This window comes from Lolium rigidum, chromosome 4 (assembly GCF_022539505.1).
Source record: "Lolium rigidum isolate FL_2022 chromosome 4, APGP_CSIRO_Lrig_0.1, whole genome shotgun sequence".
In the NCBI taxonomy this organism is placed as follows: Eukaryota; Viridiplantae; Streptophyta; class Magnoliopsida; order Poales; family Poaceae; genus Lolium; species Lolium rigidum.
Window position 1 is genome coordinate 191,766,754 of NC_061511.1, and position 72,089 is coordinate 191,838,842.

Genomic DNA, 72,089 nt, shown 5'->3' on the forward strand with positions numbered 1-72,089 from the left:
CAACACGAAAGACAATCACCATCCGCTTCAACTAGTGCCGGGATGCCTTCAGCCGGTGTTATTGATCAGATTGGATCACTGTTGCAGAAAGTTGAGTTTCTCTCTCGTACGATTCCGACTACAGCTGATCGTCTGAAACAATTTCAAGGTCGGCTTGCTGATGGTAATTTCCCCAGTGTTGAAGCACTGGATGAGCAGTCAAAGCGTGAAACATCGCTCCTTGATAGCTTGAGGGGGGCTTTGTCTCTAATGCGCACAGGGTTTTCTTGATTTTGGTATGAATCGGGACTCTTTGTGCAAGCAGCTTGAGAGCCGTGCAAATGTATTAGGCAATAATAGTGTTGAAAGTAATGTTCGAAGAATTTTTCTTCTTCTCGTTGAAGATGTTGATGCAGACTTGGTCAGCCACTGCTGAAGCTGAGGTATAATTAGTCATTCTTGAACTTATGTCCATCCCTTTTTTTGTGAACTTCCTTTTTTTATCTCTTGTTTTGTGTTATTACACATATGTGAACTTCTGTGTTTTTTCATGTGAACTTCCTTACCTTTTTCTTTTTTGTTATCCTCTTATTTTTTTGCAGGAAGATGCTAGGATTGCCGAGGAAAATGCACCTCGAATTCGGGAGATGGTGATCATGCACCCGTGAATGATGGGTTTGTTCGTCCGCCAACCCTCAATGTCCTCCAGACTTTTGCCGGTGATCATGTTGAAGATGCGCTTTTTGATAAATCACCTCCTTTAGCTGAGGTATTTTTTTTTTGTGTTTTGCAATTTATTTTTTTATTTTTTTTATAGTTGGGCTTTTGTTTTGTTTTTTGTTTGTGTATATGAACTACTCCATCTTCTACATCTGAACTTCTGTTTTTTGTTTTGTTTTTTGTTTGGTAGGTAAATGAAAAGTGTGTTGAGAAGGATGGTCTTCCAGATGACAGTGATGACAATTCATCTGTTGATCGTTATTATGTCAAGCATAATTTTGTTCATCCTAAGCAACCCCTGTAACTCCTCCTTTAGATGACAGTGATGGTAATTCTGGTGGTGCATGTGACAAAGTTGCTGAGCATTATTCTGAGTTAGACTCTGTTGGAAAGGGGAATTTATTTCCCGAGATAGTTGCACATTCTGATGGAGACAAAGATGTCGAACACCATGGCGAAGATTGTGCGAGCTATCGGAAAAGGTTTCTCAATCCTCGAAGATCTTGTAACATGTCGAGATGGAAATGATGCGAAGGATGCTGCCCAACTACCCGGTATTGGTGCGGTTGTTTCCGAAACATGTGCCGAGGCCGCCGATGATGTTGGTGTATTACCACTCGCTATGGATTGTAAGTCCGTTGTTGCGCATGGTCTTGAGGAAGTAGGTGTTGCCGCTGCACGGGAAGAACCGCCGTGTCATCGAAGCCAATATAGAGCGCAAGCACCGGTGCCGATGATGATGACAATAATGAGTTTCAAGTCGGAGATAACCATGGACGCGATGCCTCCGATTTGATTGAGCAGTCGAGCTCATTCTTTGAAGAATCAACGGATGACTTGAGTGCTTCTATTGAAGAATCCCCGCAAGACTTAGGCAAGGATATCCGAATGGGGAACATACAGCTTCTCCTACCCCACACACCTCCCCTAATGCTAGCCCGCCTTTTTATTCTTTATGTTTACTCCTCATATATCTCTATCTAAAACCTTTTTCCCTTTTTTTTTGGTTTTTTATGGGGGGAGGGGTGTGGTGGGGTGCTTTTGTATATGTATTTTTGTTTTTCGTTGTTTGGCATCATGTTCCATGTAAGACACTTTCTAATGCTATGTAATGCGGCATGAGTTCATGTCGTAGTTTTCATTTTTCTCGCTTGTATATGACCGACCGGGGGAGCGATATCGTGTGTGTGTATTTTTTTGATGGTAGCCTTCATTGATGAATCGTGGGTCTTCCGGACATTCCAGCTTTCGCACCACGTTCTTGAATATGTGAACTTCTGGAATATCATCATCCGAACTTCTTTTTGTTCTTACATTTTGTCCGTATTTCCTTATTTGTTTGCAGACTCGAGTTTATGTTCGACGCCTCCACTGTCTCTTCAACCTATGATGATTAAAATCAAAGAAGTATATGAAAGCATTTGCAAGTTGAGGAAAGATCCCATAAGAAGGTTCTATCTGTTTTTTAGGCTTTTTTTGTTTTTTTTTTTTATTTTTTATTAAATTTTTTGTTTTGTCCTCTAATTTTTGTGTTTTTTTTCTGCAGTAAGAAGACCCTTTTCAGGAACGATCAATGTGATTGCACGATCGGACAAATTGCTGAAGCTTTTAAACCCAACGGTTTTCTTTGTTCTCTAACCATTTTCGTTGGAACATACTTGCTTGGTCAGAAGTACAAGAATTCTGATAAAATGGTGGTACCATACAATTGTTCTGTAAGTTATTTCTCCGTTCTTTTTATCATTTTTTTGTTTTTTTTTGTTAATGTAGGTGCTTATTTTTTTCCTCCTTTTATGTTTTAACCTTCTTTGTGTTTCATTGTCATGTTTGCAGAGGCAGATATTTGAAAGAAATCTGAGTTCTCGGCTTGTTCGTAATATTTTCGACGTCGATGCTCCTGAATGTTTGGACCACAAGAAAGTGGTACTGACTGTTTTCTTTTTTCTTCTTCTCTATACATCTGAACTTCACTAATTATGGCATGTGGACTTCCTACCTTTTTTTCCCTCCCCTGTTGTACATGTTACTAAAATAACTCAGTAATAAGTTAAATGTGATTTCTTATTTGAGGAAATAGTCTACCTTTCATACTTCTAACCTGTCTTTTTTTATTTTTATCATTTTAATGGCAGATTCTTTTTGGTACCTTTGATCCTCCTGATCCATGTGCACCACACGTTCCTGGTCACTTCGTGTTGTTGCTTTGAACCTTGAGAAAGAGCGTTTTGAATTGCTTGATTCGTTACGCGATATAAATGATCCGGATGGTAAGAAGTCGTTACATACAATGGCATCTCGGTATCAAGAAGTTATGGTCGTTAGCGTGGAATTCAAAGGGTGATCATTTTCATCCAAAATCCATCGACCACTTCAAGCTTCACTATGTTAATTCTCCAAGACAGGCAACTGCGTAAGCGTTTTTTTCCCCTTTCTCTTGTTTTGCTCTTTATTCTGTATACATTGACTACAGGTTTTTTCTAATACAATTGTTTTCTTTTATTCTTATTCTTTGTTTTTTTTTGCAGCCATGATTGCGGGTTCTTCATGCTACAGATCCTCCAGTCTTATGATGGGGAAAGCATGTGCTTGTTCAGTCAAAAAGATATTCTAAACATCAGGATGACCATGTTATATAGCTGGCTGACAGGTGGAGATTTCAATATCGACTCGAAAGATGTTTTAGGTGTTGATCCTGGTATGATTTTTACTTTTTCGCAAAATATATCGCCGGCTATGCTCTATAACACATGTTTTTTGGACCGCACTCGTTTTTTCTGTCTTTTTGTGTTTTGATTCGAGTGAACTTCCTGGTTTTGTATACTTTTCATGCAGGTCCATCTCTTGGTATCGAGGAAGATAATTTCTCACTTTTCGAGACTCGACTCATTCACACCGTAAGTTCGCATTATCCCCGAAGAGAATTTTGATAGTCTTGTAAGCAAGTCAAAGAAGATTATCCGGAGGTCGCATTCCAATACCGTAAAATCTTCTAGGAATAAGGTTCCCGACACCGCAGAGAGGGGAAGGCTGATGTAGTTTTGCTCGACGACGATGATGATTCCGATGACTTTGTCACTCGGCTTGGTAGCGGCCTATTGCGAAGCCCATTACAAAGGATGTTCGGCGCTGTTCTCCGACTAGCAGTGATGATTTTGAAACTCAGAAGCCCAGGCAGTCTAGTGCTAAAAATCTGGTTCTTTCGAATAAAAGGCCTACTAAATTGTCCAATAAGTTCAGGGAAGAAGTCCCAAACTTTGTACCATATGTGTTTCCTCATTTATCCAAGGCCAAGCAGATGATGGAGTTAATTCTAAGCAAGGAGTACATCAAAGCTCATGGAAGGTATGTTTTTCGTTTACTACTTAGTTAGTTTTTTTTTGTGGCATATGAACTTCATATACTGTGCTAAGTGAACTTCCCTAGGTCTTTTATTTTTTTTTTTGTGTGTTTTAGGAGAGTTTCATTTTTTTATATGCTAAGTGAACTTCCCTAGTCTTATATATATATTTTTTTTTGTTTTTTAATGTGTGTGCAGTGTCCCCCTGGTGAAGTTCTGCAATGATTTTGATGATCCTGTTTTAGTTGATGCCAAGTACATGTATAAACTGTTTGGCCGCTGTGAAATGTTGGAATCCGACATGATGGATCGTATCATCAATTACTGGAAGGATGATCCAGGGATGAAATATATTTTTGAATCTGGCTCTCGTGTTTTGATGTCACCTCATACTATCCCTGTAGGTTTTTTCAAACATTGAAAATTAATTTTTTCGGATATACCTTTGTATGCATATACTTACTTTGTATATTTTTCCTTTTTTTGGTTGTGTTTTTCCTTTTTGTGTGTTTGTGCAAGTACTTGCTTGATTTTGCGCCATTCAAGCTAAGGGACAAAGAATGGTAATCCATTACCGAGACAACCTTTTGGTGTGAAGTCTGCTGCTAAAATGTTCAAGCGTTATGTTCGGCCTAATGAAAATTTGCTGAAAGCAAAGTTGGTATGCTTTTTTAATCTGAACCTCTTCATATTGCTATAGTGAACTTCCTTTGTTTTTTTTTTGTTTTCACGTGCGTACTTCCTTTTTGTTAATTTCGGTTGTTTCTGAACAGATCATCATCCCTCATTTCAAGCATGATCATCACTCTGTTTATGTTATGAACAAGTACACTGGTACGTTGGACATCCTTGACACTAGGAGGTATACCGTGTCCGGCACATACTTCAAGGAGTCGGCACCACGAGGATCGTGTTGAGATTGTACGTGATTTTCTTTTCATCATTTATTTTTTTTACTTTTTCATCGCTATCATTTTTTACTTTTTTGATGTGAACTCATTTGTTAATATAATGTGAACTTCCCAGCTTTTTTTTCTTTTTTATGTGTACTACTGCAACCATTCAAACTTTTTTGTCTGTACTGATATGTTTTTACAATATGAACTTCCTAGCTTTTTTTTATATTTTTTTTAAACTTGCTAAAACCATCTGACTGTGTGTGTTAATTTGATATGTTAGTACACTGTGAACTTCTCAGCTTTTTATATGTTTTTTAAACTGCTGAAACTATCTGTAGTAGTGTGTGAACTGATATGTCAGTACTATGTGAACTTCCGAGCTTTTTCTTCCTTTTTTGTTTTTAAACTGCTGAAACCATTCACTTTTTGTTTTTTTTGTTTTTGCAGATTAATAGGATGGTGGCCTTGTTAAAACAGGTGTATGGTGTTGCAGAATTTAACAAATATAATGGTAATATACAGTGGGATGTTGTTGCTGACAGTGTTCATATCCAAAGACTCCAGCACAAGGGGCTAATGAGTGTGGCTTCTATGCTCTAAGAATTTGTGCCGCATACGGTGGTGATAAGATTGCTGATAATATAAAAAACCAGGATGTAAGTGTAGTGCTCGTGTTTTTTTCATCGTATAGCTCTTTTGTCTTTTTTTTATCGTTTTTCTTATGTTTTTTTTCCATTCCCGATTGTCTACCAGCGCGTGTTGAGGATTGGAAAGCTGAGTACATGTATCGCCTCCTTTTTCATCCCAAGAATGAAATTTCGCGGAGCAAAGGCCTAGTATGTTGAAAGATCTCATGCTGCTTATTGGTCTAGGTTCGCAGACAACCCAAGCAATCATTGGGATCTGCATGATGATGATCTGATTCAATTTCTTCGCAATTAGTAGTTGATAGGATATTCAACATTTTTATTTTGGTTGTTTTATTGAACTGAACTTCTCATTATGTGATTGAATTCAGGATACGTATGTAATTAGTGAGGATGTGAACTTTTTTTCAAAAACAGCAAGTCGTACAAAATCTGTGCCGTATTTTTATGTTATTAGTGAACTTCTCTCGTCATCACAAGGTGAACTTCTTTTTTTTGCCAGCTTATGAGTGTAAAAGTATTCCCATATCCATTCGTTTTTCTCAATGCAAACCGTACTATTTTTATTCCTTTATATTCGTAAATGATTTTTCATGTAGGGAACTTCGTGAATATAAACTTGCTAATCTTTTTTCATTTATAAGCGAACTTCGTACTCACTCGTGTGAACTTCTTCATAAGCATTCTTATTACATCAATAATACCGAAACACAACCATAATTGTTATCGGGGTGCCGATACAAAACATAAGGTTCAATAAAGTAAACTGGTACATAATTTTATTTTCATAGTAGGGTTTTCGTACTCGCTTGCTAAGACGTGTCACGAAGCAGCCGAGTTCTCTTGTTCCGTCGTAGAAGCGTAACATGCAGATATCTCCATCTTTTATTTCTCGCACCCATGACTACATCCGGCCAATTTGTTGTCATCACCGCATTTCCAGCTTGCAACTTTGTTTATCCTTACCCGTGTACCAACCTGCATTTGTGTTGGAGGTTATTGGAATTGTTGTTGGCTCCGTTAGATAATTCTTTAGGTGTTCTTCAGTGTATTCCTTATCGAAAGTCTGCATGAAAACACATGAAAGTGAATATCATATCCATGTTTCAGTGTATTCTGTAAGTGAACTTCACAATTTCTTTTATCTGGACTTCAGTAAACATTTAAATATCGGAAGACTGTAATATAGTTTAGTAATACATGTTGGTTCAGCCAAAACATCATATGTAATACGGTAGTGTACGAAAATAAGTTTTGTAAGTTGGCGTTTTTGGTATTACCATTCCGCCTCTCGTGATGTTGTTCGTTGTCTTCCCCATCTTGCATACATAATATGGGATTGTTGGCTTGTAGTCAAGTACTTGCCTTTTGAGATGATCCAGCATTTTCCTTGGTCATTTCAACTTCATTTCCGAAGTGACAAGTTGCTTGTCAAAGATTTCAAATCCATGAATAGTTGGACCCGCATAAAAAATAAGCACATTTTTAGTTCCATAAAGTATTTTTGAAAGCATTTCTATCTTTTTTTACCTCTTTTACAGTGTCTCTTCATCGCTTTCACTGTCGCCGAGGATGACGTACGATGGACCAAAGCAGCCATTCCTCGTCACAAGATTCCAAAGCATAAAACATTTTTTGTACTAACAGGACCTCTCGCACTTTTTTGAACCGAACTTCTACTTCTAGTCCGCATTTTCTCGTTGTCTACATTTTCAACTCCACCTTCTTTTATTTATATATTTTTTAAGTTCCCCAATAACAGTATACTCATGCCGGCTGGATACATGTTTGTAGATTTTAAAACCCTCCAACTTTTTTTATTTTTTTGTATATTGTTTTTTCCATTTCTTTTCACAAGTGAGCTTCTCGGGAGTTCTTATCTGAACTCCTGTTCTTTTTGTTCATTAGTGCATATTCCCCCCCCCCCTCTTCCACCACCACCCTCTGCCTAACATGTTTTTTATTTGATTCTTTTGATAGATCTATCGTATGCAAACCATTTTTTAAGTAATCTGTAAGGTTTTATTTTTTGTTAAGTTGTTAGATCTTGTTTTTTATACTAGTCTAGATTCAAAACCACGGCCATGAAGGATGAAAGAGAGGAAGATCCACGGCGATTTAAATGAGTAGATGGGATGGGGATGGGTTAGACGCACCTTCTTTTTGTAGATCTTGCTAGACTTCTCTTCTTCTTCTTTTCTCTCGTTCTTGTTCTCCCTTTGCTCTTCCTTTCGACTCCTCCGTGGTATGTTTCTTCCGGCGGAACACCGTGCAGTGGTTGAGTTTGTGTTTGCGCCGAGTGGTGGTTTTTGGTGGTTTGGGCGTGGTTTTGGTGGGGTGGGGGTGGTTGGTTGGTGTGGAACAGCTTTTTATTTTTTTCGGTGTTTTTACTCGTGTGAACGTCTGCACTGTTATCACGTGAACTTCTTTTGTAGTCTTTTTATGCTTTTTGTTTTGTGCTTGCACGTGAACTCACAACTGGCCCCGGATAAGATCCTTTTTTGTTTGTTACCCCGCAGGATTTTTTTGTTTTTTTGTGGTTTATCTCTCGGCTGTTTCTGTTGTGTTCGACCGGATATGTATTGGTTTGTTCCCCGAATTTGTGGATCACGACGTCCGTTGTTACATTTTCCGGAACTATAAATACATGTCCTTTTTCCTCTCGTGTTTCGGTGCATATCAATCACCGATTCTTCTTCCTTTTCTTTTTTCTTTTTCTGTGTGTTTTCTTCTGCCACCGATTTGCATGGCAAACGCTCCTTTTTCCCACGAGTACACATTCCCCTGTCATGGCACAACCACTATGAAGGTTTTGTACACAAATGCAGCAGCTAGTGTTGAGGAGTGGATCACCAATGCTGAAGCTTCCCCGCATTCTTCTCGCTAGGAAGATTGTTGGTCTTGATGTTGAGTATGATAAACTCGATGGAACCTATTTCAGTCCGAAGAAAGCCGCTGTGATCCAGCCTATGTGTTGGCACCGATGTTCTTGTGTACCACATATGCCATGCCGATGAGAGGAGTGAAAAGTTGTATGATTTCTTTCATGGCTATAGGTACACTTTTGCCGGGTTTTGCGTCGCAGAAGACCGCACCATTCTTTCACGTTCAAAGTACTATGTTCATAATGTGAAGGATATCCAGGCAATATGGAGAGATCCGGATAACAAGAAGAGAACTCAAGGTCTGAAGGATGTTGCTGGAGCTATTATAGATCCAATCTATTTTGAGATGAAGGATGGTTTTGGAAGGGCAGAGCACAGGATGTGGGCTAATCCTCCGCCTCTACCTCCTAAGCACTTGGAATATGCTGCACGGGATGCATATGCCACGTATGAGGTTTTTCGGAGGCTGGATGTGTTTGAGAGGGGCTTCTTCTCCTTATTCAAACATCCCGAGAAGAAGCGTGGCAGGGATTGGTGAAGATTTTAGTTTTGTAGGGACATTTTTCTTTTCTATTTTTTCTATGATCGATTGTAATCGTTTACTTTTACCTACATTTTTTCTTTAGGTTTTATGTTTAAGAGAACTCCTTAGTTGGCTAGATCCGAACTTCGCAGCTCATAAATTTCTTTTTTACTTTGTGTTTCCATTCCCTTTTATTCATTTTATAATACAATGAAGATGTCCCTATTTACTTTTTTTGCAATCCTATATGTTGTCTGTTCATTTTATTTTAACAATTCAGTACCTTTTACGTCTTGAATAGTATGTGAGAACTTCGCAGCTGTTGATATCTGAACTCCTTTTTTTCTTTTTGCATGGGTGTTCCTGTTTTAATTTTTATACGAACTTTTTTTTTCACACCGTCATACATAGTGAACTTCGCGTATAATCGTCTGTGAACTTCCCACTTTTTTTTTAATCAACATTTTTACGTGAACAACTGCCTAGGAGTTGAATTACGATGGATCGCTGGCATTAGCTGCATGTTAACTCACCCTGGACCCGGATAAGGTCCTTTTTGTTTTTGTTATCCCGCAGATTTTTTGTTTTCTTGTTATCTCTATCGGCTGTTCTATTTATTTTTGTTTTGGATATATACTGTTTGTTTCCTGAATTCGTGGATCACGACGTGTTTGTTACATCTCAATCTATAAATACAGGTCTTTTCTTTTTTCTGGCTCGGTGCACGTGAATTACCAATTGCTTCTTCTTTTCTTTTCTTCTCGTCCACCGATTTGCATGGCAAACGCTTCTTTTTCCCACGAGTACACATTCCCTCGCCATGGCACAACCACTATGAAGGTTCTCGTACACGAATTCAGCAGCCTAGTGTTGAGGAGTGGATCACCAATGCCGAAGCTTCCTCGATTCTTTTGCTAGGAAGATTGTTGGTCTTGATGTTGAGTATGACAAACTCAGTGGTACCTATTTCAATCCGAAGAAAGCCGCCGTGATCCAGCCTATGTGTTGGCACCGATGTTCTTGTGTACCACATATGCCATGCCGATGAGAGGAGTGAAAGTTTGGTTGAGTTTCTTCATGGCTTTAGGTACATTTTTGCTGGTTTTTGCACCACGTAAGACCGCAAAGTTCTCTCACGTTCAAATCTCTATGTTCATAATCCGAAGGATATCCAGGAAATATGGAGAGATCCTGGACAAAAAGAAGAAACTTCAAGGCCTCGAAGGATGTTGGCCGGAGCTATTATAGATCCAATCTATTTTGAGATGAAGGATGGTTTTGGAAGGGCAAAGCACAGGATGTGGGCTAATCCGCCGCCTCTACCGCCTAAGCATTTGGAATATGCTGCACGGGATGCATATGCAACATACGAGGTTTATCGAAGGCTGGATGTGTTTGAGAGGGGCTTCTTCTCCTTATTCAAACATCCCGAGAAGAAGCGTGGCGTGGATTGGTGAAGATTTTAGTTTTGTAGGGACATTTTTCTTTCTATTTTTTCTATGATCATATTGTAATCGTTTACTTTTACCTACATTTTTTCTTTTTTTAGGTTTTATGTTTAAGAGAACTCCTTAGTTGGCTAGATCTCGAACTTCGCAGCCATAAATTTCTTTTTTACTTTGTGTTTCGCTTCCGTTTTATTCATTTTTATAATACAATGAAGATGTCCCTATTTTACTTTTTTTTGCAATCCTATATGTTGTCTCGTTCATTTTATTTTAACAATTCAAGCACCTTTCACGTCCGAATAGTATGTGAGAACTTCGCATACTGTTGATATCTGAACTCCCTTTTTTCTTTTTGCATGTGTGTTCCTGTTTTATTTTTTATACGAACTTTTTTTTCACACCGTCATACATAGTGAACTTCTCGGATAATCGGCTGTGAACTTCCTACTTTTTTTTAAATCAACATTTTACGTGAACAACTGTTTAGCAGTTGAATTTACGATATATTTATTCTCACAACATACTGTGTAGAGGTTTAAAATAAATGATTTTTATGAAAATTCTTGTTCTTTTACAATTTGGATCAGCAGTAGCATGAACAAATAGTGAACTTCAGCAGTATATTTATTCTACACAATGTAACCAACTACATATTGTTTCAGTATGAACTATTCTATTTTTTTTTCCTTTTTTGTGTCTACCTCTTCCTGGTACTCCTTCTTATAGCTGCTGGTGTAGTTTGTGTTTTCTCCTTGTTCTTCTCCTTGCTTCTATCTTCCATTGTGTTGCTATCATTTTCTGTTGACTGCAGGTGTAATAGCTGTTCCTCAAGCTGCCTTCTTGCGCAAGTTCTAGAGTTGTGTCCCCTTATCTTATTGCATGTACCACAAGCTTTCACCCCTTTTGGTTTCATTGTCGCACTATCACTTTTTTGTCGTTCAACAATCTGTTGTTGTAGTATCTTTTCCCTGTTGGGGCATGTTGATGCGTAGTGTCCGAGCCTTAGGTTGCACACGCTGCATTTCCTTTGTCCTCCCGTTTTATTTAAGTTTTGCAGTTTGCTCTCCACATCTGGTGTTTTCTATGTATATTCTTGCTCAGTGATTTCTTCATCCTCATCTTCTTGCTCATATTCTTCATCATCCGTCTCATCTTCGAAGCATTCACCCTCATCTCGTGTCCAGCTTTTCCTCTTCATCATTCTCTCGGAATGTGTCCGGCGAGCAAGCAAGTTTCTTATGCGCACCTTGATATTTGCTTGAAGATGCTCGTAGGCCCATACACCTTCTTATGTGTTTCCAAGAGTGTTTTAGCCAGCTGCCTTGCCTTGCAGTGTTCTGGAATTGTGGCCATTAATTTTATTGCATGTTCCGCATAATCTTGTACCTTTCGGTCTCCCGTATTCATCTAGTTCTGGTTCCGGACGGGCAGGGTGCAGGGGTTTGCATTTTCCATTCCTCCTTGCAAGATTCGTAGTCTTGCTTCCTTTTGTTATTGCAAGTAGTGGAGGCTGTATATCTGCATATGGATCATTGTCCTCGCTCCGAGGAATGTCGTTGTGCTCGCCGCTTTCTCGTGTTGTGTTTTCTTGGTTCGATGATCGCTCATTGTTCTCCATCTCTCGCATCCTCATTATTCTCCATCTCTCGCATCCTCATTATTCTCCGGCTCGCATCCTCATTGTCCAGGTTTGTATTGGCATCTCCGAAGGCAGATAATGCTATTTGGAATTTTGCTTCCGAAGTGCATCCTTTGTTTATAATTTTAACCGCTTCACTCGTAAAGGATTGTTCGTCCGTATTCAATTGAAGTCCCATCATCTCGTTGTTGTCCCGTAGTCTCTGCGGTTGTAATCGGGGTTTGTCACCGCATCTTTGGTGTATCTCCGGAGTATATACTTGCTTGGTATCTCATCCAGGCGTAGGTGCTCAAAGACAGCCTATGACATGGTGGCAGTAACAACCCCGTGTGTGCATAAAGTTAACATTAGCTCGGTTAATTTTTTTATTTTTTCGTGTCAACAATTACTTTTTTTATACGCATCTGTAGTGTAATACAACCAAAAGCAATTGCTGAAAGAGGCTTTTTTTTTACCTGTATGTTCCCACAGTTTACATTCGCATTCATAGCGGCCTTCAACTTCATCTGCTAGCACTCTGAACTCATGTCTTGACCAAGCGAATTCTTTACTCTGATTGTAGTGATGCACAAGGTAAATGTTGGGATTATCCCGGGAAGTCTTAATGCGGAAAGTCTGTGCTCGTGATATTGCCGCTCCCGGAAAACCGAGTACACTCGCCCGTGTGTACTTATCCATCACCTCGTGCCTCGAAGCCATACCCGGTGATCGTTTTCCTTGTGCCCCTGCAATTTTGATTTTTTGTCGGTGGAAAAGTCATTTGCTTTTGAACATGAAACATAAGATAACTTTTATATAGATATATGAACCCCAGAACTAATCAGATGTGAACTTCCATAACATGTGCATACTTTTTTCTCTCGAAAACAGATGACACTTTTTGTGTGCAGAAGAACCACTGACCAAACAGTTGTGAACTTCTATAACATCTGCATAGTCTTTTTTCCTTTTTTTTATGTTCTCATCCTATGTGTTTCCAAATTATTGAAGCATATTTTTTTTCATTAACATAAAAAAGGAAATCGATCACTCACCGTTGATGCATTTGCCTCTCGCATTCTCTCGCTTCATGCCTTGCTCGTATGCGGTTGTTAACTTGCTTAGCAAAAATGTGGAGGTTGTCTCGTTCAGATGACAAAACCCCTTTTCAAGCACAAAGTTCATGCTCTCGCTTCTCCGTGTTGAAGTCATGCGTGCACGTGAAAACTTCCTTCCAATGAAGTCGATATCCACAATTTCCTTTCAGCCCATAAGTTAATCATGACATTTATATCATGCGGATTGTACTCTTCAATCAAAGCCTTCCACGCATCTTCAAACTCAGATGGCATTAGGGGATGGTTCAAAATTGCAGTCAGCTTATCCTTCAAATCAGGGAATAGTTTATAAAGCTTCTTCAGCGGGTCCTTATGCTTGTTCATTATGTGCCATCTACAGAACTTATGTAGAGTCCGTTTGAAAATTTTAGGTATTGCTTTTGCCATTGCTGGGCATTGATCTGAACAATTATTAGGAAAAAACACATCAGGTATAATGCAAGCAAACTTCACAAAAACAAAACAAAGGTGAACTTCAACAAATTAAATATCTTTTATTTTTTCGGGTTGCAGGGGTGTAAACATCTGAACTTCTGTGTGTTTTTGTTATGAACTACAACTGAAGGTACAAAAAGGAGGATAGATTCCGATTTTCTCCAAACCTCGTAAGTATGCAGATTGGTTGTTTACCGCCCATGCATTCAAGGAATCTCGCTGAATACCCATTTGAAGGACTCCTCGACTCGTTTCCCATCAACGCAACACCAAAGATTGTTGATCGCAAGTGGTTGTTTACGCCGACAAATACTGCAAGGGGCAAGTGGTGCTTGTTCGACTTGTAAGTAGTATCGAAAGTTATGCAATCTCCAAAATCTGCATATGCTGCCCTTGAGCTAGCATTAGACCAGAAAACATTTTCCAGTCTGTTTTCGTCATCAACCTTGTAGTCATAGAAGAAATTTTCATTCTCCTTCTTCATGTCTTCAAAGAATTTGAACATATTCTGCACCTCATTCATGGACTCCTTCCTCGTGTTTTCTGCTTTCCTGCAAAAATAAATTTGTTTGTTATTTTTTTTATTTTTTTGTTTTGCTTTTTTCTTTCCCCTGTTTTTAATGTAAGTTTTCATTTTATATATAAAGGAGGGGGAGTACTTACATGTTGAGTATGTCTCTGTTGTGGCAGCCAATCTTATCACGGCCCCCATGCAGCCTTGTAAGCAGGCCCATTATGTTTACATGTTTTATATTGCTCGAATCGAAGGTCTTTTACCAACCCCTTCAATGTTGGATCCACCTTTTTGTGAGAACGCATGAAAACTAGCATTGATGGGCTTAACAGACAGGTATGGTTGTGTCTGAAGTGTAATGTCCTTGACAATGCATGTACCATCACTCCTCTCTTTCAATCTCATAAAGGCCTTGCACCCAGCTTCTTTTGGTCATCTTGTCACGCTCGTCGGTCTTCCTCGTTGACACTTTGGCGGTGTGCACCTTCTCGTACACATCTCAAGTAACGCCTCGCTCTTGTTGTGCTCGTCCTTTCCTTATCCCAAACCCTGTGTGCTTTGCATATGTATTGTAAAATACATATGCGTCTTTGAATGTGCTAAATTCTTGACCAATGGATGGTATCAGGTCCGGATCAAGATCTGCAGCCTGCAAATTGCCACGGTTTTGTTATCGCATTTTTTTTGTTTTTATAATACATATGTTATTTGTATGTTAACTTCAGGAAATAGGTCAAGTGAACTTCCTAAAATTTAATAAAAAATAAGAACATGGACTTCTTAAAGTCATCTGAACTTTTTTTCACAGAAAAACTGTTGCACATGAATATCGAGAACATATCAACTATACATTTCATATAATAAACCGAGCATGTGAACTTCCTAAAAATCAGCTGAACTTTTATCATGGATATAGTGTTCACGAACTTTCCAAATCATATCAACTGTTTTTTCTAAAGATATAGCATGTGAACTTCCATGCAAATTGTCTAAATAAATGTTTTGTGTAAGAGTGAATTTTTTATCAGCAATATATAAATTGAACTTACGTGTGTGTATGTTCGCAGCTCTGCAGGGGTGGCTCTATCATCTGGTACTATGGGGCATGGCGGTGTGACTTTTGGTACATGGCAGAGTGGATCTCGAGGCGGCATATGACTTGATCGAGTGCCTCGACGATCTTGGTGTATGTTGTCACTTTGACCATCCCCATAACCGCGTTGTCGTTCGAAGCATCATTGCTAGAAGACGACTTTTGCCCACCTGTCCCTGTTCACATCGTTGCTTCCAGCTCGTGGTTGTTGTAGATGTACTTGTAGATTGCCGTTTTCGTGGTCGACGAACGTTGCATTACTAGCAAATATCTCCTCGATGCACTTTATTGGAGAACGGGGTTTTTTGGTGGACCTGACCAACACATAATATCCTCATCATCATCTTGTTGATGTTGTGGTATCCCGCTTCCTTTTGCTGTTATCCATGTCATCTTGTTCTTGGATTTTCTGATTGAAATTCCTTTCAACGGCAGCAGCATTTGTCTTTCTCCTGGGATTGCGGAACACTGGCTGGATAAATGAAACTGGCTCATCACAGCATATGGGAGTCATTGGAGGCTTTTTAGGGCCTGACCAACTCGATTATCTCGTCAGTCACTCGCTCGTTCCTGATTCTTTGCCCTGCAGTAGCAGAACCTGGTAAGTTTTTTAACATGTGAACTTCTTGAACATTGGGACTAGAACTTTTATACATAAAACTTTGTCTGATGTCTTCAAAAAACTAAAACAAGTAGAGTTAACCGCCAAACAATGTAATATGAACTTCCCGCATACATGCTAACCTCGCATACTTATTTTTCATTTTGTTGTTTTAATTTATTTATAACTGAAGTGAACTCCATGAAACTGTTTTTAAGAACTTCCCGAAGAAATACATAAGTTTTCTTCTTTCCTACAATAGACTCGCATGTGAACTTCCAGTCTCAATTCACACGAGCCTGCTCTTATGTTCTACTCTAAACAAAATCCAAGTGGAGGTGAACTTCCAATATTTTTTTCATATAGAACCTACTAGTTTCTCTTTTTGTTTTACATTGTTGGACGGAAAAGCATTAAAATAGTCATGTGAACTTCCAACACTAAATTCATATGAACTTTTTTCACGATGATCTGAAGTGTTCCTTTTTGTGCAGGTGATGGACGCAAAAAGCAAGTAAGTGAATTATGTGAACTTCCTGGTTTTTATTGTTACCTCATGCTCGCTGGCCTCTTTTTGGAGCTTGGCTGGTTTGAATTTGGAGGGTGCTCTGCCGATCTGCGTCGAATTGGAGCCATTACTGCTTGTAAGGAGGCTGGATCTCGCCGTTCTCCGCCGCTGGGTCCTTTGCGTCAGCTACCGCCGCCGTTCGCGTCCGTCGCGGGCTCCCTCGTGTCGGCTCCCGCGGCCGCTCGCTCGATCTCGCCGACCAGGTAGGAGGCTTCGATCGTCTTCGTGTCCGTCGCGGGCTCCCTCGCGTCGGCTACCGCCGCCGCTCGCTCGCCCGCGCCGACCAGGTAGGAGGCTTTGATCGTCTTCGTGTCCGTCGCGAGCTCCCTCGCGTCGGCTACCGCCGCCGCTCGCTCGCCCGCGCCGACCAGGTAGGAGGTTTCGCTCGTGGAGCTGGTTGATCTCCGCTCGAGGCGGGGCGCGAGTGTTTTTACGAGGGGACGAGGGAGTTCACTTCCTAAACGAACCGGTATCGGTCGGCGGGAGGTGGGGAGTTCGGTTAGGACGGGGGAAGAAACCGAGTTGGATTAGGGGGGGTTCTAGAATAGCTATTCTAGAACCACTCTTAAGGGGGGTTCGAGAATAGTTGGGCTCTATATATATATATATATATATATATATATATATATATATATATATATATATATATATATATATATATATATATATGAGACAAGGTGATAGAGATCATACCCATATGGAGATATATAATACCGGATATATAAATACCACACCATATCATAAACCTTGGTACCAACATATAGAATTCCGAAAACCTTAACATAATGTCTCACAACCACACATATAACATAGTTTTGAACGAACAAACCAAACCAAGTAGTTCAAATAAATGACATAAAAGAGGACACACGCGATAAAGGAATGGTAAATGCACGTGCTTGTGCCCTACCCGTGCAAATCCCGTAGAGAAGGCCTAAATAGGACACTTCTCCCCCTTTGGCATCGAGACGCCAAAAAGGGGAAAAGCGCGATGCTACGCGCCCCATGGAGATCACTCGGAGTCCGTCTCGGAGACATACTCTTCATCACTATCGGCAGCAGGAGGAGAGTCGCGAGCGATGTTGGCCCTCTGAATACTCTGCTCAAGATCAGACCACGGAACCTGGGAAGAGTGCCACCTACTGTAGGCGGGGTGAACTGGAGGCTGAGGCGGAGGTCCTTGCTCACCACTGAGCCTATGAAGAATGACCATCTGAGTATGCTGAATCTCGGAGCGCTGACGGCTGGCCTCATAGTTTTCCTTGTGAATCTCAATGTTCATGCACAGAACATTGCGTTGAAACCAACTGAGCTTCTTCACATTCTTCTGAATCACAGTGGTAGCAACAGGGCGACCGGGTGCATAACCACTAGAGCGAGCATCTGCCATAAAGGAGCTAGAAGCAGGTGCAACACGGGGAACTGGCTTCTTCTTATAAGGCTTCTTGACTGTGTGACTCTCTGTAGGGAACTGGCTCAAGTCTTCTGCTAGCGCAGTGTTGTTAATGAGAAGCTGAATATATGGAGCATATGGCATAGTGGTCCGGAAGACCATGACATCATGAATCTCATTAAAGATGTAGTCCATGATATCAAGAGTGAAATCTGATTCCTCATCACCATCACGAGCACACTGAAAGGCGAGATGCATAAGATCCACAAGAGTTCCACGGATAACATCATTGTTTCCACCACTTGGAGCAATGGTGGCTCTAAAGAAGCGGAGCAGCTGACCATAGATAGGGAGAAGCCCCTTGGTAGTACCAACAGCTCCAGACTCGTCATAGAGATCAAATAGCACGTCCTTATCCGTCTTCTGAGGACCATGGAGGCGGTGACCACCTTCAAAGGGAAGGCCAAGAACCGCAGCAAACCGGCGAAAAGAGGTCGTACAGGGAGTGGAGCCAGACATCCACTGAATAGTGTGCTCTTCATCCTTCTTGAAGGCCAGTGTAGCAAAGAATTGCTTGATCAAATCAGGACAGAAGTCACACTGGACCTTCATTAGATTCTGTAAGCCCATCCTTTCGGTGACCCAAATAGCATCCTCAAAGTGATTATTCACAGCCAACAGTTCCATATCAATGGCTTGCATAGGTCTCACCTTCTTCATCGGTTCATAGATGTCCTTGAAGATGTAACCCTGCTCCATGCACCAGAAGCGCGTATCCTCAATATCAAAGTCCCTCTCAATGTCTTCATACCATTTCTTCTGTCGGATAGCAGCATAAGAGATACTATCCATAGTCTTGTAGTTCTCCCTTGTTGCCTTGCCTTTCCACTGTAGAGTGGCGGACTTCCGAGGAGCGTTCTGTTGAAACTCATCACTCGTCCTTTGATTCCGAGTACGCCTCCGAGAACCAGTACCTGTGATAGACAAAGATGGAAAGCATAGAGAAAAGAATGCTCATAAGTCATGTATTGATATTGTAGTGTACTCTAGAAGCATACTATGAGTCGGTAAACGATTAGACATGATAGATTGAACAAAACTGTAGCAGCAACATAGCTCCAGGCCGGATAATCCGGTGTCCCCAAGAGGCGGATAATCCGGCCCTGCGAATCTGCAAGAATCTCAAGCAAACTTGTCTAGAATCACAGATCTGCCTCATAGCATGCAAATGGAGTATACTCCACACATTTTGGAACAACTAGACAACATCCCCATCAAGAAAATAGCACATATAAATCACAACACCTAGGGTTAGGGATTGTGAGCCATACCCTCTTCCATTGGAGGAGCCTCTTGGAGGGGATGAAAGCTAGGGAGGAGGAGCACCCGATCCACCCAAAAACTCCGAGAGGGAGCGGACGAGGCGACTTCGGCGAGGAGGAGGAGGAGCTCCAGTGAGTTGAGGGAAGAGAGAGAGAGAGGAGCGTGGGGGAACTAGTTCTAGAACCGTTCACCCCGCGGCCTCCCTCTCAAAACCCGTCAAAACCTGCCCAGGCCGGATTATCCGGCCCTAACCGGATTATCCGGCCGAGCCGGATTTTTCGGGGTGCCCAAAGGCCGGATTATTCGGTTTTTTGGGAAATTCCAGAACACCGGAAATCCTGCCTATCTTTTGTTGGTTATTTGCTTATGCCCATATGTGATGCAATAAGATATCATCCGATCGAAACTCCTCAAACTCCAAGTTTTTACCAAAACATGACATAGAAGCAAGATGGAAATGGCTTATAGATGAGTGTAGGCTTGGGTTTAGAACGATCGAACTATTAATGGTACATGATCACTCAAGTTGCAAGATACGAGCAAATAAGGCCAAACTAGAGTGATTTCCCATAAGAACAAGTAGATGTCAAATAAAATCCAATTAAGATCCAAATAACCCCAACTCTTCGCAAAGAAGAGTGTGGTGTCCTAGGCCACCATGTAGGAGTGTTATGGTTTGGCACCGCGAAGATATATCTTGGGCCCAAAACCAATACTCGTCATTGAAGCTCACATATCAAAATGTATGATATAAAGAGAATGATTTGTTACTATCGGCATCATGGGGGGAGGGATAGCTCAATAGTTTAAACCGCACTCCCCCTATTTCCATGTCCACATCTAAACCAAATAAAGTTTTGAGACAAAGGTGTGTTTGCAAGATGGTCAAGCTATACTCCTTGAATCAATGATATTTAGCTCATTCCTCAAATAGCAAAGCCTTGCTTCATCAAGAGGCTTCGTGAATATATCGGCAAGTTGATCTTTGGTAGGAACATAGCATAGCTCAATATCACCACGGGCAACATGATCCCTAATAAAATGATTCCGAATCTCAATATGCTTCGTTCTTGAATGTTGCACCAGATTATAAGCAATCTTGATGGCACTTTCATTGTCACATAAAAGAGGCACTTTGTCACAAGTGACACTGTATTCCTTTAAAGTTTGCCTCATCCGTATCAATTGAGTGCATCCACTTGCGGCGGCAACATATTCGGCTTCGGCGGTGGAGAGAGATATACAATTTTGCTTCTTAGAAGACCAACACACCAAGGACCTACCAAGGAATTGGCAAGCCCCGGAGGTTGATTTCCTATCATCCTTGTCACCCGCCCAATCCGCATCGTTGTACCCATTGAGAAAGAAACTTGAGCCTTTAGGATACCAAAGACCATATCTTAGGTTATCAACTAAATATCGAAAGATTCTTTTGAGAGCCATCATGTGACTCTCCTTAGGAGAATCTTGATACCTTGCACACACACCAACACTCAACACTATGTCCAGTCTAGATGCACAAAGGTAAAGCAAGGATCCAATCATGGAGTGATATACCTTTTGATCCACCTCTTTACCATTGGGATCAAGTGCAAGATGGCATTTAGTAACCATAGGAGTGTCTACACCCTTCATCTTGGTCATCTTGAACCTCTTGAGCATGTCTTGGAGATATTTTGCTTGATTGATGAAAGCCCCTTCTCTCAATTGCTTGATCTCAAAACCAAGAAAGAACCTCATCTCTCCCATCATAGACATCTCAAACCTGTCGGTCATAAGCTTTGAAAATTCATCATTGAAAGCTTTGTTAGTAGAGCCAAAGATAATATCATCAACATATAATTGGCAAATGAAAAGCTCCCCATTGACCCTCTTAGTAAAAAGAGTGGGATCGATTAGCCCAACATCAAACCCACGGTCTATCAACAATTCTTTAAGGTGCTCGTACCAAGCTCTAGGAGCTTGTTTGAGACCATAAAGTGCTTTATCAAGCTTATAGACATGGTTAGGAAAGTCGAGATCCTCAAACCCCGGAGGTTGCTTAACATAAACCTCTTCATGCAAAGGACCATTAAGAAATGCACTTTTCACATCCATTTGTTGTAACTTAAATTTATGATGCGATGCATAAGCAAGAAGGATACAGATGGACTCAAGGCGAGCCACGGGAGCATAAGTTTCTCCAAAGTCAATTCCTTCAATTTGAGAGAAACCTTGAGCTACCAATATTGCCTTGTTCCTCACAACATTTCCAAACTCATCTTGCTTGTTCTTGAAAATCCATTTAGTGCCTATAACATTGCGGCACTCCTTTGGCTTCTCTACTAAGGTCCATACTTTATTGCGCTTGAAGTTGTTGAGTTCCTCGTGCATAGCTTCCAACCAATCCGAATCTTCAAGAGCCTCAAATACTTTCTTGGGTTCCATTAAGGAGATATAAGCATGATGATTGCTAAAGTTAGCCAATTGCCTTCTTGTGGAAACTCTTCCTCTTACATCACTTAGGACCTTATCATGAGTGTGTGCAAGAATTTCCAAGTTCCTATCCCTTCTTGCTAGACGACGGGCCTCGATCTCCTCCTTGGTTCTTCTTGTCCTTGGAGGTATCACTTGATCAACTTGATCATTTGGGTCCCCGTCTTGACCTTCAACTAGAGCTTCCTCAATTTCTTGAGATTGCTCAACATCATGTGCTTGATCTTGGACATTATTCGGTGAATGACACATATTGAGTGGATCCTCATTGGAGCCATCATGAACCTTTGGTGATCTTGTCCTTGATCTTGCACACTAGAGGGAGGGTTTTGTTCTTGTTCTTGGGTTAGTGCATCATTATCTTCAAGAGATGGAGTTTGTTGATGTTGAGAAGATGAGGGCTCCACCGTGGTAGAGCATAGTCCTTCCCGAGACGCCACACCGTGTCCCTCAATGGGGCGGAAAAATCCCACACCCATTCTTACTATGGCATCTTGAGGTATTTCATCACCTTCACAAACATCAACTTGCCCCACTTGGGAGCCATCATTTTCTTTGAACTTCACACTACAAGATTCGATGATAATCCCGGAGGATACATCAAAGACTCTATAAGTGTGAGATTCGACACCGTAACCAACAAATATACCCTCCAAAGCTTTAGGAGCGAATTTAGATAAACGAACTCCCTTGATTTTATAGAAACACTTACACACGAACACCTTGAAATATGAGTACTTGGTGTCAGCTAGAGGAATTGAGGCGAACCCAGAGAAAATACAGGCTATTCTGACGATGAGGAAACCAACCAAGCTGAAGGAGATACAACAGATAACGGGGTGAGTCGCAGCTCTAAGAAGATTCGTCGCAAGGTTGGGAGAAAAAGCGTTGCCTTTTTACGCGCTTATAAAGCAAGGGGAAAAGTTCGAGTGGAACGAGGAAGCAGATCTAGACAAGGCTTTTGAGCATCTAAAGCACACTATTTTGACACCACCAGTGTTAGTGGCGCCACGAGAAAAAGAACCCCTACTGATATACATTGTGGCCACACCTCAGGTGGTCAGCACAGTTCTCGTGGTAGAGCGGGAAGAGGAAGGAAAAATTCATGGAGTCCAACGTCCATTATATTTCCTTAGCAAAGTTTTATCCCCATCCAAGCAGCACTACCCGCATTATCAGAAGTTGGCATATGGAGTCTTCATGTCAGCAAGAAATCTAAGGCATTACTTTTCGGCACATCCGACAATAGTTGTTAACGAGGCGCCCCTCTCAAACATTTTGAACAATCTAGAAGCCACATGACGTGTCTCCCTTTGGGGAATAGAACTTTCCCCTCGGGACATCACATACGAAAAAAGTAAAGCAAATTCTGCCATACTTTGTCGCAGAGTGGATGGAACTCCAAAACTCCGAGCCCAATAGAAGCGCCGGCAACCCCGTGCCGACCCCTTGGCCAAGGGTACGAATCGGGCGCGCCGGTGCCTCGCGAGACTGAAAATTTTGGGCGTGGGAGCCGCCTGTCAGCCACACATCCCCAAAATATACATCTTCTCCCCAAAACCCCGTCCCCTCCGTCGCTCATTTCTCCCGCCCGCCGCTCCATCTCCCATCTAGCCTCCAACCCGAAAAACCCTCGCCACCGCGCCATGCCACCAAAGAGAAAGGCTCCGGCGAAGGCGTCGACGAAGCCGCGCACCATCGCGCCGAAGGAGAAGCCATCGAACATGTCGCAGGAGGAGTGGGATAAGGAGATGGAATGTCGCTCCTTCATAACGGCCGACCGCAGAAGGCGCCGCATCGCCGCTATCGACCCAGCGAAAGCGGCGGTCACTGCGGAAGCGTGGATCAGCTTGGGCGGCGGCCTCAGCAGCATCTCGAGCTCACCATTGCGCGGGCACTTGTCCACCAGGCTCTTGCAGGTCCTGACAGGTAGTGGGTGGTGAATAGTACTTTCTCTGCGGCTTCTACTCCCGCAACTTCCAGGTTGTTCTCCATGGTCTGGAGCCAGTCATCTGCGTCAAGTGGCTCTTCGGTCTTGCTGAACATGGGTGGGTTGGTGTTCTGAAAGTTCTTCAGCTTCGATCCAGGGTGATCATGATTTCCATGGCCTTGATTGTTCTGGGCTATCTGTTGCAGTGCAGCAATGTTGGCTTGTCGGTCAGCTCTCTCGACTTCTCGGTCTGCCATCATCATCTGCAGCATCTGCATCATGGCGTCTTGGTTAGTGCTGCGGGTTGGTGGGGCCATCTGAACATTGAGGTAGATGATAAGATAAGAGGGAAATTTCTATGGTTTGTTTGGTTTCAAAACTTGAAAACTTGAGTAGTGTTGAGGGGGTAAAACCAACAACACTTTTTCATTCATACCAATCATCACATATTACAAAGCTAACACACCATTGGTTTTAAGAACCATTCATTCATTCTACGATGCAAGGGGATCCTGATGCAAACTCACACCTACTCAAGTGCTTTAGTGATACTACTCTTCAGGGTGGATTCTTCGTCTTCACGGGTAATGTGCTTGGCGAAAGGCGAGGGCGTTGTCCAACTCCTTGCGGGTCTTGTACAACATGAAATCCAGATATGCCACATAGTAGTTCATCTCCGGGTGTGGTGGCATGGTTATTGGTCTTCCCATGGGATCATGTCTTGGGTAGTAGATGAAGCGAGTGTTCTTGAGCTTGTTCACATTCTGTCCGCACAGACGGGTAATTGCTTCCTGCATAGCTCTGGCTATTCCTTCCTTCCAAGTGTTTCCCGTTACAGAAAACCAGATTGTTTCCCAAGTTGGGGCTCCAAGCTTTCCTCTTAGATCTGCAGTAACTTCCCACCGAGGTTGTCCTCCCGACTGATTATTGAGTGGTATTCCGAAGAACTCGGGATACGGGCGTCCTAAGTATTCAACTAGTTGCTTAAAATCCTTCTCGAACATTAGGTTTCCTCCGTGGCCAAATTGATAGGACTTGCAGGTGTACTCCATTTGTGAGCAATTAGGATGAGTAAGTTACAGAAGTGGTCAAGTGTGCAAATTTTTATGTAAGCTTACAAGGAAAAGTAGAGCATGGATTTCTCTTTTTGAAAAGATCTCAAGGATAAGAGTGAGAATAAGTTTTCATAAATAGTCACTTCCTTTGTTTTGAAACTAAGTTTTTCAGACGTCCATTCTAACTAGGGTCTCCTAAGGTCAAACAATGGCTCTGATACCAACTTGTCAACACCCAGATTTTTAAGTCCAGATGCCTATTATGCCATTGTTGACTGCCAAAACCCACCGGCGGGCAGCGGCCTTGTCAACACCGTAGAGCCGGGAAGAGCCTAGAGCTGCGGCTGGCTGAGACCCCTCCGAGCGACGGCCCGCAATGCTCTTCTGGTCACACGCGGCGATGCGGAGTGCAAGGGCGTGCCACCTGACCTATACCTGGTCAGGAAGGTGATGGGGATGCCTCGCTTAGTTTCCTGCGGGGCATACATGTAAACATTAAATACGAGCCTCGATCGGCTCTCGGGTTATCCCGTGAATCGGCTCAAAGAGCCGATCCACCCATGATTCGTACGGGGTGCACGAATACTTGGTGGTCCCGCTTGATCAAGATGAAGCTAATGAGATCTACGACGATTTAGGGTTTTCACCGCATAATCGGATCATCCTACTCCAGGTTGGGCCTCGCGGCCACGCACGGTGCTCGTAAGCCGATCCTAAACAAGGCCTAAAAACCAACATGAAGTTGATCCTCGGAACATCCCGTTTAGGACTTGCGAACGCCACCCTACGTGCCACCGGATCCTCCCCTTTGTAAGGCCTAACTATTGCGAGATATTAAACTAATCCTTGTAGAACAAGGAGCAATCGTAACGGATCGGATCTACTAAATAATGATCAAGCGGGGTGCCGCCCCACACCCGAGATAGGCGTGAGGGCGGCTAGATATGCAAGGGTTGCACTACGTAAGCATGCTTAAATGAAGAACAATGCTAACCCTAACACATCTAATGATAACTACGTTGCTCGCCATCAAAAGCGCTTCGATACGAGCAACGCATGAACAACGTGGGGCTTGTGCTGCCTAGATCGCAAGATGCGATCTAGGCGAGCATGTCGCTTACCCGATAGAAACCCTCGAGACGAAGGAGTTGGCGATGCGCCGAGATTGGTTTGTTTTGGGGTTGAACGTGAGTTGTTGTTTATTCCATAAACCCTAGGTACATATTTATAGTCCAGGGGACTTTCTAACGTGGGAATATCCCATCGTGCACGATACAAACTCTAACCCTTATCTAAGATAATAAACTACTAAATAAAGATACACGGGCAATTCAGCCCAAAACCTTCGTGCCAGGCCGCTTCGGAAATCTTCCACATGTAATCTTCCAAGCCCGGCCCACCTCTGGATTTGTCTAAAATCTGGTGATAACACATGCCCCCCTGTTTTGGAAATAACATTTCCAAAATCATTATGCTTTCCCTTCGAAGGGTCATGTCGTGGCAGAGCAGAGCACGTACAAGCATCCGTCATCATTATGCCTCCGTCTTCTCGGCTCTCTAGAAATTCGACAGCTTTGGCATCGATCCCTTGGAAGCCGTAATGGCATTGAACCTTCACCGGATTTCTCATTATTTAACCGTGCCGACCGGTTAGCTCTCTTTATCCTCTATTCCATCCCAGCTATCGGCACCAAAAAACCCTCTCCTCCCGTAGCAATGTCCTCCTCTTCCTCTTCCTTCTCAAAACTCTTCCCCCAATCTTCGCCGAAGAAGAAGAACGAGGACAGACCTCCACCCCGCAGTGAATCCCTTCTCCTCCAACAAGGAGGAGAAAGAAGGAGAAGCGACGAAAACCAAGGCCTCCCCTCCGCCAAGCTCCCGCCGAAGAAGCGCCCCCGCATGTGGGCGGACAGCGAGGACGAAGATGATGACGAAGAGGAAGAGGAGGAGGATGACTCCTCCTCCTCCATCGGGTATCCGCCGACCAAGCGCTTCCGCTCCCGGGCGGACAGCGAGGATGATGATGATGACGAGGAGGAAGAGGCTCCGGCCAAGGGCTCAGGGCAGCGGCGACGAGGAGCTCCTCGGGAGCGAGCGCCGACGACGTCGACGGCGGCGATGACGAGGACAACGACGACTAGTAGTATAGGACTAGTAGTAGCAGGTGCACTAGGCACCGTATCCCTCTTTTGAGAGCCATCGGCTCTTTCTTGCAAAGCCGCTCCTTGGAATTAATGAAATTGTTCTTTCCATTCATCCTTTAATCGCTCCAATTTCATTCCTTCCGTTTGTCATGCTAAGACCGATAGTAACGCGTCGGACTTCTTTCCTTTTGAACGCCGAGGAAACCGGATTCTAATTAGCTCGTAGGCTAAGAGCTTCTCAATTTAGGCTGCGATTAGATATCTGACCAAAATTCTTCGCAATTCCTTAGCCGACAACAACTTCATCGGCTATTTTGAGAATCCGAGTCCCTTTCCTTTTCTTGCAAGAACAACAGCACGGTCCAAACCCCGTACTAGACGACGGCTTTTCCTTCCCAGTTCCTCCCTGAGACGATCATGATGCAGCCGCAGCCGAGGTGACTCTAATCGGCTCTTAAAAACAGGGCATCTTCCAGGCTTGTTGCCCCCCGAGTCTTAGCCGAGGCAAAGCAGAGCTGTATGGACCTGGGCTCGATCATGTCTGAGGGAGCTTCTTATGCCGAGCTAGCCGATTTGAACATAAATCGGCTTCCCAAAGCAGAGAGCCTTCGAGGCGAGCTGCCCCCGAGTTTCTTCGGTTCTGCCGACCGGATAGGCTCCTTTCCTTTGGTGGACCTGATGCAATCCATCCTTGACCTGATCCGCACGCCCATGCTTGCTCCCGACATTGTTCTTGAAGAGAGGATCCGAGCTTCCAAACTGCGAGGAGTTCCTTCATAAAAAATCTCCCTTTTGTGCTCCATTGACCCTCACGATCGTAACGCTTGCTCCTCTTGAGTCGATGGCCATGCATCGGCTTTCATATCCTTAAGTAGATGCCTGCTTGCATCGGTCGTGCTCGAAAAATTTCGAATTTTCACTTTTTTTTTTTTTTACGGCCGACCTGTGCATCGGCCCCCATATTCCAATACCCATCACCAGAAGATGAGATGCTTCCGTTGCATATCCTCGTATTTTATCTACCTGGGTGCCCCCCGAGCCGATTCTGTCAAGAGAATTGACGGTATCGGCTCGTTGGATAACATGTTGAACCCGAGCGAGAATGGTGGGTGAGGATAATTTTGGCCGATTGCTGGAATCGGCCTCCACGTTGCTTGCTCGTTGAAGGTTTTGTAAGTTCCCTTCATAAATTTTTTGGGGCCGATCACAAGGATCAGCCTCTCCTGGTTTGCTCATTGGTTTGATCTTGCTACTTGGTCGAGCTGGATAAAACCAACCCGACCTCCCGACTTGATGCGCTTGCTCGTCGTCCACCTTGAGTGCTCCGTAGAGTCGTGGAGCGCTAAGCTCCGTCGGCAAGACGAGTACCATGTTTGTGCCAGCCGATGTCTCATCATCGGCTTTCCTCGTTTGGGGCGCCACTCCATTTTCCGTGGACGACCCTCTTCATCCAGGGTTCGCCGAACCTTTGCGGCCGAATCGAGGCCGTGCCTTCCTTAGCGTATGCGGTACAACCTTTCGGCTTCCTCCAGGCCGCGCAATCGCTCGAACCCTGCGCTTTTGGGAACGGCTGAGTCCGTCGGGGCACCACCTTGGCCGGTGGTACCTGTCTTCTTTCACTTCTCCCTCGTCTTCCGAATCCTCAAGATCCGCCCAACGAGGTGACTCGGCCGCGTTTGCTTTGTGGCGGGAGAGGCCCTAGGCGCTCGAACACGGACACGTTGGCTGCCTCCTTCTTTTTATTGTTGCATTCGGGCAATTGCCGATTGTGGGCAATCGGCTCATTCCTGAATCCCAGCGAGTAGTCCGAAGAAGGGGCAGTCCCAATGTCCGGCGTTGTCATCTTGCTCCCTTGATGCTTCCGTGGCACGGCGCTCGTGCTCCTCCTCATCGCGATCCTGCCGACGATATCTTCGGCTTCTCTAGCCGGACGATCTCCTCTATCATCGTAATTGGACCGTCGGCGTTGGTCATACTCGACTCACATATTTGTTGAGGAGGTGATCGAGAGAGGGTCGCCGATATCCTATATTCTTCACCTCTCCCTCTCGTGACATAGCGCTTGCCATCATGACGGAGCCGATCGCGTGGAGCGGCCTCCTCTCGTATCCTTGCTATGAGAGCAGCTGCCCTCATCTCCATCTTTGCCGGAGTGGTTTCCGGGTCCTACCATGTTGATGCTTGAACGAGGGACCCGACCGGCAACCTTCGTGGTAGGTGATTTCTACCATGTTAACGGCGGGGAAGGGTTGGGTGTCGACCTTCATGGCGTGCTGGTTGAAAATTAGCCGCCCCTTCTCTATCGCCGCTTGGATGTGCCGACGCCACACCGGCGATCGTTGGTGGCATGGGAAAGCGAGTTGTGGAATTTGCGATACGGCTTTCCGTTTAGCTCTTTCGCCGTGGGGAACTTGAGACCTTCAGGAATCGTCAATCTGTTTCTCCTTGAGCAGGAGGTCGAAGATTTGTTCGGTCTTGGTTACGTCAAAATCAAATCCCCGGGCGGCCCCGGTGGCTTTACCCATTTGCAGGGCCACGGGGTTCCTCCCCGAGTCCACTCGGCCCATCTGCTATTTCTTGGTCTCCCGCAGGCACTTCATCTTCCTCTCAGTATCGACCATAACTACTGCACGTTTGAACTTGTCTTGGTACAGGTCGGGGTGGCGCTGTTCATATGCCGATAGTTTCGAACCATGTGCGCCGACGAGGATAATCTGCTTGGGAGGCCATGTCCTTGAGCTGTGTTGCAAGGCCTGCTACCGCCAACTCGATCGCTTCCTTTTCGGTTATACGAACCGAATAACATCGGTTCCTAAGATTCCTGAAGCGCTGGATGTATTCCGTCACCGTTTCCCCGCGCTTCGACGTAGTTGTGCTAGATCGGCAATGCCGGACTCGGAAGCTTCGAATGGTATTGCATATGGAACTCGTTCTTCCAATTGCTTCCAAGATCGGATGGAGTTTGCCGGCAAAGAGGTGTACCATCCAAAAGCCGATCCCGTGAGGGACCGTGAAAAGAGCCTCACGCGTAGCTGATCCGACACCGAAGCCGGTCCTAGTTGAGCCAAATATCGGCCGACGTGCTCGATGGAGCTGGAGCCATCCGATCCACCGAATTTGGAGAAGTCGGGGAGCCGATATTTAGGTGGCAGCGGGATCATCTCGTAATCGTCGGGTACGGCTTGGAATAGCCGATCGCCTCTTCTTTTCGGCATCATGCCGAACCGGTCTCTCGGTATGGTACCGATCCGATCCGCCGTGCCGGCCGTAGGAGTTGCACTGCGAAGATTCGCCGGGGTGGCGTACTTGGCCAGCCATGTTTGCTTTTCCGGCTCCGAGCCAACCTGCAGGAGCTGGGCTCGGGAGTTTCGTCGGTGTGGCGTATTTAGTTAGCCACGTACGCTTCTCAAGCTTCGTCGCCGACGTTCCTCCCGTCTTCGCCGGAGTCCCCGATGTTGTGGCCTGGTTTGTGAGTGCCCGGTCACCACAATCCAGGCACATACATGCACGCGTATCCTTGAGGGATCTCCTTAGGCGCCTCCATTAAGAACTCGGTAGTCACTAGGGTCGCCACCAATCTCGTAGACGAGGAATGCCGGTGTGGTCGGCACTTCAGCGAGTGGCCGCCAACGCATATGGCAGCGGTGGACGGGACCGGAGTGGCAACTCTCCTTGATGAGTCCCGAGAGCTGGTCCCGACGGCGAGTACCGGTGGCTCATGATCTCCTGGATCACGCGCGAGCGACACGCTCCAACACGTTGACCAAGTTCTCGAGTGGCGGTGTAGCGAGTGAGCCACCGAGTAGTTGATCTCCTCGCCGCAGACCCCCGGTGCGCTCCTCCGACGGGGTAGAGAGGTCTATCCCATCGAGCGCACCTTGCGGTGAGAATCCCTTCCATCTGATGCCATGGGAACGGGTTCTCTGAAAAGAGCCGATGAGGTCGGCTTCGAGGGTGGCCTTGATCTCGTTGTATTGCTTCTTGAGGTCGTCAGGGCGATCCTCGTAGGTGACTCGGCGTGCCGTCCGCCATCTCGGATGTAGATGGCGATGTGGTTGATGTAGACGATTGTCCCACCGGCGTGCCGAATGTGTTGACTGCCAAAACCCACCGGCGGGCAGCGGCCTTGTCAACACCGTAGAGCCGGGAAGAGCCTAGAGCTGCGGCTGGCCGAGACCCCTCCGAGCGACGGCCCGCAATGCTCTTCTCGGTCACACGCGGCGATGCGAAGTGCAAGGGCGTGCCACCTGACCTATACCTGGTCGTGGAAGGTGATGGGGATGCCTTGCTTAGTTTCCTGCATGGCATACATGTAAACATTAAATACGAGCCTCGATCGGCTCTCAGGTTATCCTGTGAATCGGCTCAAAGAGCCGATCCACCCATGATTCGTACGGGGTGCACGAATACTTGGTGGTCCTGCTTGATCAAGATGAAGCTAATGAGATCTACGATGATTTAGGGTTTTCACCGCATAATCGGATCATCCTACTCCAGGTTGGGCCTCGCGGCCACGCACGGTGCTCGTAAGCCGATCCTAAACAAGGCCTAAAAACCAACATGAAGTTGATCCTCGGAACATCCCGTTTAGGACTTGCGAACGCCACCCTACGTGCCACTCGGATCCTCCCCCTTTGTAAGGCCTAACTATTGCGAGATATTAAACTAATCCTTGTAGAACAAGGAGCAATCGTAACGGATCAGATCTACTAAATAATGATCAAGCGGGTGCCGCCCCCACACCTGAGATAGGCGTGAGGGCGGCTAGATATGCAAGGGTTGCACTACGTACGCATGCTTAAACGAAGAACAATGCTAACCCTAACACATCTAATGATAACTACGTTGCTCGCCATCAAAAGCGCTTCAAGCACGAGCAACGCATGAACAACGTGGGGCTTGTGCTGCCTAGATCGCAAGATGCGATCTAGGCAGCATGTCGCTTACCCGATAGAAACCCTCGAGACGAAGGAGTTGGCGATGCGCCGAGATTGGTTTGTTTTGGGGTTGAACGTGAGTTGTTGTTTATTCCATAAACCCTAGGTACATATTTATAGTCCAGGGGACTTTCTAACGTGGGAATATCCCATCGTGCACGATACAAACTCTAACCCTTATCTAAGATAATAAACTACTAAATAAAGATACACGGGCAATTCAGCCCAAACCCTTCGTGCCAGGCCGCTTCAGAAATCTTCCACATGTAATCTTCCAAGCCCGGCCCACCTCTGGATTTGTCTAAAATCTGGTGATAACAGCCATACATCGCAATCCCAGGAATATTGTTTTTGCGAGACATAATAGATTGATATCACAGAACATCATTCATTACAACACCATAATAGTCTTACATCAAAAAGGATCACATGATCCATTCTCATTACAACACTTGATCTAATGATCAATTACATAACACATAGCAGGAATACGTAGTAGAGGTCCATCTGTTCCACAGGCAACTGTTGACGTCAGGAGTAGTCCTAGTTGTCGTAGACGTCCTGCTGGCCTTCATCCTGGTACTAGGGCTCATCTTCATAGTCTGGCCATTTGAATAGCCAGGGACACAGCCATGAGTACTTTAAAGTACTCGCAAACTAACACTAGTGTAAGTACTATCAACTATGGTAAAGGGGGTGCTAAGCTCTAAGTTCATTTGCATAAAGCCAGTTTTATTTCGTAAGCATTTAATAAACAGAGACTCCCCATTTGCCTAACTTAACTCAAGTGGGAACATTAGTGTCATTCCCACAACTCTGTTGTGATTCAAAGTCAAAGTCACTTTTCAAACTCAAGTCACAAGTCACCATTCATATTTTGGAAAAGTTCTGATGACGGAACAGTATGGCCTTTCCAACTGTCCATGACCGCGGACGCGGCTATTCGAATAGTTTAAACTCGCGAGAGGTCGTACACTTGTGCCACAATAATTGCAATAGTCCGTCGTGGGTAATTGGCCACGATTTATCGCACTCGGTGCGCGAACTACCAATCATAACCTTTCATTTACATACCCTAGTATAGGCACCTCTCCCCATGAGCTTGGCCTCCCGGTGAGAGCAAACCGCCAACCCGGGAACTGCACAGGGCTTGGGTAGGACATTCACCTCATTTCACGTCATTTTCTATTGATTTAATTTGGGTTTCTTTGGTTCAAAAAGTGTTATTAAGTGTTTAGTAACATTCTACAAGCAATGGCACAAGCCAAATTGGCCTAGGTCAAAGTTTTGCAAAATGTCCATAAACACATGTATGTGGTGAATTGGATTTTTCTTATTTTTCTATTTTGGTTCACTTGATCCAATTGGGCATGTGTTAGGGTCTATTTAGGGTTAGATTGAGTTTGATAAAGGTTTCAAACCATTTGGTTAGGGTATGAGGGCATAGGGCAAGATTTGCCATTATGGCTATGTGCCACATATGCCTCCATGTCTAAAGTTATTTTCTTTTTGTTTTACCAAGGATTTGGTGGGTAAGCATTAGGTTAGGTTGGTGGAGGTCTTGCAAACCATCTACACAAGGTAGACATGGCAAGGTTTAGTATTTGCAAGAGTAGCCATAGGCTTGCATAGGCTTTTCTTTTTACATTAAAACCTTTTTATTTTGTTCTCTCTTGAAAAAGAAGGGTGAGGTTTAGGGTTTTGGAACATTTCAAAGGAGTTCACAAAAGCATCTTGGCAATAACACAATTATCAAACATAAGCACTATGCATAGCACCTTATTCAACAAAAGTTTTTGTTGGTTCTCATTTTTTGGAAAAAGGGAAATCCATTTTCTCTTTGTTTGAAAATCTGGGATGTTACAGTTTTTGCCCCATCACCGGTGCCAACCGAACCGGAGGCAAGTACTACAAGCGCATCCTTCAACGAGAAGAAGAATTATCGTGACTACGCCACCATCAACATGAACCGGAACGAGGGTGCCCTCTCCCACCGTTGGAACATGATCAAGGCAGCGTGTATCAAGTTCCATGGCTACTATGAGAAGATTAAGGCTCAGAAGGAGAGTGGCAAGACGATGGTGGATTGGGTATGATCTACGCCCATCTTGTTCATTATGCATTATAGTGTATCTATCTGATGATCCATCTTGTTCCATATCTTATTTTGCATCATGTATATGATCCAACTTGTTCCATATCTTGTTTCGCATCATGTATTGTTAGATGCTCCAAGCCCTCAGCATGTACAAGTGTAACCACAATGTCAAAGGCTTCCCCTTCATGCATTGCTACAACAAGCTACAAGGTTGCAAGAAATGGGACGACCTCCTCCACACTTAATGAAGGACGGGGAAGATGGGCCGGTCGATCCAGCCGACGCCTCCACCGGGCGCCCATTGGCAACAAGAAGGCCAAGGCCGAGAGGAATGCGGCGCCGGTATTGGCTGCCATGGACGCCTCCCTTGAGAAGATGATCACCTCATTCTCCGTGGAGAACAAGGAAGCGGCGGATAGGGCCGTCGTCGTGTGGAAGGCAATCCTCGACAAGCAAGACATGAAGATCGAGTTGGAGAGGGAGAAGGTGGAGGCGGCGATGATGGAAGCTCACGCCGCTGCCATGAATGCCACCAATGAAGCGACGCAGCTTTCGTTGGCAAGATGTCTCAAGAATCCAAGATCTTGATGGTCGGCATGGAGAAGATGGACCCGCTGGCGCGGGCGTGGCACGAGATGTACCATGAGCGCATCGGCCAAGAGGTGATGGCGGCGCGAGCTGCGTCGGCGTCTCCCCCGGCACCCTCCACGTTCATGTCTCCGCCGACACCCTCCATGTTCATCTCTCCGCCGACACCGACGACGTTCATGCCTCCCCCGTCGACCGTGGATCCTGTTGCAGCGACGGAGCTGCCGCCGGGGCTCGCTGCCGATGAGGAAGTCGTCGAGGTTGAGCCGCCCGTGACCTCGTTCATCTGATCAGCTGGTTTGGAAGCCGTTTTTTTGCGCCGGAGACGGTGATTTGGTGGTCGTATGTTGGCCCAAACTTCATACTCGAAAAACCTATTTGAATTTGGTGGTCGTGTGTTGGCTCAAACTTTAAATTCGTAAACTTATTCGAATTTCTATGCTTTTGTTTGAGTTTTCAAATTCAAATCATCTATTTGGGCTGTCGTATGGGGCGCACCGGTGTGGGAGCAGCTTCCCCAAATGGAGGTTGCTGTGCTGGCGCGCCCCATACGACAGTCCCGGCGCCCCTGCCGACGACTATCTAGGGGCGCTGGTGGAGATGCTCTAACTTTCTTATCGTATTCATTTACAAAATCTGTTGCATAAATTGAAATGATTTCGGTTCTGATTATGTTGCATAAGTTGTGAAAACGTGCATGTGCACTGGCCACTAGTGATCCTTTCGAAGCCGCCGGTAGAACCGCGAAATCGAAAACCATTCTCGCCGTCCCGCTCTCCGAGACTCATCTGCCTTCCCGTTCCCGCCCAGCTTTTCGTGCAACGGCAGCGATCCGCGCCTGAACACATCTCGGCCGTCCATACCAGAAGCTCCGGGCGCATCCTGTCTCTCCATCTCGGCGATCCGCGACACCGGGCGTTCCACCAATCAGAGCCAACCTCTCCCTCTCTATAAAAACAGCACCCACGACCTCTTCTCCCCACATCGCATCCCACCTTCCAGTACACACAAGCCACCAGCGAAATCCCCACTTTCCCCTCCCGACCTCGAACCAGCGATGGCGCCCAAGGCCGAGAAGAAGCCGGCGGCCAAGAAGCCCGTGGAGGAGGAGCCAGCGACGGAGCCGGCGGCGAAGGCGCCTGCCGCGAAGAAGCCCAAGGCCGGGAAGAGCCTCCCGGCGGGCAAGACCGCCGCCAAGGAGGGCGGCGAGAAGCGGGGCCGCAAGAAGGGCAAGAAGAGCGTCGAGACCTACAAGATCTACATCTTCAAGGTGCTCAAGCAGGTCCACCCCGACATCGGCATCTCCTCCAAGGCCATGTCCATCATGAACTCCTTCATCAACGACATCTTCGAAAAGCTTGCTGGCGAGGCCGCCAAGCTCGCCCGCTACAACAAGAAGCCCACCATCACCTCCCGGGAGATCCAGACCTCCGTCCGCCTCGTCCTCCCCGGCGAGCTCGCCAAGCACGCCGTCTCTGAGGGCACCAAGGCCGTCACCAAGTTCACCTCCTCTTAGATCCCGTTGCCTGTTTGTATCTAGCAGTAATTGTAGTTGCCTGCTGTGACTCTAGTGGTTGTCTGTCTCTTGTTATCTGCAACTAGTAGTACTAATGTTGGATGGGAATCTCTGAATTTGCCAATGTTTTGTTGGCTGGTTGGTTGTGAGAACTGAATTAGTAATGAACATGCTTTTGGCAAGCTGAATTGCAAGTTGTGTCTGGTGGTAAACGTTGTTGGCTGTTGTGACTCTAGTTGTTGTCGCCTCTGGTTATCTGCAAGTACTAGTAGTAGCACTAGTGCTAGATGAGTGCTGCTGGAGATGCCAATGGCCTTTCTTGGTTGTAAGATCTGATTTATCGATGGATATGATATTGTAAACCAATGTTCAAACCGTAAGGAAGCATTTCTGGCAGTACCTAGTTGCTTACTTACTGTGACAATTCTCAGATTCGTGATTGTCTGGTGTGCAAAGATACTAGGCCCGTTTCTAGTGTCTGCTATGTGTTTGTGCCTTCTGTTTTTTATTTTTATTTAGATTTGTAATGTATCTTAATTAGATTCAGGACTAGGCTCAATTGCCTGCTGTCAGAGAGCACCATTGTTGCTTAGTGTGTTGAGTAGTAATATCAACCCAATGGTTTGCCTTGGGGTCTTTTGTTCTTGTTTCAATAGTACAACTGACTACTCTGTCTGGAATAGTTACCATTGCCTGTCTGTATCTAGCAGTGGTTGTCTGTCTCGTTATCTGCAAGTAGTAGTACTAATGTTTTATGAGAATTGCTGAATTTGTCAATGCTTTGTTCGCTGCTTGGTTGTGAGAACTGAATTATTGATGAACATGCTTTTGGCAAACTGAATTGCAAAAAATTGTTGATTGGTGGTAAACGCAGTTGGCTGCTATGACTCTAGTTGTTGTTGTTGTCTCTGGTTATCTGCTAGTAGTAGTAGCATTGCTGGATGAGTGTTGCTGAAATGCAAATGGTCTGGCTTGGTTGTAAGATCTGTATGAATGAATATGATTTTGGTGAACTGAGCTTCAAACCGTAAGGAAGCATATCTTCTAGTACTAGTTGCTGAATTATTGTCACAATTCTCAGATTCGTGTTTCTCCTGTTTGCGAAGATTCTAAGCCTTGTGCTAATGTCTGCTATGTGTTTGTGCCTTGGTTTTATAAATTTTTAGGTTTGTGCTTCACTTGTATCTTTATTAGATTCAGAACTCTATCCGACAGTAGAGCACCGTTGTTGCTTAGTAGTAATAAGATCAACCCAATGGTTTGCCTTGGGGTATCTTGTTCTTGTTTTGATAGTACAACTAACTACTCTGTCAGGACTAGTTACCATTGCTTATCCACTTGCAATCAGTTGCTGTTGGCCTATTTGGAGCAGCTTGGTTTATACATAAGCATGCTACTCTGAAATTGTGGAGTGTTGTGACCATTTGTTGCCGCGCGGTATTGTCTAAGCAGGATGAAGTTCTACTGTTCTTGTTTAGTTACAAGAAGTTTATATATAAGCATTAGAAGAACAACAGTTAACTGCGGCAGTTCTTATATCTGTCTCTGCGACAATTTTTCGTCCGCATGTTTTTCAAAAAAAAGTATAATGTGGTTCTGCAAATTGTAACCCGAACATTTTGCCAACCTTTTGTTGGCCCGTTGGTTGTGAGAACTGAGTTATTGATGAACATTCTTTTGGCAAACTTTCTTGTAAGAATTTGTTGTTTGTAATCTGGTGGTAAATACAGTTGGCTGCTGTGACTCTAGTGGTTGTCCTCTCTGGTAATTTTCAAGTAGTAGTAGTAGTAGTAGTAGCAGCACTAATGCTGGACGAGTGTTGCTGAAGATGCCAATGGGTTGTGTTGGTTGTATGAACTGTTTTATGAATGGATATGATTTTGGTAAACTGAGGTTCAAACCAATGGATATGATTTCTGCTAGTACTAATTACTGAATTATTGCGACAATTCTTAGATTCGTGATTCTCCTGTTTGCAAGGATACTAGGATTGTATTCATCTCTGCTATGTGTTTGTGCCTTGTGGTATTATATTTTTAGATCCATGGTTCCCCTGTATCTTCATCATATTCAGAACTCTCTCCGGCTCAGTTGCCTGCTGTCAGTGAGAACCATTGTTGCTTAGCATGTTGAGGAGTAGTAAGCTCAACTGCCTTCGGGTGTCTTGCTCATGTTTTGATAGTAGAACTGACTACTCTGTCTGAACTAGTTACATTGCTTATCCACTTGCAGTTAGTTGCTGTTGGCCTATCTGGAGCAGTCTTTTGTTATGCATAAACATCTTACTCTGAAACTGTGTGAGTAGTGCTGTCCATTTGTTGCCGGACGGTATGGTCTAAGCAGAATGAAGATCTACCATTCTAGTTTACTTAATGGCATTGCTGTTTAGTTACAAGAAGTTTGCATGCACAATTAGCCATTACCAATTTAGAAGCACTAGAAAAATAATGGTTAACTGCGGCAGTTCTTATATCTGTCTCTGTGTCAATTTTTCGTCATCATGATTTTCTGAAAAAAGTTAGAGCATAATCTTCGTCCCAAGAGGTTCTGAAAATTGCAATCGGTACATTTTGCCAACGTTTTATTGGCTCCTTGGTTCTAAGAACTGAATTATTGATGGATATGCTTTTGGCAAGCTGAGACTCAGAACGCAATGATGCATTTCTGCTAGCACTAGTTACCAGTTTCTGCCTAGAATTGATATTTGCGTGGTGTTTTTGCCTTTTAATACGTTTTGTTGGTCTAGAGCTGAGATAAAGATATCTTCTCTGAAGTTTTGCTTTTGTAGCAAAGCAAATTTTTATATACCTGGTCCTCCCAGTCTGTTTGAGAATGCTGTTAACTGGGGAGAGTCTGTGTACTGTCATGGAGCACCGCTGTGCATTGATGCAATAATGTTCATTGTCATTCAGAGGAGGAATGAGAGCAAACCAATTGTCGGCCTTGCCATATCTCATCCTTTTTGTTGTACATTTCTTATGAATAGTTATTAGTACATCTGTTGGAGCATCCTGGTCTGCAAATGTTGAATTGCGAGGGTTGCATTTCTTACCTGGAGGAGTTCCCTAACCAATATAGAGTAGACAAGCTACCTTATTGCCTCGTGTTCACTGAACTGAAGTTAAAAATCTTGGTGTGAATTTCCACAGTAGTATTATGTGTGGTTTTGGATTTGTGATAGCTATAGCGACCTGAATCCATGCACACATATTTTGTAATAGCCATTTCGATTATAGAAGTACAGGAAAGCAACGCTTGTTGAATGCATCAACTTTTAAGCTTTCTCAGCAGCAATTCTGTTAGTTTTCTGATGTCTTGGTTCAGTATGGTTTGACAGTAGGCATGGACCATTTTAGAGAATTTGTATTTTCCAGTCTAATAATTGTCTAGTTAGCATAAATAAACAAAATCTCTTATTTTTTCTTATAAATGTCATATACACACTCTTCTTGAACTTGTTTTCCTTTCAAAACAGTGACAAAATATATGGCTCATTCCATTAATTAAGCTGTTACAAAAATAAATAGAAGATGGCCAAGGGAGTCCATACCCCAAAATAAGGATACACTACCGGGATATTCACTTTGGCTCATAGGAGCATTTGCTCCCATTGTGTGAATCAACATTTCGAAGTATCAAAAAATTCTAAACTAAAAAATTTCATGTACATCTACACATTTTATGTTCGTACACAAGTTTTCAAAAAAACTATAAAAATTTGTGGCTCCAGTAAAAAAGACAAATTTTGATGCTATAACACGACTACGTACAGGACATTTTTTTGTTTTTTTTGTACACGCCACATAAAATGTTGTTTCTCCATGAAAACTTGTGCACTAACATAGAATGTCACGATGTACAACAACAAATTTATGTCAGAATTTTTTGACATTTTAAAAATTGTTTTTTAATTATTTTGTATAATAGGAGCATTTGCTCCTATGAGCCAAAATGCCACCTCCTACACTACCTGGTAAGATATGTCCCTAATGTTTGGCTCTTGAGCACTCAGAGATTGTGATATTTTGTTTTATCAAAAGAAGTGTGATCTTCCAAAGGTTCCGGAAATTGCGATACTAGTATTCTCTTGTAAAAAAAACATCAGTCATGAATTGCAAGCGGACTTTGCAGTACTGAACTGAAGAATAGGCCAGCGATATTGTGGAGGTGAGGATGTTTAACCTGTTTGTTGTCCTAAGATAGCGCAACTGCCAATCACCTTTCCTGTAGCTCTTTGCTTTGGGTTATACTTTTGTTTTCCTTATCTCGCAGAACCACTTGTTGGCATCTATTTGTCTGTATGCAGATGTGCATCTCCAATGTAGAGTATGGTGAAACTGGTACACATCTTGTCCTCACGGAGTGCTTCTACGCTCCCGGTGGGAGTTGGATACTTCTGGTTGCTGAAAGATGTTCGTCGTGATATGCTAACAAAGAAAGAGGAGCTATGTTAGTTGCTTCCAAGGGCGATTTACACAAAAATAACCCTTTGTTGCAACTATAACACAGACTGACCCTCCGGGCAAACTATTTCACTCATCTAACCCTTTTGTGTGGCGCCCCTCCCATGGGCGCCACACATGGCAGTGTGGCGCCCGTGCCTGCGGCGCCACTCTCCCAGCCGACGTGGCGCCCTCGACGCTGAGCTGGTGCGCCGATCCGACGGGGCAGCATGTGTGGCGCCCATGGGAGGGGCGCCACACTACTCTTTATATATAATGTCTGTCTAGAGATAACAGAAGATTGTGGTAGCTCAATTGGATGAAGCCTTTGCTTCCCAATCCTAGGTTATGAGTTCAAACATCCGCACCACCTGAATTTATTTTTATTTTTAAAAATTATGCTAGACATTGTAGTATGTTTAAAACATAAAATCTAGCCTCCTACTGTTTTGTAGAGTTTTTTTTTTATCTTATCTTGCTTGCAAACTATGTTTTGATGCTACGAGAGGCTTTGCTATTTATTTAGATACAACTAATCCTCCGTTGCTCCAGAACTATGCCTCTTCAATGTTTCACCCATATAGTACATGTTATTTTCACATTTAATTTATTTCACATTGTCTATTTATGTTTTTTTTCTTTTCATTCTCTTGTGTTGTATGTAAATACAACCTCTATTCCATGAAACATTAGATTTTTCTATTTGGATGTGTCTAGAGAGTACTAAAAATATCTCATTAAAACCTTGTCAAAATTCATGTAGATTAGATGTAATTTTGCACAATGCCCCCTAATGATTAGGACTAAATGAAGGAGCTGGTTCGGGTTTGAAAAGAAAAAAACTGGAAAAAACAGCAAACCAGAAAGAGAATCAGTGAGAACGGACGTGCTCAACTGGAACCAAAATCAAAATCTGACTTGAGGCCAAATCGAAAATCAGCTAGCTGATACTTAGGCACTCCCAATGGCGGCTTGCCAAATCCGGGAGCATCGCGGTGAATCTAGTGGGTCGTGGTCTCCTCATCTGATGCCACAGTCGACAGCAAAGAACTTGGTGAAGGAAGCAATGGGCCAATGTACGTGTACCTGGCTAATGCATCGGTGCTTAAAGATCATGGCGATATAACAATCCATCTAACCCTAGTTAGCTGCACGTACATGGGGAGCTAGCTAGCTTCTGCATTATACCATCCCTGCCATTGCCAACTTGCATGCGAGCTAGTGAGGTCACGGGGTGCGTTGAGCCTCGAATTAGGCGGCCAGCAATACAATAACGCAGATCGTGATCGTGTGAGGGACTTGTTAAAGACAGGGCTACACAATTATGCATGAGGGCTAATTAACACAATGATTAGGCCGTGGTCAGAAGGGACACGCTAATAAAAAGGAGCAGGCTTGCACAAAGGCACCAGCAGAGATGAGATGAGTGCTTCTAGGCGTCTTCAAGCCGGTTGTTGCTACTAGCAGTCATTTCTGAATCTCTTTGGCCGATAGATAGGTGTTGAGGTAGGTGCAAAAGATGACATGAGCAGAATGCAACATACATTTGGGAACCAGCAAGCAACACTCACTAACTGGTCAATCTGCTCTAGTTCACAGAATTTGAGCAGTAGCCGGTTATTGGTGAGTCAAGAATGTCGAGTTTAAGCTAGCAGGTAGCAACTCCCAAACCTTCCAACAATGGGAGGAAGTTGTGTGCAACAGCAGAAATGATAAGCTTAAACCAGAGGCTAATTTGACTTCTAAATTGTAATGCCTCTAGAAGCACTGCCTTATAATAGCAGGTGAATCATGGTCGAAATGAATCATTTTAGAGCAACTGGTTGATATGAATCTCTCCTGGTCAAGATGCTTATCCTAACCACTCTCGGTAGTTGACAAGCGTGATGCAGTGATGCATCGCACAATCCCCACCATTTCTGGAAATTATTGGCCAAACCTACTCCCTAATCACGTGAAGATAAAAAAAACTCTACAAAACAGTACGAGGCTAGATTTTATGTTTTAAACATACTACAATGTCTAGCATAATTTATAAAAATAAAAATAAATTCGGGTGGTGTGGAGGTTTGAACTCAAGACCTAGGATTGGAAAGCAAAGGCTTCATCCAATTGAGCTACCACAATTTTCTGTTATCTCTAGACAGACATTATATATAAAGAGTAGTGTGGCGCCCCTCCCATGGGCGCCACACATGCTGCCACGTCGGATCGGCGCACCAGCTCAACATCGAGGGCGCCACGTCGGCTGGGAGAGTGGCGCCGCAGGCACGGGCGCCACACTGCCATGTGTGGCGCCCATGGGAGGGGCGCCACACAAAAGGGTTAGATGGGTGAAATAGTTTGCCCGGAGGGTCAGTCTGTGCTATAGTTGCAACAAAAGGTTATTTTTGTGTAAAGCGCCGCTTCCAAGACTTCAGTGAACGGTAGAACAGCATGGGTCTTCAAGATGTATGGGATTTCGTTTCCTTAAATCAGTAGACGAAGGGACGCATCAGAGAATGCACAGTCAGGACGTCAGGTGATATGCCTGAAGGATACATAAGAAAAATCAACAGCGGCTATCTAGCAGTCTAGATTTTCAGGGATTGCAGAGTCAAGTGGTAAACGTGCTTGTACTTGTAAGACAATGGATGACCTCTGTGTTTTTGCCTCGTGCATGAAACAACGAAACAAAGCACATGGATTATTTCAAGATTTTACGAGAAATTTTGAAGTAAGTCATGTGTACAAGCAATGCGTCACAAAGGATGATCTGTATCTAAAGGTATAATTGCTGCACCCCCACGGGGCACAAAGAGGCTATCCACGCCATGCCACCAGGCGCGTGAGGGCTGGGCGATGCTCGCTTCGTTGTAGCGATTGGGTACACGCGTCGTAACGGGAGTGGGACGACCCAAAAATATCTCCCCGCAGCACCCAACCTTATCTCCATCCACCCTGTGCACCCAATCGATGCCCAGCCCCGAGCGTCCAATCCCCTCCCCTTCGTGTCCTCCCCATGCCCATCCTGCTCGGCCGCCGCCGCGCCATCGCTGCCGCTCGCGCCCAGCTACTGATCTTCTCCATGGCTCAAAGAAAGAGATGCTACGAGCAGCAAGGCAATTTGGCTGGAGGAGATGGAGCACGACGTGTGGAAGCTAGCAGGAAAGGTGAAGACCGATGGGGGCTCAGCCTCCACCGCCGCCCTCCTCCCCCTTGCCGCTAAGATCGTGCCCCCACAGCAGCTCGCGGATGAGACGTAACTCAGCAGTGCTTGGCTTCGGTTTGGCCGGAAAGACTCGGCCAACAACACAACAGCCGGCCCTCCTCTGCATCTTCATTTTTTCGGAGACCTACAGGTTATTTCTCTTCTCTCCTAGATCTGTCTATCCTCGAGGCTGAGCTAAAAGTGGAGACATAGCCCCTAGAACATATCATCTTGGTTTGTCCAAATCTATTTTTACGTACGCTTGCAAAGTGTTTGACGAAAATCCTAGCTAAGACTAATGTTGGTAATACCTTAGATGCATCTAGCTGGTTGCAGTTTTGTAGTTAAGGTACCATGACGTTAAGGTAATACCTTAGAACATATCATCATTTAGTAGCATTTTGTTTTTCCTTGACTTCATTCAGAATAGCCTGCAACTGTTTTTACTACTGTACAAAATCACGACCCTTCAATAGAAGCAAATCTAAAACAAGAGAAAATGTGAGGCACCGATTTTTATGGCATCATCATGGTGCGCTGGAAATAAAAACATAATTGATTCTTTCTGTCTTTCCATGTCTAATTTTCATTTGTCATTTTCATTCTCAGAGTATTTTACAGGAGAAAAATTCTAGCTTGGATAGGCAGCTGGAAGATGCTAAGACTAATATGCAAGAGTAGATCATTCTGTTACAAGAATAGAAGGAACACGCCCTTTATTGTTTATAAAAGTTAAATGCTTCAGTCAAGAGCCTTGAATGTTAGTTAGAGCAGCAAAGAGAAAACAACTATATTCTACAGCCTGCCAATGAAGATCTGCAGAAGAGTAACTCTGACCTGAAGAAACGATCTGAAGAGGCAATGGTTAGTTTACATGCTGAAATTGTAGCATTACAAGACAAGAAGAATAAAACCCTCTCAGAGTTGCAGCAGTATGTGGTTTCCATTGAGAATCTTAGAATTGAGGAGCAGCTTGCTGATGAAGACATGAAGAATAGCAATGCTAGCTTAATAAGAGATGGGAGGAATCAAGGAGAAGATTGCTTGAGAAAATTGTAACACTACATGAAGAGAAGGACACAGCTCTGTCAGAGTTACAACAGTCTCACGCTTTCACCAGGAACCTTGAGACAGAGATAGAAAAGCAAAGTGCGAGTAATCTAATGATGACTTACAGAAGAGCATTTGAGGCCTGACCGAACAGTTTGGAAAATCCAAGGTTGAGTTGCAGAAAGAGATTAAAGTGACACAAGAAGAGAGATAATGTATTAACCCAACTAAAACAATGAGAGTTTTCCTCCGACGTGGCCTCCGAAGACCATTTGTAGATAATGCTTTTGTTGTTCCTTTTTTATTTCTGTTGCTCTTGACATAGTCATTGAGTGTTTGCATCTATAAGATATTTCATGGTTCTATACTCTGTCCGTTATATAGAGTTTACATCGACACGAGTTTTACGGGATCGTGCGCCAATACGCACATTTAAATCTAGTTTCAATCAAGCTAAACATAGTACTGGAAGCATTTCTATTTTCGGAACACATACTGCAAGTTTTCTTATACAGTGAGTACAAAGCGTCAAAGCTTCTCTTTGTTTAGATTGAGATGATGTAAAACAAGCGAAGAGGTGAGGTGACTCGCTCATGGTTTCAGTCTTCAGTTTTTTTTTTTTGGAGAGTGGCTTAGAATTTTTTGACCAAGTAATGCCGAGTCTGGATCACGGCCACTGCGGCCCATGTTCGATCACTCCACTCAGAACCCAAGAGAGAGGTCCACGCAGCCCACGGTTCCCAGACGCCTAGCTGGCTACAGGCATCCACCACCGCCTGAGGGCCTTTGTATTCCTGTTCGGGTTTAATAAAGGCGGAGGTTTTGCTCAAAAAAAAAAAAAAAATCCACCACCAACCAATCACAACGCAGGAAACCCCACGCCACGGATCCCTCTCCACGATCCGCGTGCCTCACCTCCAACTAAATCCCCACCGTCCACTGCTCACGAATCCAACGCACCAAACCCACCTCCGCTCCACCCAGAAACACATCGCCAAAATCCAAAATTTTCCTCGCCGCCACCGCTCTATAAAACGCCGCCCCGCTCCCCTCTGCTCCCTCACTCCAAATCCCAATCCTCACCCACATCTCCCTCCTCCTCACTCTCCCCAGCAACACCTCAAGCCCCGATGGCCCGCACGAAGCAGACGGCCCGCAAGTCGACCGGCGGCAAGGCCCCTCGCAAGCAGCTGGCCACCAAGGCGGCGCGCAAGTCCGCCCCGGCCACCGGCGGCGTGAAGAAGCCGCACCGCTTCAGGCCCGGCACCGTGGCGCTGCGCGAGATCCGCAAGTACCAGAAGAGCACGGAGCTGCTCATCCGCAAGCTGCCCTTCCAGCGCCTCGTGCGCGAGATCGCGCAGGACTTCAAGACCGACCTCCGGTTCCAGTCCTCCGCCGTGTCGGCGCTGCAGGAGGCCGCCGAGGCGTACTTGGTCGGGTTGTTTGAGGATACCAACCTCTGCGCCATCCACGCCAAGCGCGTCACCATCATGCCCAAGGATATCCAGCTCGCGCGCCGCATCAGGGGCGAGAGGGCCTAGATACAGCGGATCGTGCTCGTTTGCTAGTGTCGGATCTGGAAGTGTAGGGATGCTTTAGTTTCTTACAGTGTTAGACTGTCGTATGTGGTAGTGTGATTCCAAGTATGTGCTGTGTTATGTTGTGTTGGGTCTCTGATGTAACCATCTCGTTACCATCATATCAATGGAAAATCTGATCTTGAGATTCCGTGCCTTTTATTCTGTTTTGTTATTTCAGCCAATGGTTTTCTTTGTTTATCACACACATTCCATAGTTATCCCTGCTGGAAACGATTTTGAAATTGCCCTGGGTTTCAGCTTCAGTGAGTCCTGCTACCACGATTTCACCACTACATTTGGTGGAGTTGTTTTCACTGGATCTGATAGGATTGATAGACTGTGGAGCTACCATGGGGAATTTGGTCATGGCAATGGAAAACAACATGCAGTTTCCTCCTAGTCATTGCTCTGCTCAGATCTGGATAGGCATTCTCTTCAAAATACGTAGGAGTTGCCAGATGCTTCACTTACCAGACTAAAATGTTCCTTAGAATTGTATATCTAATTCAGTCCGACTAGAAAAATTACGCAATTGTTTTAGTTGAAAAATCTACTCTTCTTTCTGAAGAGAAGATGTCAAAGCTACGCACCCATCAATGTAAATTTGGATTAGGCTTGGCAGATGAGATATGTAGGAGTAGGACCTGAGTTTTCTTATATACACGGCTGGTCCTGGTAATCTATTGCCCTTCAGTTTAGTAGATTTTCAGCTGATGGTTATACTTCTGTATTCTAGTAAATTTACCACTTGAAGTGACTAAATTTTTAGAGAAATGCTACAATTGATCTTAGCGAAAAGATAGAAAGGTGTATAAGGGGAAATGTTATGTTATGGTAACATAAATTCCTGCGTAAGTTGTCCCTGACTAAATAGACAGAATGATGTATCATATACAGAGCAGACATAGAAACAGAACATTAATTGAGCACTGTTTTTCTGTGGTTTAAATTTGTTAGACTTTTGTCATTGCAATCGCTATTCTAACAATAGGCAGTTCTCTTTTAGGCATTGCTCTGCTCAGATCCAGATAGGAGAACAAGAGATGTAGTGCTTCAGTTTACCAGACTTTTAAAAGCCTCCCTAAATTTTGTGGGCGGCTTCCCCAGGAAGCTGGGGAGAGGGCAGCTTCTAGGAGAAGCCGCCAAAAGAACTGAGCCTATGTACTAAAAGTGAGGTGAAATTATCTTCTACTTAAATTTGACCAAATTCTCTTCAGAACTGAATCTGATTCAGTTCGACAAAAAAATTGCACAATTGTTTCAATATAAGATAATAGTGATCTGTCTAAACACATGAGCTCATTTCAAGGGAAGATTTCAAAGGCATCCATCCATCAATGTAAGTTTGGATTAGGCTGAGCAAAAGGTATTCGTAGGAAGTGAGTTTTCTTATACACACGACTGGTACTGGTAATCGATATCCCTCCAATTTTGTACATAAGTGACCATATTTCCGGGTGATGGTTAATTGGTTATCCTCCTAAGCTTACATAATGATATCTTCAATCTTTACCAAGTTTGTCCAAGACTAAAAGATAGTATAATTATGTATAAGATACACATCAGATATAGAAACGAAATACTAATCTGAGCACTGATTTCTCTACTTCAAATTTTACACTTAGCGCCACCTTGCAGTTACATTTTGTATTCTGAATCTTTCCAAAGGTATTTGTGCTATGACCTAGTTTATCATTTTCTTTACATGACCCGGTTTATCAGTGAAGACACAAAATTGAAACATGCTTGTAGTTGTAACTTCTACCCAATGTTCATAGTATTCAAAATAGCTTTGGGTTTCAGCTTCAGTGAGTCCTGTTACCACGATTTCGCCACTACATTTGGTGGAATTGTTTTCACTGAATCTGATGATAATGTCGTTTGTATGCTTGAGTCTAGTTCGATGTGATGTCTGCTGACGTAACTCATGGAACCTGCTCGGGCTCCTCAAAATGTTCTTAAACACCAATGCCCATTTTCTGATCTCAGCATATGGTTTGGTTTATCCCATTGGGTAGATTTCTCTGCTGAAAACGTTACTGGGATTTCTGGTTAATTATGTTTTTGCTCTGCACTTTTCAGCATCCTCTGAAGATGAACAGGGCGTTTCAGCCTAATTTGTTAAAAATGCTTGTTCCGCTGAAAGCCAAGAGTTTCATATACTGGGTTATTGAATTTGTTAAAAATGCTTGTTCAGCTGGAAGTCAATGGTGACCTTAGACAAGAGTTTCATATACTGGGTTACTGGGTTACTGAGTTCGATGTGATGTTTGAGCGTATGAGCTAATTTCAACAGAATCAGGTTTTGTGCCTTCTTTTGAAGCAAGATTTCTACGAATGAAGTTATGGATTAGTCTGCCATTTGGAAGCCTTCAAGTATGGACTCATCTTTGCCGTTTTCCTTTTTTAGAAAGAAGAGTTCTATTATTCATAATTCATATCACAGGTCTGCTATTTATATTCTCTTTCAGAATACAGCAAATCAGCACAACTTAAACATGCTTTATTTCTAACAGTCTTTGAGCCGATTAAATTTTAATCTGTTTAATTCAGGTAAATTATGAGTTGGGACTCTACATCCAGTTCTGTTACTTAATGTATGCCGATGACTAAGAAAAAATGCCATGCTGTGGCAAAATTTGCCTACAGAAAACTAGTTTATATGCGAATTATCAGAGTTCAGAAAGCTTGCTTCATCCTCTTGGATCTCCATGTCTCTGTTTATTTATATGCGATTTGAAATAGTACCGAAAGAATTTGCTTCAAGTAGCTGGGCAGAAAGAGTAGCACAGGAACCAATTATGCTGGAATCATAGATCAATTCCAACTAGCTGCGCCTTCCATAATTTTACTCGAGGAAACACTCATTCTTATATTGAAGTCATCAGATGGTTACATTGTTCATATGCAAAATTTTCATGCCCCCGCAGGGAGAAACAAGATACATATTGAAGTGAAATCTAGATATTCCGTACGACACTACAAAGGATAGAGGAAACTCTTGCCACAAACATGGTATCTTTCGCAGAGCTTCTTCAATGTACCTACTGAGTGCTGCATCGCGTTCAGCTTGGTATCCATGAACATGGCCTGCAAACATGATGCTTGTCTTAGTCTACATTTTCAGAATATAGATATTTAGCAACAACAAATTAAGCCAAATAACACATCTAAATTTTCTGTTATACCTTGTAGTTATCACCATACTTCTCTATTAATCTGCCAATACAAATACGTTGAACTTTAGTCAACGGCTCCAAAGGCGCAGATTTGCCATCCCTCCTTTTCTTCCCAAGTGCAGATTTTAGATCTGTATTGCATGGTAAGAACCCCGTGAGATCATCATACACAAGCATAGCATCACTCTTTACATATAACACTGAAAGTAAATCGAAATCCAAATATATCTTTCAAAACAAATGTATTTTATTCGATGAAGACAACTTACAGAAAAATACAATAATATGCAGCAAAACCAATATTTAATGGTACTTGGATATTGCAAAACCATTTCAACAGAAAAAATTCGATGCCCATGGCCTGTATTTCACAGATTACCGCTCAAAAACCAACCAAAGATGTCTTCCAAATACTGAATTTGAAGACAATAAAAAATTTGAACTTGAATTTTAAGCGGTTATGCATTTTCAGTATCCTAAGTGAACCGTGATATTTGAGAAATGGTGAGCCATTTGCCAAATGTTATTTTGTGTTTCTTTATGGTAATTATCTTGCTATTCCCATTGGACAACATTTCTTCTTTCAAAATAATGTTAATTATTTTCTGAAGCTTTCCATCATGCTAATACACTCTTGAGATAGCAAGCCGAGTGTAACAGGATGTTCTGAGAGGTGTCTCAGCACCTAACCTTCACCAGCTACTGTACCCATGGTCTCGGTGCAGTGATGCCAAGAGGGGGATGGTTTGGGTAGCACGAATGAGATAAGGAATCAGAAATTTTACAATGTCTGCTATTTTTATATAGTACTCTTTACTAGGTAGAGTACCACTACTCTGAACTAGATAAGGAACTAGGACTTCAAACTTGCTGATTACAACTCTGTTGTCTCCTCAATCATGGACTCCAGTGCTAAGTTGAATGGATGCCAACTCCTGGGATTACTCAACTTCCATTGCCTGGTGAACTACAGAACCAGTATTTGAATTGTCTGCTCGACTTCCTGCACTAATAGTAGCATCTTTCTATATGCATTACCCCATAAGACACCAACACTCAAGCATAAATCTCATAAGCAGGCATGAGACAATTCAAAATACTCTGAACAAACCACTAAACACAATAATCTATGGGGACATGGTTGAGTTACCATCAACTTTGAATATTATGCCACTTTATTAAGTAACATTTGCTTGGGTTTGAAAAATTGAATGATTGTATTGACAATTGTTGGGCCAGCATGACCATTAATTTATCTACAATCATTGTAAAGCTAAAAGACAAAAAACACGTAAACTTCTCTTTTGTGCATAAAACAGCTACAACACATACTGAATATTCTACCCTCTTTGCCGCTATTCAGCAAAAAAAAAAACCCATTCCATCAAAAGTAGCCTGCTGGAGAACTAGTTACCATCTATCAAAGCTTGCTGGGCCTCGTGAAGTGTGAAAGAAAGATCATACAGCAAATAAACATCTCAAAGAAAACACATGTCAGAATGTGTTGCCCAGTATTAGTTCACATCTTGACCATTACATTGTTCTGGCAGGTGAACGTATCATTCACAACACAAAGGAAATCAAATTTTGTGGGTTGTCATCTGTATATGCCCAAACGTAAACGAAGAACAACAAGAGCTAAACTACCGCCACTTTTTTGACAAATCGCACTGTGTCATTCCAATACCTATATGAGAATGTGCTGCCCAGTCTTAGTTCACATCTTGACCATTTCATTGTTCTGGCAGGTGAACGAATCATTGACAGCACAAAGGAAAACAAATCTTGTGGCTTGTCATCTGTATATGCCCAAACGTAAACGAAAAAAAAGAGCTAAAACCACCACCACATGGTTGACGAATCACAGTGTGCCATTCCAAAATCTATATGAGAATGCGTTTTCCTAGTTCACACCTTGGCCATTTCCTTGTTCTGGCAGGTGAACGAATCATTCCCGACACAAGGGAAATCAAATCTTGTGGCCTGTCATCTGTATATGCCGAAACGTAAACGAAAAACAGCAAGAGCTAAACCACCACTTGGTTGACGAATCGCACTGTGCCATTCCAATTATCTTCACCCCGTCCCCCCTCCCTTCAGTTCGGGCATTTACCAAAACTTAAAATTAATACTACGACACCTCTAAGGTTCCTATCAGTACAACCAAATTAGCCACATAACGCAAAGAAACTGGACATAGACGATGAATTCGCTACCCAAGTTATAAGGTGAGGCGAAGGGAGGAGAGTGGAGACTGACCATCGCACTCGTCTTCGCTTCCGTTGTCGATGTGCCCGAACTCGACGGTGGCGGCGCGAATTTCTTCGAGTTTGGGGTTCTGCAGGTCCTCGCTCTGGACGAGGCGCGCCGTGCCGCGGGAGTGAGCGCCGAGCAGGTTAGGGTTGGACACCACCCCGAAGGCGGCGTAGTTCTTCACCACGGTGCCTTCCGCGTCCCAGCTCGGGGCATGGCCGCCGTCATGTTTGGCGGCGGCGGCGGCGGAGGCGGCGAGCGCCTCGGGCAGGTCGAAGGCCGGCTTGAACTCGCGCGGCTTCTTGCGCGGCAACCCGACGCGCACCTTGGTGCGGGAGCGCTTGAACTTGCGCCGCGAGCCCCCCATGCGTGCTAGGGTTTGGAGGCGGGGTGGTTGCTAGGGTTTTGGCTTAGAGTTAGAGAGCAGGGGAAGAAGAGATTTTGATGGGCCTTCTGGAGAAAATTAGAACAGGCCTGTTAGCTCCTGGGCTTTCTTATCCGTGGTGGGGTTTGTAGGCGGGGTGTGATGGGCCGCCCCACTGTGCCCGAGAGATTTGTAATCATTTGGCCATGTTTTGACACACACAAAAAAACGATTCTATTAAACTTGTAAAATTACTCTCAAAAAAAAAAATTAAACTTGTAAAATGTCAGAAAAAATAGTATGTAGTACAGTAATTGAAATCCAATAAATAAATATATGAGTAGCTATGCATCGGTATAGATATTTTTGGTGGACACTGAAATGGCAGTCGTATGCGTTTACCTTGTTGTCATTGCCATGCTCATGGATCAAGAGAAGGTATAGATCTGTACTAATACAAGGGGAACTTACCAAGAGGGTAAGAGCTGCAAATCCAAAAGCTGCGATCAAAGGGCTGCGTGCAAGGGGAACTCCTTTTGAAGAGCCTCATGAAGCACATTAGTGGTGGCGGACTCCTCTACGTTCCCACCTTGGAAGAGATGAAGTATTAGAGGGTAAGAGGTGGATGTTGATTAAGGTGCACAAGTTCGTTTACAAAACTTACGATAAAGTCAAGTGATCTTTTCTTCAGCAAACACTCAGGATGAAAGGTTTTTCACCAGAGTGGTGTGCGTTGATCAATGATTTTGTGTCTAGAGGTAGTGTTGACATTCGTGTCAATGATGACACGGGCAGATACTTCCAAACACGAAAAGGCTTGCGCCAAGGCGATCCTCTATCACCATTGTTATTTAACATTGTGGCTGATATGCTCGCTATTTTGCCAACGCTGATGGCCAGATTGAAGGGGTTATCCCACATCTTGTTGATGATGGTCTATCAATACTCCCGAAACCTCAAGTTAATCTTGACAGATTTTGAGCAATTGTCGGGTCTTCAGATAAATTTTCATAAAAGTTGATTGTTCTGTTTCGGTGAAGCCCAAGATTCATCAGCTGCGTATTCGGAATTGTTTGGATGTGGGCAAGGCCAGTTTCCTATTAGTTATTTGGGGATCCCGATACATTATCGGCGATTAACAATGGCTGAATGGAAACTTGTCGAGGAAAGACTTCAGAAGAGACTTAGTAGTTGGAAAGGCAAATTGCATCCCTTGAAGGAAGATTGGTCCTCATTAACTCGGTACTTACTAATATGGTACTGTATATGATATCTTTCTTCATGTTGCCGAAAGGTGTCTTACATGAACTCGATTATTATCGATCAAGATTCTTTTGGCAAGGGGATAGCGAAAAGAAGAAATATCGTATGGTTAAATGGAGTGTTGTTTGCCGCCCCAAAGATCATGGGGGGTTGGGTGTTCATGACCTTGAGGTCAAAAACTCAACCTTACTGGGTAAATGGATATTTAAGCTTCTTACCGAAGATGGGGTATGGCAGACACTCCTTAAGAGAAAGTATATTGGAGAGAAAGCGATGTCCCAAGTCCTCTGGAAACCTGGTGACTCGCATTTCTGGGCCGGTCTAATGGCTACGAAGAAACTTTTCTTCCAATATGGTATTTTCTCGATAAAGGATGGATCGCAGATACGGTTTTTGGGAGGATTCTTGGTTAGGAAATAGACCTCTCAGGGAACAATATCCTGCGTTATATAGTATTGTACGTCGCAAAAGTGATACCATTGCATTAGTAATGGCGACTGATGCGTGTAGTTGACACGTCCGTTGGGAACCCCAAGAGGAAGGTGTGATGCGCACAGCAGCAAGTTTCCCTCAGTAAGAAACCAAGGTTTAATCGAACCAGTAGGAGTCAAGAAGCACGTTGAAGGTTGTTGGTGGCGGAGTGTAGTGCGGCGCAACACCAGGGATTCCGGCGCCAACGTGGAACCTGCACAACACAATCACAAAACTTTGCCCCAACGTAACAGCGAGGTTGTCAATCTCACCGGCTTGCTGTAAACAAAGAATTAGATGTATAGTGTGGATGATGATGTTTGTTTGCGAAGAACAGTAAAGAACAATTGCAGTAGATTGTATTTTAGATGTAAAGAATATGACCGGGGTCCACAGTTCACTAGCGGTGTCTCTCCCATAAGATAGCAGATGTTGGGTGAACAAATTACAGTTGGGCAATTGACAAATAAAAAAGGCATAACAATGCACATACATATATCATGATGAGTACTATGAGATTCAATCAGTGGCATTACGACAAAGTACATAGACCGCTATCCAGCATGCATCTATGCCTAAAAAGTCCACCTTCAGTGTTATCATCCGAACCCCTCCAAGTATTAAGTTGTAAACAACAGACAATTGCATTAAGTATGGTGCGTAATGTAATCAACACAAATATCCTTAGACAAAGCATCGATGTTTTATCCCTAGTGGCAACAGCACATCCACAACCTTAAACTTTCTGTCACTGTTCCAGATTTAATGGAGGCATAAACCCACTATCGAGCATAAATACTCCCTCTTGGAGTCACAAGTATCAACTTGGCCAGAGCCTCTACTAGCAACGGAGAGCGTGCAAGAACATAAATAACATATATGATAGATTGATAATCAACTTGACATAGTATTCAATATTCATCGGATCCCAACAAACACAACATGAAGGATTACAAATAGATGATCTTGATCATGATAGGCAGCTCACAAGATCTGACATGATAGCACAATGGGGAGAAGACGACCATCTAGCTACTGCTATGGACCCATAGTCCAGGGGTGAACTACTCACACATCGATCCGGATGCGATCATGGCGATGAAGAGACCTCCGGGAGACGATTCCCCTCTCCGGCAGGGTGCCGGAGGCGATCTCCTGAATCCCCCGAGATGGGATTGGCGGCGGCGGCGTCTCTGGAAGGTTTTCCGTATCGTGGCTCTCGGTACTGGGGGTTTCGTGACGAAGACTTTAAGTAGGCGGAAGGGCAGGTCAAGGGGCGTCACGAGGGGCCCACACAACAGGGCCGCGCGGCTAGGGCCCAGGCCGTGCCGCCCTGGTGTGTCGCCACCTCGTGGCCCCACTTCGTTTCCTCTTCGGACTTCTGGAAGCTTCGTGGAAAAATAGGACCCTGGGCGTTGATTTCGTCCAATTCCGAGAATATTTCCTTACTAGGATTTCGAAACCAAAAACAACGAGAAAACGAAGCAATCGGCTCTTCGGCATCTCGTCAATAGGTTAGTGCCGGAAAATGCATAAATATGACATATAATGTGTATAAAACATGTGAGTATCATTATAAAAGTAGCATGGAACATAAGAAATTATAGATACGTTTGGGACGTATCAAGCATCCACAAGCTTAGTTCCTACTCGCCCTCGAGTAGGTAAACGATAACAAAGATAATTTCTGAAGTGACATGCTATCATAATCTTGATCATACTATTGTAAGCATATGAGATGAATGCAGCGATTCGAAGCAATGATGAAGATAATGAGTAAACTAATGAATCATATAGCAAAGACTTTTCATGAATAATACTTTCAAGACAAGCATCAATAAGACTTGCATAAGAGTTACTCATAAAGCAATAAATTTGAAGTAAAAGCATTGAAGCAACACAAAGGAGATATAAGTTTTAGCGGTTGCTTTCAACTTCAACATATATATCTCATGGATAATAGTCAACACAAAGCAATATAACAAGTGCAATAAGTAAACATGTAAGAATCAATGCACACAGTTGATACAAGTGTTTGCTTCTAAGATAGAAAGAATAGGCAAACTGACTCAACAATAAAGTAGAAGATAGGCCCTTCGCAGAGGGAAGCATTGATTACTATATTTGTGCTAGAGCTTTTCATTTTGAAAACAAGAAACAATTTTGTCAACGGTAGTAATAAAGCATATGAGTTATGTATAAGACATCTTATAAGTTGCAAGCCTCATGCATAGTATACCAATAGTGCTCGCACCTTGTCCTAATTAGCTTGGGTTAACACGGATTATCATTGCATAGCATATGTTTCAACCAAGTGTCACAAAGGGTACCTCTATGCCGCCCGTACAAAGGTCTAAGGAGAAAACTCGCATTGGATTTCTCGCTTTTGATTATTCTCAACTTAGACATCCATACCGGGACAACATAGACAACGTGATAATGGACTCCTCTTTAATGCATAAGCATTCAACAACGATTATTATTCTCATAAGAGATTGAGGATTAGCTGTCCACACTGAAACTTCCACCATGAATCATGGCTTTAGTTAGCGGCCCAATGTTCTTCTCTAACAGTATGCATACTCAAACCATTTGATTGTGAAAACCGCCCTTACTTCAGACAAGACGAACATGCATAGCATCTCACATGATATTCAACAAAGGTAAAAGAGTTGATGGTGTCCCCAGAAAACATGGTTACCGCTCAACAAGCAACTTACTAAGAAATAAGACACATAAGTACATATTCTTCACCACGATAGTTTTAAGCTATTTTGTCCCATGAGCTATGTATTGTAAAGGCAAAGAATAGAAATTTTAAAGGTAGCACTCAAGTAATTTACTTTGAAATGGCGGAGAAATACCATGTGGTAGGTAGGTATGGTGGACACAAATGGCATGGTTATTGGCTCAAGGATTTGGATGCACGAGAAGAATTCCTCTCAATACAAGGCTAGGCTAGCAAGGTTGTTTGAAGCAAACTCAAGTATATAAAAGGTGCAGCAAAGCTCACATATGAACATATTGTAACTATTATAAGACTTTACATTGTCTCCTTGTTGTTCAAACATCTCAACCAGAAAATATCTAGACTCTAGAGATCAATCATGCAAACCAAATTTTAACAAGCTCTATGTAGTTATTCATTAATGAGTACAAGGTACATGATGCAAGAGCTTAAACAAGATCTATATGAGCACAACAATTGCCAAGTATCACATTATTCAAGACATTAGACCATTTACCACATGCGGCATTTTCCGTTTCCAACCATATAACAATGAATGAAATAGTTCAACTTTCGCAATGAACATTAAAGATGAAGCTAAGAACATATGTGTTCATACGAAACAGCGGAGCGTGTCTCTCTCCCAAACAAAGAATGCTAGGATCCGATTTATTCAAACAAAAACAAAAATAAAAATAAACAGACGCTCCAAGTAAAGCACATAAGATGTGACGGAATAAAAATATAGTTCACTAGAGGAACCTGATAAGTTGTCGATGAAGAAGGGATGCCTTGGGCATCCCCAAGCTTAGACGCTTGAGTCTTCTTAAAATATGCAGGGATGAACCACGGGGCATCCCCAAGCTTTGACCTTTCACTCTTCTTGATCATATTGTATCATCCTCCTCTCTTGACCCTTGAAAACTTCCTCCACACCAAACTCGAAACAAACTCATTAGAGGGTCAATGCATAATTCATATATTCAGAGGTGACATAATCATTCTTAACACTTCTGGACATTGCACAAAGCTACTAAAAGTTAATGGAACAAAGAAATCCATCTAACATAGCAAAACAGGCAATGCGAAATAAAAGGCAGAATCTGTCAAAACAGAACAGTTCGTAAAGACGAATTTTAAAGTGGCACCAGACTTGCTCAGATGAAAATTCCCAAATTGAATGAAAGTTGCGTACATATCTGAGGATCACGCACGTAAATTGGCAGATTTTTCTGAGCTACCTACAGAGAGGCAGGTCGAAATTCGTGACAGCAAGAAATCTGTTTCTGCGCAGCAATCCAAATCTAGTATTGGCTTTACTATCAAAGACTTTACTTGGCACAACAATGCATTAAAATAAAGATAAGGAGAGATTGCTACAGTAGTAAACAACTTCCAAGACTCAAATATAAAATAAAGTGCAGAAGTAAAATAATGGGTTGTCTCCCATAAGCGCTTTTCTTTACGCCTTTCAGCTAGGCGCGTAAAGTGTGTATCAAGTAACATCAAGAGACGAAGCATCAACATCATAATTTGTTCTAATAATAGAATCATAAGGTAACTTCATTCTATTTCTAGGGAAGTGTTCCATACCTTTCTTGAGAGGAAATTGATATTTAATATTACCTTCCTTCATATCAATGGTAGCACCAACAGTTCAAGAAAAGGTCTTCCCAATATAATGGGACAAGATGCATTGCATTCAATATCCAAGACAACAAAATCGACGGGGACAAGGTTATTGTTAACCATAATACGAACATTATCAATCCTCCCCAAAGGTTTCTTTATAGCATTATCAACAAGATTAACATCCAAATAACAATTTTTCAACGGTGGCAAGTCAAGCATATCATAAATTTTCTTAGGCATAACAGAATACTTGCACCAAGATCACATAAAGCATTACAATCAAAATCATTGACCCTCATCTTAATGATGGGCTCCCAACCATCTTCTAACTTTCTAGGAATAGAAGTTTCAAGTTTTAGTTTCTCCTCTCTAGCTTTTATGAGAGCATTTGTAATATGTTTTGTAAAGGCCAAATTTATAGCACTAGCGTTGGGACTTTTAGCAAGCTTTTGTAAGAACTTTATAACTTCAGAGATGTGACAATCATCAAAGTCTAAGCCATTATGATCTACAGCAATGGGATCATTATCCCCAATATTTTGAAAAATTTCAGCAGTTTTATCAATTTCAGCAGTTTTAGCAGTTTCAGGTAATTTTGCACGCTTTGCACTATGAGTAGTAACATTGCCAACACCAATTATTTTACCATTGATAGTAGGAGGTGTAGCAACATGTGAATCATTAACATTACTAGTGGTGGTAATAGTCCAAACTTTAGCTATATTATTCTCTTTAGCTAGTTTTTCATTTTCTTCTCTTTCCCACCTAGCATGCAATTCGGCCATCAATCTAATATTCTCATTAATTCGAACTTGGATGGCATTTGCTGTAGTAACAATCTTATTATCAATATCCCTATTAGGCATAACTTTCAATTTTAAAAGATCAACATCAGAGGCAAGACTATCAACCTTAGAAGCGAGAATATCAATTTTATTTAGCTTTTCCTCAACAGATTTGTTAAAAGCAGTTTGTGTACTAATAAATTCTTTAAGCATGGCTTCAAGACCAGAGGGTACACTCCTATTATTGTTGTAAGGATTCCCATAAGAATTACCATAACTATTACCATTAGCAGAAGGATATGGCTTATAGTTGTTACTAGAATTATTCCTATAAGCATTGTTGTTGAAATTATTATTTTTAATGAAGTTCACATCAACATGTTCTTCTTGGGCAACCAATGAAGCTAAAGGAACATTATTAGGATCAACATTAGATCTACCATTCACAAGCATAGACATAATAGCATCAATCTTATCACTCAAGGAGGAGGTTTCTTCAACAGAATTTACCTTCTTACCTTGTGGAGCTCTTTTCGTGTGCCATTCGTAGTAATTTGTCATCATATCATCAAGAAGCTTTGTTGCCGCCCCCAAAGTGATGGACCTAAAGGTACCTCCAGCAGCTGAATCCAATAGGTTCCGCGAAGAAAAATTCAATCCAGCATAAAAGGTTTGGATGATCATCCAAGTAGTCAGTCCATGGGTTGGGCAATTCTTTACCAAAGATTTCATTCTCTCCCATGCTTGAGCAACATGTTCATTATCTAATTGCTTGAAATTCATTATGCTACTTCTCAAAGATATAATTTTAGCGGGAGGATAATATCTACCAATAAAAGCATCTTTGCATTTAATCCAAGAATCAATACTATTTCTAGGCAGAGATAGCAACCAATCTTTAGCTCTTCCTCGTAAGGAGAAAGGAAACAATTTTAATTTTATAATGTCACCATCTACATCCTTATACTTTTGCATTTCACATAGTTCAACAAAATTATTAAGATGGGCAGCAGCATCATCAGAACTATCATCAGAACTAACACCAGAAAATTGCTCTCTCATAACAAGATTCAGTAAAGCAGGTTTAATTTCAAAGAATTCTGCTGTAGTAGCAGGTGGAGCAATAGGTGTGCATAGGAAATCATTATTATTTGTGCTAGTGAAGTCACACAACTTAGTATTCTCAACAGTACCCATTTTAGCAGTAGTAAATAAAGCAAACTAAATAAAGTAAATGCAAGTAACTAATTTTTTGTGTGTTTTTAATATGGAGAACAAGACAGGAAATAAAGTAAAACTAGCAACTAATTTTTTTGTGTTTTTAATATAGAGAGCAAACAAAGCAGTAAATAAAATAAAGTAAAGCAAGACAAAAACAAAGTAAAGAGATTGGATGTGGAAGACTCCCCTTGCAGCATGTCTTGATCTCCCCGGCAACGACGCCGTAAATTTGCTTGATGCGTGTAGTTGACACGTCCGTTGGGAACCCCAAGAGGAAGGTGTGATGCGCACAACAAGCAAGTTTCCTCAGTAAGAAACCAAGGTTTAATCGAACCAGTAGGAGTCAAGAAGCACGTTGAAGGTTGTTGGTGGCGGAGTGTAGTGCGGCGCAACACCAGGGATTCCAGCGCCAACGTGGAACCTGCACAACACAATCACAGAACTTTGCCCCAACGTAACAGCGAGGTTGTCAATCTCACCGGCTTGTTGTAAACAAAGGATTAGATGTATAGTGTGGATGATGATGTTTGTTTGCGAAAAACAGTAAAAAACAATTGCAGTAGATTGTATTTCAGATGTAAAGAATAGGACCGGAGTCCACAGTTCACTAGCGGTGTCTCTCCCATAAGATAGCAGATGTTGGGTGAACAAATTACAGTTGGGCAATTGACAAATAAAGAAGGCATAACAATGCACATACATATATCATGATGAGTACTATGAGATTCAATCGAGGCATTACGACAAAGTACATAGACCGCTATCCAAGCATGCATCTATGCCTAAAAAGTCCACCTTCAGAGTTATCATCCGAACCCCTCCAGTATTAAGTTGTAAACAACGGACAATTGCATTAAGTATGGTGCGTAATGTAATCAACACAAATATCCTTAGACAAAGCATGGATGTTTTATCCCTAGTGGCAACAAGCACATCCACAACCTTAGAACTTTCTATCACTGTTCCAGATTTAATGGAGGCATGAACCCACTATCGAGCATAAATACTCCCTCTTGGAGTCACAAGTATCAACTTGGCCAGAGCCTCTACTAGCAACGGAGAGCGTGCAAGAACATAAATAACATATATGATAGATTGATAATCAACTTGACATAGTATTCAATATTCATCAGATCCCAACAAACACAACATGAAGGATTACAAATAGATGATCTTGATCATGATAGGCAGCTCACAAGATCTGACATGATAGCACAATGGGGAGAAGACGATCATCTAGCTACTGCTATGGACCCATAGTCCAGGGGTGAACTACTCACACATCGATCCGGAGGCGATCATGGCGATGAAGAGACCTCCGGGAGACGATTCCCCTCTCCGGCGAGGTGCCGGAGGCGATCTCCTGAATCCCCCGAGATGGGATTGGCGGCGGCGGCGTCTCTGGAAGGTTTTCCGTATCGTGGCTCTCGGTACTGGGGGTTTCGTGACGAAGACTTTAAGTAGGCGGAAGGGCAGGTCAAGGGGCGTCACGAGGGGCCCACACAATAGGGCCGCGCGGCCAGGGCCCAGGCCGCGCCGCCCTGGTGTGTCGCCACCTCGTGGCCCCACTTCGTTTCCTCTTCGGACTTCTGGAAGCTTCGTGCAAAAATAGGACCCTGGGCGTTGATTTCGTCCAATTCCGAGAATATTTCCTTACTAGGATTTCTGAAACCAAAAACAGCAGAAAACAAGAATCGGCTCTTCGGCATCTCGTCAATAGGTTAGTGCCGGAAAATGCATAAATATAACATATAATGTGTATAAAACATGTGAGTATCATCATAAAAGTAGCATGGAACATAAGAAATTATAGATACGTTTGGGACGTATCAGCGACCTCACCTCCGTGTGTGACGTTTAGACGGGATTTAGTGGGTCCGAGATTGGCTGCGTGGAATGCCTTACTTCTTCGTTTGGAATCCATTCACCTTTCGGAAGGCACCGATGAATTTCGTTGGAACTTACATACTAATGGGAAATTTTCAGTAAGTTCATTATACAATACGATTCTACATCCTAATGGGAAATTTGGAAGATGAAAGTAGCACTTAAAACTAAATTTTTTTGTTGGTACTTACGTTAGGGGTGATCCTAACCAAAGATAATCTTGTTAAACATAATTGGCATGGAAGCAGACAGTGTGTTCTGTCAACACGATGAGACAATCAAACACTTATTCTTCCAATGCCGCTTTGCCAAGTCTATATGGTCATGCATCCAAGTAGTTTCAGATCTGTATCCTCTGACTAGTGTAGCCAATATCTTTGGGAATTGGCTTCATGGTATCGATCACAGGTTTAGAACGCTTATTAGGGTGGGAGCGTTTGCCGTTGTATGGCCGCTTTGGCTATGTAGAAATGACAAAGTTTTTAATGATAAGAATTGTTCCCTCTTGCAGGTTATCTACAGATGTACCTGTACTCTTCGTTCGTGGTCTGCTCAACAGAAAGTGGCGAATCGCGACCTGTTTATGGAGGTCTATACACGGTTGGAGGCTACGGCTAGGAATACTTTTTCCCAATATGGGTGGCAGCATAATCTACGGATCGAGCCGCCACTGGCTACCTAGGCGTTTGCACAGTTGCTCATCATTGATATGTATAACGCTTTTTTATCCTTTTAGAACTGTTGGTTTTCCTCAGACTTGGACGGCTGTGTGCATCTTGGTTATGCAGAGGCCGGATGTAATTGCTTGTTATGAGTAATAAAAGCGCCCATTATCAAAAAAAAAGTTGGGTACGATTTTGGTGAAGTCTGGAAGTTTATCTTGCTTTAGATGGATGATGTATACATGATCGAACCTAGAGGTCATCTCAATTTCAGAAATCGAAATTGGAGCCGCGTGGCCCCCTTTTACCGAAGAAAAAAAACTCTATACAAAATAATACTAGACTGTCTAATATTTCTATGAAATTCTTCCGGTCGAATGTCTGCAGAGCGGATATAAGAGAGGACAGGAAAACAATGTTGTGTCGCCGAAACTGAAACAAAGACATGGATAGTGATATATCCAACATTGTTGCCCCTGTTTGTAGCATGGTCTAGTATTATTTAACTCCGTCCGCTTGAATGCATGCAACATAGTAACAAGGAAAATGTAGAGTATTTCTTCATTCATCAGTACCATTATTATAGCATACAATTGTATCGGAAGTAACGCTAAATCCTATGTGTCCGTTCCATAAAAACGCAAACTTACGACAGCCAAAATTCAGCTGTAGTCGCTCTGTATATAGTTGATAAGTCACCTCCACACAGCACAAAGTCTTGTCAGTCTTGCAACCAGATTTTTCCTAAAAATGGAAGTTGTTCTCTCTGCAATTATGGGTGAACTAAAAAATCGGTCCATAACTTTCTTGGTCGACAAATGCTGGAACCGGCCGGCGGCGCCGGACATGGAAGAGAAGCTACAGACCCTTCAGCGGCTGCTGCTTCGGGTTCGTATCATCATCGAGGAGGCAGAGGGGAGGCATATTGCAAACCAAGCGATGATATATCAGCTAAGCATACTGAGGAAAGAGATGTATGGAGGTTATTATATCCTAGACAGCTTCAGAAGCCAATGCCATGGAAAGGACACGACAGAAGACGTTGGGGTGAGTCACACATTCTCCCTGTCTAAATTCAATCCTGGCAAGCGTCTCTTTCTCTCCTTTGGTGATACAAATGTTGAGAAAGAAGTGGAGCGAGTGCTTAACAACTTGAACATCATCATTGTTGATGTGAGTGAGTTCGTCACATTTCTCAAGAACTATCCTCCGTTGTACCGGCAACCTTACAGTATGCACCTGTTCCTGGACAGGTGCATGTTTGGTCGCCAAATGGAGTTTGCGAGGATCATGAATTTCTTGATGCAAACAGAACCTCCGGGTAGAGAAAGAGTACAGGTCCTGCCAATTGTTGGTCCAATACATGTGGGGAAGAGCACCCTAGTTTCGCATGTCTGCAGCCATGAAAGAGTGCGCAGTCTCTTCTCTCAAATTGTGTTGGTCGGTGAAGACAATCTTGCAAACCAAAGCCTGAATTTCAAGGGCGATGTCCATGTGAGCAAGCATAGAGACAGTGTATCAAGTGAAAAGGCAGCAATGCTAATTATCATCGAACGGTCAGAGGATAATGATGAGGCTACATGGAGAAACTTATATTTAGCTTATGCTGATCACATTTCAACAGGGAGCAAGATAATAATCACAAGTCGATCTAGCAAAATAGTAGAATTTGGTACAACACAACCTCTTGTCTTGAGCTATCTGAACCCAGAAGCGTTTTGGTATTTCTTCAAGGTGCTTACATTTGGAAGTGCGGATCCTGAGTTACAACCTGAATTGGTTCCAATTGCCATGAAGCTCTGCATGGGGATGAATCAATGTTTCGTAGCTTCAAACATGATTGGTGGCTTACTACAGTCTAACCTCAATGCTCAATTTTGGCGCAGAGCAGTTAAATTTGCCGGACTACATGTGCAAGCAAATACCTCCAGGTTTGGTGAGAGCCCGAATGCTCTTTTGCGGAGAAATAGACCTGTATACCTTCAGAGGGTGACCAGCAACGATTATTGTGTCATCCTTGACAATTATGAAACAAATTTTGATGACAAGGAAGTACCCAAGATAACATTCCTGGATGTCTTATATGGAAGTGTGGAATGTCTAGGGAGAACTGAGGTCCTGGCATGGAGATCTCGCATACCACCATACAGGAACCACATTTGCAACTGTGAGATCCAAAAGCCACAGAGCATGGCAATTCCTCGGACAGATCCAGAAACTACTGTAACACCTCCACATTTGCTGTAGACTGTAGTACCGGTGTCTCTTCTCTTTTCGACAAGTGCTCAACTGCACCTCCTTGCTACTATACCAAATAAAGTTCCAACATTTTCTTCAAAAGAGACAGTATGTGTGTCCTTTTTATTTCAGTTAGCATTAATTCGGCCTAGCCATAGCATAGCAAAAACAAGAGCTCTGACAAAGAAAATGAAGTGGACGAATGAATCAAATTTTCGAAGCCTTAGTGCCTTCAGTTGAGCACCCTGGGCAGAAGATCCACCATTCATTTCAACACCAGGGTGCTCAACACGCAACATTCAGAAGGCACTTCAAGAAATCGTTGTTTGATTTTCTTATCACAAGCAGGACCCAACTTAGTGCCTTCAGTTGGAGTATTTATCAGGTATGGTAGCCGCCGACTACGATGACATTATCCTACTCTTCTCTTGATTGCGAAGATGCATTTAATAATTAATTGCCTACGCATTATGTGGATTGTCAGTAACCAGAACTCAACAGCAAAATAACAGTAAATGATGGCATATGCCCGATCCTGGAATGTTTAAGAGAACCCAACACTGGCTCCCGCAGTTTTCTTACTCACACAAAGATATAAACTGAATGTTTTTATGCCACTTTCAAAGATATAACTGTGCCTCAAGCAAACTTCCCCACAAAATTAATAGATGGAAAATGTGAGCCCGGTCAGAAAATGATTGAGAACAACTTAGTACAATTAGTTTTAGAAGTCGATTTAGTTTCCACACTATCTCTATGAATCTGAACAAAAGGTATAAGTTACAAAAGTTAGAAAGATTATATGGTGTAGCATCGAAACAGTTTACATTTTGAGGAGAGAGCAGCATCGAAACACTGTAAGAAAATGCTGAATATATCATCCTGAAATATGAACCGGCATATACTAGCACTATGCTTCCCTGCAAAATATATATTCCCTACATTATGCATGATTACTCGACACATAATGTGCGCAATCACATTAAGACTATACATGAACAAAATGTAGCAGATTAATGTGTTAGGTCTAAATTAGTTTTGAAGGACATAGAGAGAGTAGAGGAGCAGAAAAAAATTAAATCTCTGGTATAATTGACATGATGTATCCAAGGAAAAAAGGCAATTCTATGGGCAGCAATATGATCCAAATATCAAAATGCAAAGGAATAAAATAAAATATCCATGTAATGTCAGATCCGACCACTAATGAAGGTAAACTAAAGCATTATATGCATCCAAGATTCCAAGTTTCAACAATTTCATGTAGTTAATAATTGGCGCTATGCTGTTTCTCTTGTCCATTTCCCTCTGAAGGCAAACAGATGTCGAAGAACAAGTTACGGACATTGAAGGCTAGGGCTATTTTAGTGACTAGCCCAACAGAAGTGCTACTCAGTTTTTGCTGCCAGACAGAAATTTTAGCACCCAATATTCTTTTATGGCCAAATAATGAAGCATGTTCACTGGATGGCAGGGTTGTTCGGTTTAGTAACTTGAAAAGGACAAATGAAGCACTCACCAGCTGCTCATGCAGTTCAACAATATTTTAATTGCAGTATCTAAAGAACAGAGTGAGTTCCAGAAGCCGTAGGTGTTAATCCCATCACCAGCACCATCTTTATGTGTAGCCTATTTTGCAACCCGACAAAGCAGTGAGAAGACCACACTGAAGCGTTATACTCATTCAACTTCAAACACTGTTTGTAGTTAATATTGGCGATATGCGTATTGTTTATTTTGCATCTGAAGGGAACAGATGTGAAAGTTTGACACTTAAGCCTAGTGCTATTATTACAATCAGCAAAAGAATAGTACTCCGTCCATTAATAGATGTCCAATGGTTCATCTAAATTTGGATGTATCTATGTCTAAAAAATGTCTAGGTACATTCAAATTTAGACAAACTTTTGACATCTAAAAATGGACAGAGGTAGTATTATTTGATTTTTCTGTCAGAAAGAAAAAATAGCAGAATATAAACATTTATGCTAAAAATGATGCATGTGCAATACAGATTTGGAAGGCAGTGTTGTTCAGGAAAATACCTTAATGAAATACTCACCAGCCATTCATGAAGTTCTACGATCTCTGAATTGTTGCAGTACCTACAGAGTAGAATGAGTTCCTGAAGCTATATATGTTCAGTGTCAAGACCACGCCGCAAATTTTAAAGGCAATGCTCAATTCATGGAAAACGAAACTGGTTTCTGCAGCTGAGAAAGAATGCCGTCAATAGCCACAGGTTACAAAGCCAAGCAATTGGAAACTTGACATCTTTCCAAGTCCCCAAAAGCAAAATCATATACTACCAAAAACATCAATTCGCAGGGCATATCAGAGATCAACCTAATAGTTGCACATAGAAAACCATAGTAAGTTAGTCAGGGCAAAGGCTTCCCAAAAGAAATAACATCATCAAAATTTCAGATCAGCCATGTCAACAAACATCAACAAATTTTCAGATCAGCCATGTCAACAAACATCAACAAATTTTCATTCAACACTAACAGTTAGTGTGAGATAACAGAGATCACTCAAGATCCAAGAGGCTTCCCAAAAGAAACACCACATCATTACTAGTATTTAACCAGTCACATGACAATACTAACAACATCACCAGCTTCCATTCATCAATACGACTACTTCTAGATACAGAGAGCTAACTACCACGAGCCACAGCAGTTGCTAGGGACGGCAAAGAAAGCAGATCTAAGAGGAGGTGAACTTGGTGACGGCCTTGGTGCCCTCAGAGACGGCATGCTTGGCGAGCTCGCCGGGGAGGACGAGGCGGACGGAGGTCTGGATCTCCCTGGAGGTGATGGTGGGCTTCTTGTTGTAGCGGGCGAGCTTGGCGGCCTCACCAGCCAATTTCTCGAAGATGTCGTTGATGAAGGAGTTCATGATGGACATGGCCTTGGAGGAGATGCCGATGTCGGGGTGGACCTGCTTGAGCACCTTGAAGATGTAGATCTTGTAGGTCTCCACGCTCTTCTTGCCCTTCTTGCGGCCCCTCTTCTCGCCGCCCTCCTTGGCGGCGGTCTTCCCCGCCGGGAGGCTCTTCCCGGCCTTGGGCTTCTTCGCGGCAGGCGCCTTCGCCGCCGGCTCCGTCGCCGGCTCCTCCTCGACGGGCTTCTTGGCCGCCGGCTTCTTCTCGGCCTTGGGCGCCATCGCTGGTTCGAGGTCGGGAGGGGAAAGTGGGGATTTCGCTGGTGGCTTGTGTGTACTGGAAGGTGGGATGCGATGTGGGGAGAATAGGTCGTGGGTGCTGTTTTTATAGAGAGGGAGAGCTGGGCTCTGATTGGTGGAAAGCCCGGTGTCGCGGATCGCCGAGATAGAGAGACAGGATGCGCCCGGCGCTTCTGGTATGGACGGCCGAGATGTGTTTAGGCGCGGATCGCTGCCATTGCACGAATAGCTGGGCGGGAACGGGAAGGCGGCTTGGTTTCGGAGCGCGGGACGGCGAGAATGGTTTTCGATTTCACGGTTCTACTTGGGCTACTGGCGGCATCGAAGGACCACTAGCCGGCATTGCACATGCACGTTTCACGACTAAAATCTCCAAAATGAGAACCGAAATTTTTTTAATTTATGCAACAGATTTTGTAATGTAAATTAATACGATGAGAAAGTTAAGCTATACGCAACATGGTTAAGTAAGTTATGCAAAATATTTGTAAAAGAAATCTACAATGGTGTTTCTTTTTGCGGAAATTCCACCAATCTATTAATAATCATTAATAGATAGTACAAACACACCTAAAAGTAATCAAAAAAATACAAGTAGGTCTTTCGACCTCCTAGCAGCGACTATAGACATTTACGCGAGCCGAGGGCGCACCACCGTCCTCGCTCCTCCACCAAGAAATCGGGCAAAGCTTGTCGTAGTAAATTTTGTTGTAGTAGATAAACGGGGAGTCGTATTGATAAGCCCCCAAAGTTCCTGCGCACCAGAGTAGCAACAGTCTCCAAAGATGACAGCCGTATATCAAAAGAGACTGACCTGAAACAACACCAACGAACACAAAAACCGATAGTATCCCAGGAGATCTGTCGGGGCAACGATTCTTTGTGCTCTCCGTCAATGTTAGGTGCACCACCAAAGCGAGGATAGGGCGAGGAGGGCCTTATTCTGACTTTATGATGTAGCTGCCACCTTACCATCCTGAGGATGGCACTGAAAACAACCTAATAAATGACAACATAAATATTTATTTTAGTTCATAGAAATGCTAGGGTTCCTCCATCTCCCCAACAACAAATAAACTACTCACATATGGGGGGAAATAACAATCATGGATATAAATGAAGTACGATGGATCAAATGGATACAAGTGCAAACCAATCTAGTTAGTACTACAATGAGATGAATGACAATGGTGAAGTCGATGAAGGCTGCAATGGTGTTGATGAAGATGGTGAAGATGATGTCCAAGCCTCAAAGATCAATTAATAGAAGTACGATGGATAAGATGTATACATAGGCGGAGGATTTAGGTCGGTGGCGTGCCTAGAAGGACCACACAACCCCTTGTTAATAGGTTAGTGTCGGAAATCATGTAAAAGTGCAACGAAGTATAAGCAAAACATATATGAATTTGTGTAAAACAAGCATGGATTGACTTTGGCTTTTGTTATGTCCAATTCCGAGAATATTTCCTGTACAACTTTTCTGAAATACAAAAACGGCGGAAAACAGGGAACTGGCACCGTGGTATCTTGTTAATATGTTAGTGCCGAAAAATCTATAAAATTGCAACAAAGTATGAGCAAAACATATATGAATTGGTGTAAAACAAGCATGGAGCATCAAAAATTATAGATACATTTGAGACGTATCATTTCACATGTTCTATTGAGTGATGATTTGCTATGTGCCTTATCCACTGATACTTCTCACTAGTATACATAGATGTTTAATTTTAAATATCATTGTTTGATGATTAATGAATATCTCTATGGATACTATTGCATGCTTCTAGATCTCTTGATAGCCAAAAAAATGAATTCTCACACAAGCATAGACTTGTTTCCAAATTCCACTCAAACCCAAATGTATATCATATCTACCTATATAGAACTTGCTATTTCAAGTATAATATGTGTGTTATGCCTCCAACCATTTCAAAATATTCCTTTTTGTGTAATTCAAAGCTCATAGGAAAGTAAGGTGTGAAGGAAAATACCACTATGCACGTCATGGGTTTGACTGATTATGAGTAATGAGCTAGACCTTAACCATGCTTACATGGGGAATGTATTTCAACATTTCACCATGAAGGTTATCTACCTTGAAGTTGATTGTCATTTCTTTTGGGTTCGTTGATGGTTATCTCTTGTGAAAAGAATGGGATTGTCAAGATAAAGACTAGAGTATGCATATTGTTAGAGAAGAGCAATGGGCCACTAACTAGAAGCCATGCTTACATGGTGAAAGTTTCAGCACGAGCATCCTCAAAAATAGAAAAAGAAGTTTGGTTTACATTCTTAAAGTTATTACGTTCTTTCTATCAAAAATGAGAAAGAGGATGCTCAAAAGACTGTTGTCCTTGTTGTACGGGTATGGATGGCTTAAGATGAAGCTTATATAAGCCAATTTTGCCTTTTGTGTACATGCGGCAAGGAGGTACCCCATTGCGATACTTGGTTAAAACAATATGTGGAAGGTCTATTGGCAATCCGAAAGCAATTAGCAAGAGGTGTATCCTTAACACCAAGAGAATGAGGCAATATTTACTTATAAGAGGTCAAACTCATGAATCTTAGATATCTCTGAAATAAAGAGATGCATGGTACCCAATCCTTATGAGTATAGTTTACATGAATTGCATGGTACCCAATCCTTATGAGTGTGCAGGATTCCTAGAAGAAGAGAGGGATAGATACCTATTTGCTCAGTTCCTCGAGAGTTCGATATAACCCTCGATTCACCCTTGTGGGGAAAATTGCTTCCTAAACTGCACACTTTGAACTTGGAGTCCAAGTGCTATCACATATGTTTCAATATCATATATCAATATCATGGAATAAAGATCCACCGCATAGGAAACACATATATAACCATAATCATGTTGAGCAGCTGTAGCGATCCGGAAAAATCCCCTATTAGATTTTGTTTGTTATTTCTCTTTTGTGCATCATCATGGCATCATGCATATATCACATCCATGTTTTTCCAAAAACTAAAATAATTGTATTTTAACCCTATTTTTTCGCAATTATATGAAGTTTTATAAACCACCCGCTCTCTTCTTATTTTTCAATCAAACCCAAAACAACAATAGTAGCGTTTTGGATATTTACAAACTTTCTTGTAAACCAGTGCCAAAGTTTTTAATATCTTTCAAAACTATTCCAGATTATTTCTTTCCTAAACTCTCCCCTGTCCTCTCTTTGTTTCCTACGAAAATCCGAGAGAAATAAAAGAAGGAAGAAGAAGAAGAGAGAAAAGAGGCCAAGCAACCCACTGATCGTTGCACCTTGCAGCCACCATGTCCTCTCCCTTTGTTGTCCTGTTTTTGGCTCAAGCACGAGAGAGGCGTGACCCTCTCATGGCCAACGTCACCCTCCACCACCGGGCTCACCTGCTACCTCCTCCTCCTTTTAATCCCATCCGAACCCTAGCCTCTCCTCCTCCCGTCCTCGCGCCGCCCAGCTCTACTCCTTCCTTTTTTCTCTCCAAGCACACCACCACAGGTTCGTCATGGCGCCGCCACTACCGTCCACCCCAGTCCAAGCTGAGACCACCAGGAGATTCCCCTCATTGCGCTGATGCTCCCCTTCAGAGGAATCGAAGAACGAAGCCAGAAATCAACGTCACGGTCGCCGATTCCTTCTTCAACTCCGTCGACGAATTCGTCGATTCGCTCGCTCCGGCGAACCTCCGGTGCCACCGAACCCTCTTTGATGTTCCTGGTGAGTTGTTGTTCCTCCACAACCTCTCTATGTCCGGTTCCCCTTCTCTGTCAACCTGCCCACGTTGATAGCCTCGCTCCTCCGCAGCACATCGCCGCAGCGCCCTCAGGCGAGGCCCAGAACGGCGTGATGTTTTCATCTGCTTCACCATGACGGCGCGGTCGTCCCTGCACCACCACGTGCCTCCAGGAGCTCCCTTCCTCGCCCAGTACCTTGTCGCCTGGTTCCGTCCAGACGTCTGCGCCCGCTGTTCGTTGTCTTCAGTTTGGAAAGGTGCAGCTCGTCACTTGACTTTCGATTTTCCAGATTCAGTTATGTGGCATCTCCAAGCATTCGCAGCTGCTGCACTCTGTTCTATTTCAAGAACGAGCACTATTCTATCTAGCTA

General features: G+C 43.2%; 4 protein-coding genes across 4 annotated transcripts; 2 read left to right on the forward strand and 2 right to left on the reverse strand.

Annotated features, from left to right (window-relative positions):
- The first annotated feature begins 35,366 nt into the window (after positions 1–35,366).
- Positions 35,367–36,032, forward strand: LOC124648896 (histone H2B.1-like). The gene has a single exon (XM_047188580.1). It carries the CDS (start codon positions 35,386–35,388, stop codon positions 35,842–35,844), a length of 459 nt encoding a protein of 152 aa, XP_047044536.1. The 5' UTR covers positions 35,367–35,385; the 3' UTR covers positions 35,845–36,032.
- A 710-nt stretch (positions 36,033–36,742) lies between these two features.
- Positions 36,743–46,067, forward strand: LOC124706721 (histone H3.2). Its single transcript, XM_047238389.1, has 2 exons — positions 36,743–36,755; positions 45,652–46,067. The coding sequence occupies exon 2, from the start codon at positions 45,657–45,659 to the stop codon at positions 46,065–46,067; it is 411 nt and encodes a 136-aa protein (XP_047094345.1). The 5' UTR covers positions 36,743–36,755; positions 45,652–45,656.
- A 2,885-nt stretch (positions 46,068–48,952) lies between these two features.
- LOC124649073 lies at positions 48,953–51,929 on the reverse strand. The gene is made up of 3 exons (XM_047188749.1): positions 51,545–51,929; positions 49,295–49,416; positions 48,953–49,196 (listed from the first exon to the last, which is right to left on the reverse strand). The coding sequence occupies exons 1-3, from the start codon at positions 51,903–51,905 to the stop codon at positions 49,086–49,088; spliced, it is 594 nt and encodes a 197-aa protein (XP_047044705.1). The 5' UTR covers positions 51,906–51,929; the 3' UTR covers positions 48,953–49,085.
- A 15,458-nt stretch (positions 51,930–67,387) lies between these two features.
- LOC124648898 (histone H2B.1-like) lies at positions 67,388–68,018 on the reverse strand. Its single transcript, XM_047188582.1, has one exon. The coding sequence runs from the start codon at positions 67,955–67,957 to the stop codon at positions 67,499–67,501; it is 459 nt and encodes a 152-aa protein (XP_047044538.1). The 5' UTR covers positions 67,958–68,018; the 3' UTR covers positions 67,388–67,498.
- Between the last annotated feature and the right edge of the window lie 4,071 nt (positions 68,019–72,089).

Coding starts and splice junctions, on each gene's coding strand:
- LOC124648896 (XM_047188580.1), top strand. CDS start 35,386: ATGGCGCCCAAGGCCGAGAAGAAGCCGGCGGCCAAGAAGCCCGTGGAG.
- LOC124706721 (XM_047238389.1), top strand. CDS start 45,657: ATGGCCCGCACGAAGCAGACGGCCCGCAAGTCGACCGGCGGCAAGGCC.
- LOC124649073 (XM_047188749.1), bottom strand. CDS start 51,905: ATGGGGGGCTCGCGGCGCAAGTTCAAGCGCTCCCGCACCAAGGTGCGC. Junction 49,417..51,544: donor AAGCGAAGACGAGTGCGATG/GTCAGTCTCCAC, acceptor CATGCAATACAG/ATCTAAAATCTGCACTTGGG. Junction 49,197..49,294: donor AGTATGGTGATAACTACAAG/GTATAACAGAAA, acceptor TCATGTTTGCAG/GCCATGTTCATGGATACCAA.
- LOC124648898 (XM_047188582.1), bottom strand. CDS start 67,957: ATGGCGCCCAAGGCCGAGAAGAAGCCGGCGGCCAAGAAGCCCGTCGAG.